Source organism: Osmerus mordax, chromosome 6 (assembly GCF_038355195.1).
Source record: "Osmerus mordax isolate fOsmMor3 chromosome 6, fOsmMor3.pri, whole genome shotgun sequence".
Taxonomy (NCBI): Eukaryota; Metazoa; Chordata; class Actinopteri; order Osmeriformes; family Osmeridae; genus Osmerus; species Osmerus mordax.
The window spans coordinates 12309043-12381131 of record NC_090055.1 but is presented as its reverse complement, the minus strand read 5'-3'; the positions used below and the strand labels follow the sequence as shown (position 1 = coordinate 12381131).

The following is a 72089-nucleotide window of genomic DNA, read 5'->3' as shown; positions in this document are numbered from 1 at the left end:
CTATGCACAAAAGCCATTTGTCCAAAACCTTTAACCCTTGTGTTATCTTCGGGTCATTCTGACCCATCAGTCATTGTGACCCACCGTCGTATTGCGACAAATTTACCTCATACAAAAACAAAGTGAAGCATTTTCTTTTAACTGTCGGGCTGTCTCAGACCCCCCACATTGGAATGGTTAAAAGAAAATTATTGGGTGTGCTTTGCCTTCGGCAAGGGCACAACCTTTGTTCTCTCACATATATATTATTGGGTGTGCTCAAGCCTTCGGCGAGAGCACAACCTTTGTTCTCTCACATATATATTATTATTTTTATTTTTATTTCTTTTTGCCCCCCTAAAACTCAGTCAATATTTGGCCTACATAGACAACGTAGGTGTCAAAAGTTTCGTCTTGGTAGCGATTGAGTTGCTTCTATTGGAATTTACGTTCCGTTGCATGGTTTAAGCGTAAGTTAAGTTTTTGTGGCGAAAAGTGAAGCTAACGGTGGCTAATTTGCTAGCCACAGTCACTGACGTTACTAACGTCACTGCGTCACTAACGTCACAAAAAACACGACTACCTTTGCCAGAACATTCGTTTAGCATCTGTTAACTTGGGGGATAGCTAAGCTAACTATAGCTTTACTGCAAGGCAGCTGCAGAAACGCCACAAGAGAAGAGGCCAGGGTGATAACTATTTACTCATTTTACTTTGTGATATGACACACAATTGTGATGTGTAATGTACAATATAAGCTGATATTATTAAGGAAGTACATCTACTTTCGGAAACAGTAGTCTACTATTTCACTGAAGTATTAGCATCATGACATTAGCCTGTGTTGCCCGGGCAACACATACTACAGTGGTCTATGATGTAGCGTTATCTGTTTTCAATCGTTAAAATAAACATTCCTCACATATACATTTTCGTTGTAGGATTTATTATGACATTAGAAAACGATTTGTTGGTGAAATTACCATTACCTGTGGTTTCAAACCAGTGTAGCTCACTGCAACGCTGTAGCTTACGCAAGACACACTACAAAAACATCTAGCTACAGTACACAGCTGTTTAGGAAGTCAAACGGCGACAGAAAATGTTCGGCACTCCCCTTACTTAAATCAAAAGTCTATCTAACTACTAACCTGAACTTCATTGCCACAGCCTAAACGTTGTCAATCTGTTCATGAAAATAATTAATTTCAGCCTAAACCGTACAACGGAACGTTAAATCCAATTCAACCAACGCAATCGCTACCAAGACGAACACAGCAGTAGTCTAGTACTGTACCGTAGTAGTACAATTTACCGGGGCAGCTTCTCCACACAGGGCTATATCGCATTTTGCGTTGTTACTGACCATGATCGCTACCAGTGAGCTTTTTATGAATGAGCAATTTTCCACTAAATAAATGTCACGCTTATTTACGTTTTGGGGGGCATATTTTCAGTTAGCAGATGGTACCGTTTGAATCGCGATTCCATCTTCTACTGCCGGGTAACGTCGTAGAATAATCTTCAAAGGGGTTGTTTATTCATGAATGAATGCAATATGAGTAGGCTAAATGCCTGAAAATATCATGAAAAGAGAAAAACTTAAAATGACGTTTAAATCATAGAGATTAGGTCAATTTTTACACCGGTCTGCAATAATGTCACGAAAACACGCGTGACTACCTTTGGCAGAACTTGGGGGATAGCTAGGCTAACTATAGCTTTACTGCAAGGCAGCTGCAGAAACGCCACAAGAAAAGAGGCCAGGGTGATAACTATTTACTCATTTTACTTTGTGATATGACACACAATTGTGATGTGTAATGTACAATATAAGCTGATATTATTAAGGAAGTACATCTACTTTCGGAAACGGTAGTCTACTATTTCACTGAAGTATTAGCATCATGACATTAGCCTGTGTTGCCCGGGCAACACATACTACAGTGGTCTATGATGTATCTGTTTTCAATCGTTAAAATAAACATTCCTCACATATACATTTTCGTTATATGATTTATTCTGACATTAGTAAACGATTTGTTGGTGAAATTACCATTACCTGTGGTTTCAAACCAGTGTAGCTCACTGCAACGCTGTAGCCTACCCGAGACACTAGTGTGAGTAGCTAACAAAAACTCCTCAGCTGTTCAAGTCAAACGGTGACAGAACATGTTCGGCACTCCCCTTACTCAAAAGTCTTTCAATAGTTGAAACAATCTGACTACTAACCTGAACTTCATTGCCACAGCCTAAACTTTGTCAATCTGTTCATGAAAATAATTAATTTCAGCCTAAACCGTACAACGGAACGTTAAATCGAATTCAACCAACGCAATCGCTACCAAGACGAACACAGCAGTAGTCTAGTACTGTACTGTAGTAGTACAATTTACCGGGGCAGCTTCTCCACACAGGGCTATATCGCATTTTGCGTTGTTACTGACAATGATCGCTACCAGTGAGCTTTTTATGAATGAGCGATTTTCCACTAAATAAATGTCAAGCTTATTTACTTTTTTGGGGGCATATTTTCAGTTAGCAGATGGTACTGTTTGAATCGCGATTCTATCTTCTGCCGGTAAAGTCGTAGAATAATCTTCAAAGGGGGTTCTTTATTAATGAATGAATGCAATATGAGTAGGCTAAATGCCTGAAAATATCACGAGAAGGGACAACTTAAAAGGACGTTTAAGTCATAGAGATTAGGTCAATTTTTTACACCGGTCTGCCAAATGTATTCGTTTTGATTCAGCCTGTCAGCTGCCTCTTGCAGGGGAAATGAGAAGACATCACATTTCATTCTACACTTCACTCGTATTTTGAGTTGTAAATGAGCAGCAAAAAAAAGATGCTTTTAAATCTATGTAATCTTTATAAATAATAAGTAGGCCCGATGCATTTTTATATAAAATATACAGACCCCTGTGCAACCGACGCAAGCAAGCACACCCTACAATTTCCCCAGAAATTGTATCCTCTCTAGTTATTTTTATTATTTTTTTTATTTCTTTTTGCCCCCCTAAAACTCAGTCATTATTTGGCCTACATAGACAACCTAGGTGTCAAAAGTTTCGTCTTGGTAGCGATTGAGTTGCTTGTATTTTTATTTACACTCCGTTGCACAGTTTAGGAGGTTACAAAGTTTTTGTGGCAAAAAGTGTCTTCTGTCGGCGAAGGGTAGCAGTGCTAGTCTACGTCACTACGTCAGCACACGTTAGCAACGACGCATGGATACAACGTGATAGAGACGTTCTAGCACGCAAATTGGAGCTTGGATTATGAGTGAAAAATGCCAACCCCCAAAATTACCAACCATTGGGTTTTGTTGAGAAAGCAATTTCGAGTGGAACTGCAATCTAGGATTTTTTATTTAGGTTGTGAAAGTCTTTGTAATTTGAGCGAGTGCGGTTCGCCCGTGAGACTGCTCAGGCGGCAGCCATGCAATCGTCATCGTAGTTTAGTATTTTCGTAATTTTATAGTTCGGTCAATTCTACACCAAAAAACAGAAGGAGGGCAATGTTATGACGATATGACTATTGTGAAGACAGCCAGATGGTGAGATTTTAATGTAGGTTGCTGTAAAAACGTTGATTGGTTTGCTACGTGAGAGCCCCGTCAGCCTCCGTTGACGATTGCGTCAGCTGTGGTCGATCTCTGATGAGTATTTTCTTAATTTCGTACCAGGGTCAATTCTACATAAAAAAATCTGAAGGAGGGCAGTGTTTTAAAGATAAGACGATTGCGAAGATAGCCAGCGGGTCAGCATATTTTTGTGATTTGTGTAAAACTTGGAATTTGAGTGACACCGCGGCTTGTTTTGACGTTAGCCTCAGTCAGACTCGGCTCGCCCACTGGCAGTGTGTAGTAGTACTGTCTTCAATGCCACAGCTAAACTCTATGTCAAAAGAAACTTTCTCATTACCGGCGCATTCAAACAATCAGTGAACTGTGGAGCAACAGCAGCTAGCTTGCCTCTAGCAAACTTATTTTGAAGTAGCCATTTCCCCCTACATTCATGTCAAACTTATTTACGTTTTGGGGGGCCGGCATATTTTCAGTAAGCAGACGGTACAGTACTGTTTGAATCGCGATTCCATACTGCCAGTGACAACGTTGTTACAGTAGCTTGTTTCAAAGGGGGTTCGCAGCTGTTTCAAAGGGTGTTCTTAATGAAATATGCAATATGAGTAGGCTAAATGCTTGAAAATATCACTACAAGGGAAAAACTTGCAACACCTGCAACCGACGCAAGCAAGCACACCCTACAATTTCCCCAGAAATTGTACCCTCTCTAGTTTTTATTTGTTTTTGTATTGGGTAAAATTGGGTAAACACAACAATGGTTCGTTATGAACCTCTGGGTCATATGACCTGAAGGCAGCACGAGGGTTAAATAGCCTGACCTAGTGAAACGGGCAAAACTAGCCTGGCTAACGGAGGTCGCTTTCTCAGGCAAATGACGAATGAAACAGGCTCGGTTAAAGAAATCCAATATTCTGGCTATCTTCGGTAGGCTCATATCTACCAAAAGCAGTCCTCCCTGACGTTTGTGGTGTCGAATGGAGTGAAATACAACATTGTGAACACTGCCAGTGAGCGCCCGAGTCTGACTCTGAGGCTAACGTCAAAACCAGGGGACCAAGGCATGGCTGCCGCCTACTACTATGCGGGCGACGCATTCTCACTCAAATTGCAAGACTTTCGTGACCCAAATCAAAATTCTGATGCGACAGATCAATGGGAATCGCGTTCTCTCTTAAATGCTGTCCTCCTTGACCTGAGCAGAATTCACCAAGATGAACTTCACCGAAACAGAGTAAAAAATCAGGCATATTGCATGCTCCAGCCCCAGCCTCTACAGTCTGCAGCCCCAGCCTCTACAGGCTGCAGCCCCAGCCTCTACAGTCTGCAGCCCCATCCTCTACAGTCTGCAGCCCCAGCCTCTACAGTCTGCAGCCCCAGCCTCTACAGGCTGCTAATTGGAGGTTGAGGCAGAGACCTGATTGAGGTTACTCGTCTCTGTCTCCGTGTGATGATAAGGGAGGGAGAAAGAGAGAGAGAGAGAGAGAGAGAGAGAGAGAGAGAGATTGTCTGTCTGTGGGTGTGAGTCAAAGTGAAGGTAGGCTGAAGTGCACACGACACAAACAGCTCTCTGAGTCCTACACACAAACACACAACACAGACACATGGCACAAAGACACCACACACAAATATACACACACAATACAAACACATACATGATGAGAGCTGTCACATTGGAGGTCTTCACAGAGAAGACAAGGATAGGGCTAAAGACAACTGTTGCTTAGCATAGACACACTGAAAATAAGTCTCACTAGCGACATCAAACCCCAGTCCTACAGTTCCTTGGCCGTCTGCTGTCAGACCAAGAGAACATCCTGGTTGGTCCTAGTAGCAACATTTGTTTTAGTCAACTTTATAAAGGGTTACTTTTATTGTATTTGGCCGTTTGACGCAGCTCTTACGGTGCAATTACCCCCAGGGTGTCAATAAAATACTACTCTACTCTAGTCTACTATGTTTCCAAGCGTCCAAACTCAGTTAGCTGAAGCTACGGCAGACCTGAGGCTGTATTGACTCATTCAGAGTGAGATCCAACTGGTCTGCTTTACCACAGACTACAAAGCTTCACATCATATCTGCATTCATCGTAATGTCTGCAGACATCTCCCCGTGGATCAGATCAGTGTTTGAAAGGTTGCAGAGGTCACAGAGGTCGTCAAGGTCACTTCCCTGACGCACTTTGATTTCTTATTAACCAGCAGAGTTTTCATCTGGCGTCAGAGCGGACAGGCCACTACCAGTAGCAGGAGGGGGCGCAGGAGAATGAGTGGAAGGAGGACAAGGTGCAGGAATTGGGCTATAGGGAGGAGGAAGAGGAGGAGGAAAAGGAAGGAGCTGCAAAATGAGGAGCAAGGGCCGTAGTGATAGCAGTCAGAGTAGCAAAATCAATTCCGAAAACAATAGCAAAGGCAATAGCCATAGCAGCAGCAAAAACAAAGCCAACAGCACTAGCAATAAACAGCTAAAGCCTGTTAAAAGGCTGACTGCTGTGTTTCACTGATCCCTCTCGTGTTCCACAGGCTTCAACCTGAGCCGAGGAGGCACGCAGACAAGAGGTAATAATGGTGGGCTGGTCCCCTGCCTGTCTGTCTGCTAGCAGGCCTTATTATGTGTCCTTATTGAAGGCATCAAAACCCATAAATTGGGACTGGGGGCGTGGGTGGGGGGGGGGGGGGGGAACGGGGAGGGTTGAAAGAGGTGACGGGGGCTTACAGAGCTGGGAGGCTGGGAGAGAGGGGCGGGTGGGGAGAGTTCACAGGCGGATAAAGGGAGAGGCTGTCAAGGTCGCGGGGCGAGGAGCGGAGCAAGGAGGAGAGAGGGAAGAGGGAGAGACTGAGGAAGGGGAGAGAGGGGGAGAGAGAAAGAGGGAGGTAGGAGAGAGGGGAGAGATCGTGAGAGAGAAGAGGGGAGAGAGGGAAAAAGGGGAGAGGGGGAGAGGGGAGAGGGAGAAAAGGCCATGGCGAAAGGGATCAGGCAGCGCGACGCGTTGGCATTAAAGGACCCGTCTGACAGATTTACACCCAGAAAGAGAGAGAGAAAGAGAGAGAGAAAGAGAGAGAGAGAGAGAGAGAAAGGGAGAGAGAGAGAGGGAAAAGGGAGGGAGAGGAGGGAAAGAGATAGATGGCGAGAAGATTTGGGGGGGGTACAGGAAGAGAGTGGGAGAAAAGGAGCAATGGGAAGAAATATGAGAAAGGAGAAAGGCAGAGAAGAAGGAAGGGAGTAAGGAGGAGAAAGGGATGATTGTGGAGAGAGGGAAGAAAGGGAGAGGTGAGTGGAGAGCGAGGGAGGGGGTTGTAAGGTCCTGTGAGGAAGGCTGGCTGTCACCTCAACACTGTTCAAAGAAACCCAGTGATGAGGGGGTAAAATATGCAGAGGTTGGGGCACAACACGCACATGCACACACACACACACACACACACATGATCACAGGTTCCCCTATAACATGAGGTGTTTGTGTGCCTGGTGTGCATGTGTGCGTATGCATGTGTACAGTATGTGTGTGTGTGTGCGTGACATCCCTGGGGGCTCTCATTAAAGACCCTCTCAGACTTCATCTGTGTGTCCCTGCCTGGGGAGCTCAACAGGGGGGTGGGTGGGGGGTGCAGAGGTAATTGATCTGAGCGTGCCCAGACCTGTACCTCCTCCCCCCCCCCCCCTCTACCCCCCCTCACACCGAAAAGACATCAGTATTCTATTGTCTGCCAGTCAAGCTGACTATGACATGGCACCAGAACCCACCCTCTTATTCTCCTTCTGTCAGTCTGAGGAACGTTCCGGAAAAGAGGGCAGACTGTGAGTGTGTTTGTTGTACTGACACTGGGGCGATTCCAACAGCACATCTTGAGGGGGGAGTCATTTGTGGAGGGGAAAAAACAACGGATGAACGAACAAGAACCGGGAAAAGCAATGAACCCGTTTGACTTTGGTGAGTTTGCAGGTGTGAGGTTATGATTGTTAAACAAATAATCCACTTCACCCAGAAAATAAATGTCTCGCAGATACTTGTTGAGACAGCAAGGTCACAATCTGTTCTTCTCCTGAGGAAGACCAGCCAAATGCCTCTCTATTTTCACCTTTCTCTCTGTCTCTTTCAGTATCTCCTTCCCTGTCTCTCTTCCTCTGTCTCCGCCTGTCTCTCTTTCTCTTTCCTGCTGTATCTATTGATCTGTTGTTGCAATCCTATGGTGTGCCAGAGGAATATTGCTCCAGTGCAGTATGAATGAATTAGCAGCATCACTGCACCATGCATGTATGTATGTATGTATGTATGTATGTATGTATGTATGTATGTATGTATGTATGTATGTATGTATGTATGTATGTATGTATGTATGAGGGCTAGTGAGACAGTATGTAAGGAAAACTGTATAGTACTATATATGTCATGTATGTACACAGACATGAGAAGCAAGAGAAGGAATAATAGGATGTGTATGTATGAGGGATGGTGGTAGAGTGTGTGAGTCGTGTTTTTATCCTTGTCCCGACAAGGGATGTTTGGAGACTGTACGAGTACCGTTGGTCGGCCACTGCCCCACAGGTCAGAGCAGACAGCCGTTATTCAGCAGTTCCGGGAGAGACTGGGACTAGCGTTGGGCTGGTTGGTATTCCTTTGGCAGCCGTCGTTGGTATGCTGCGAGGTTTGGTGGGCTTCGTTGGTATGCACGGCCGCGCCAGCGAAGGGGATGGTGGCGTCTGTTATCAATCCCCCAACCGCCCCTCCGCCTCCTCCTCACAGACACCTGATGCCCCGCCCCCCCCCCCCCCTCCCCCCCAGCCCATGTACACTATTACCTCCTTTCCCACTAGGCTTCCTTTACTGCCCTGATCTGGTTCACAGAGCAAGATACTGCATGCCATAGCATATCTGTCAGTCAGCACTAATAACAACCAGTGTTACTTGAATCAATCCTGTGTAATGCTGGATTATCTTTACCATATAGGTGAGGATAATCTGAATCATAATCTCCGGCACTGGGTGTTTGCGAAAGGTACAATAATTACCCTGTTCTAATCCTGCGCACTCAGGGAATCTGAGAAGGAAACGAAAATGAAGAAAAGAACAACACACAAACATATTTGTGCACATACACACACACACAGACACTAACAGTCATTGGTTTGTCTTCTATTACTGCATCTTCTGGTAGTGTATCAGGTTGTCTTATTTCCATACTGATGGCAGTCTCATAATTGGACACAAACCCACATCTAGACTACTTACGCACTTTACATGCTCCCTAATCCACTGAGGCAGTGGTGTGTGTGCTTGCTTGTGTGTGTTTAGCGTTGTTGTGTGTGTCTTACCCTGTGTACCACTTCTGTGTGTGTTTTTGCCTATGTGCATGTATAATTGTGCAAGTGACTTTGTGTGTCTTTGACTGGGTGTGTCATAATGTATCTTTGCCTATGTGTGTGCTTGTATGTCTTTGACTATGTGTGTTAATGTCTTTGCCTGTGTGTGTGTGTGTGTGTGTGTGTGTGTGTTTGCATGTCTTTAACTGTGTGTGTGTGTGTTAGTGTCTGACTGTGTGTGTATTATAGTGTGTCTTTCACTGTGTCTGTGTGTTATTGCCTTTTTGTGTGTGTGTGTGTGTTCTGGTATTCCTATCTTTATGGGGACATCGGCCTGTTTACACAGTCACCTCATGGGGACCTCTAACCTTGTGGGGACCAAAAAGCAGGTCCCCATAAGGATTTTAATTTTAAATGATTACAGGAGTGATTCTGAAGGTGCCTATGTGATTTTTAGCTTTGGCTCAAAAGTCATGTAAACCAGTGGGTGTGTGTGTGTGTGGGGTGCGTGTGTCGCCCCCATGTAGTTCACTGCTGGTAATGCACCCATGTTCCACACACAGATATGCAAATTATAAATTGTCCACGCCCACTTTCGGGTCCCCATAAGGCTGTAAAAAAATATGTGTGAGCCATGTGTATTTTGTAATGAGAGAAATTATTATTATTATCAACTCACCAAATTATTAATATTTTATTTTGATTGAAACATGTTTTAATAAAGATTAATTTGGTTAAAAAACGAAACATTTCAGGAGTTAATTAAAATATATATAGTTTGTTTTCCATTTCCTGTCCATTTCCTGTATGTGCCACGTGCTATAGGGCCACCTTGCATTAGGGTCTGAACAGCATGCAATACAATCGTCATGCTTCCTTCAACAACAACTTCCAAGAGTAAGCTTTTAAAAACGTAGAACTAGAATAATTCAAATATCTGCGCACAATTCATTCAGATTTAGTACTCGTGAATTGTCCAACTATCCAGCTAACATTGTTACACACTCGTTAGCGATGCGGCTAACACAGTTATCCAGCTAGCGAGATCTTGCTAATAAATTAGTTGTCTCTAGTTAGTAGAAGTGACCAACAACGTTATCTTCTTCGGGAACTTATCTGGAGATCCCACATTGTTGACATCGTTAAAGGTAAGCAGGATTACAAACTTTCTGACTACACATTTTTGGACACAGTACATCCTATACTTCTTGCACACTTGCAGCCAGTAACGCTACAGATAGATTCCACTGTAAAAACCAGAACAGAAAAGCATGGTGTAATGTTAATTTATTACCATATATTATATATTATTTATATGAACATTCAGTAGCCACAACAAGAGTTTGTGTTTGACTTTGCACACAACTGAGCTAAGCTGTTTGCGTTCGCACATCTTGAGTAAAACAAGCTTTGTGGGGACATCTCAAACACAATGTTATAGTTCCTTGTGGGGACCAGTTTTCTCTGCGTTGCCCAAAGTCAAACACTGACTAAAGGTGTGCTGTGCACACATCTTGAGTTAAACAAGCTTTGTGGGGACATCTCAAACACAATGTTATAGTTCCTTGTGGGGACCAGTTTTCTCTGCGTTGCCCAAAGTCAAACACTGACTAAAGGTGTGCTGTGGGGACGTCGTGAATGTCCAGAATAGAGTGATATTTGACAGTCTTGGCAGGGTTGAGGAACTGCATAGATAGACCTTTATACATTACATAGACTGTATAACATCAGTGTTTACTGTATTATTTTATCCAGGTCATTTAATATGCAAGTAACATGAATACTTATGTCTGTTGTCTTGCTTTCAGCTCATCAATTGTGCTTAGACTCTAGACAAGGAACCTCTGCAGACACACACCGAAACCAGCAATGGCTCAGAGTTTGGAAGTTTTTGTTTACATTTACATCAGCAAAAGGTCTATTGAACATGTTACATTTATATACAACCTTTTAAAAAAGCAGTTGAAAGTTTTGTATGTTACTGTTTTGTTCTGGAAGTCCCATAATGGTGGACTGATGTATTATTATTTTCCATATATATTCTGTATACATATGTGGTCTACTATTTTAAAACTAAAGCAACAAGAGTTTGATTGTTTTCAGGTTAATTTAATATATATATTTAATTTTTATAACTGCATTTTGGCTTACAAAAACAAATGGCAATTAAAGGTTTATTGCATTGTTATTGGAAGTGTCATGTCTTGGTGTTCAATTAGTAGTTAATTGTAGTTTTATTATGATGGTACTAGGGGATTTACGTAGTAGTAAGATTATTAACAGTTGTTGACTGTAGTAATAATGGATGACAAAATGGATAGTGGATAATAGTGTAAATTAGAAGGATTTAAAGGTTTGACTTGTGTGGCAAATATGGGTTGGGTTAGTATATAATAATGAACTTATCTTTCAATCCTCTTTCAATATCTAAATTTTAATTGATATATGTTGCGCTCTTACATTTACATTTAGTCATTTAGCAGACGCTCTTATCCAGAGCAACTTACAGTAAGTACAGGGACATTCCCCCGAGGCAAGTAGGGTGAAGTGCCTTGCCCAAGGACACAACGTCAGTTGGCATGACCGGGAATCGAACTGGCAACCTTCGGATTACTAGTCCGATTCCCTCACTGCTCAGCCACCGCTCTTCCCTCCATGGTGTTAGGGATAGGTTGGGGTGTGGAGGGGAGTGCAATGGGGCTGGGTTTTTCAGTATATTTATATACAGAATTTATTTATATACAGATTCGCTCAAAACAGGTTGTAGAGTGACAGAACATTTGATATAATATAATGAAGCATAAAGTTTGTAGCCACAATGATAAAGTAATCCCAGGAACACCCCAGACACAGCCTGACCAAAGCACTGGAGGGGTGGAGACGAACAACACCAGGCATTCTGTCAAATCAAAGAATGAAAATGACCCGCTAAACTCTACTGACTGAACGTCACTGTTATTCCAAGGTTTATGGTTGGGATAGAGCAAATAGTTAATACTGGAGTGCAATTATCCACACATGATCCATCAAATGCCAGTGACTTATTCAGCATATTCATCCAAACTCAAGGCTAAATCCTGAAACATAGACCAGTCTCTCTCCACACCTCTCTTCTGTACATGTCAGTTGCAGTCTTCTACTTAAAATGTGTATTATTGCATTATAGTAATGGGTCCCCACTAATCAAATGACTATTTGTGTGAATTATGCAAATTATATGTAAATTTGGTCCCCATCAGCCATGTTCACTCGTTTTTTTTGAAGTCCCCATAAAGCATGGTCAGAACAGAGATTGTCACCTACTTGAGAAATTCAGAGATTTTAACGCGTGTATAGGCTTACAAGGCTGTGGTTAGTTTACCTGATTTTTCTCATACCTCTAGTACCTTTAGAAAGGGTAGTCCCCACAAGTGATGTTCAATAGAGTGGTCCCCGTCAGACACAAAAACCTGTATGTGTGTGTGTGTGTGTGTGGGTCAGATGGCTGAGTGGTTAGGGAATCGGGCTAGTAATCAGAAGGTTGCCGGTTCGTGCAAAATGACATGGTGTCCTTGGGCAAGGCACTTCACCCTACTTGCCTGTACTTACTGTAAGTCTCTCTGGATAAGTGTCTGCTAAATGACTAGAATTGTAAAATGTGTGTGTGTATCTACTCTCCAGACCTGGTAGTCTGTTGACGAGTGGAGCAAAGTGACGGCGGATCCAGCCATCTGTTGGTCTACATGTGGGAAATCTCTGAGCGATGTCTAAAGTCACAACCAACTGTTCGTGTGACGAGGCAAACTTCAAATTGATTATCAGAACTTCTCTCACTGCTCTGTGGAGGCACAGAGGGGGTCGTCTCTAGCCTGTCGGTCTGGTACGCTGAAACGTGGAGCAGAGAAAGAACGCCACGCAAAGTGTGGCGTTCCCCATCTTGTTTGTAGCTGGCTCTCCAGTGTGTATGTGTTTAGGGAGAGGATCTCAGTCCTGCCACGGAGGGAATATTATTTTGGGAGATTAATTTGAGAGGAATTTCACGCAGATTCAACACATTGACCCTCTCAATGTGTTGACCCTCTCTCTCTCTCTGTGTCTCTGTTTAACACGCGCACACACACACACACAAGAACGGATCCACACTTTTTCTTGTCTTTTTCACACGCGCACGCACACACATACACAAATATATATAAATATGGATTCACTGTGGCAAAAGAGGAGTTATCTCTGCAATGCAGTGTATTAATCATTTATGTCCTGTTACTGTACCAATCTAATTCTTCCAGGCTGAATAACAAAAAGCTACTGAAGTGGTCTGAGGCACCAACAAGTCCACTTACATTCAGCGCCACGGTAGCAACAGAGGCTAAGTGCTGTGTGTTTGTGTATGTGTGTGTTGTGGTGTTTAGTAACAGCTAAAGTAGGCCAGGCTGGCAGAATCTTTCAGCAAGGCTTCATGTAAGTCCAATGACAGCTACAGTAATGATTTAGTATTCACAGAGCTAAATAAAGAAGGACCAATTACCTCCAACTGCCTCTATCAGTAGTCACTTCTCATCACTGACAGCTGAGGACGTGTGTGTGCCCAGTGAGGATGACTGTGTGTGTGTGCGTGTGTGTGTGTGTGTGTGTGTGAGAGAGCGTGTGGCAGCGTTATGGAATAGCACCCTACTGTAGATAACTGTCAATCATTCCTGCTGCCTTTGTTTGTCTAATGAGGCTGAGGCTGGTGTGACACACACACACACACTTGGCAGTGTGTGTGTGTGTGTCCCGCCCTCTGACTCAGCCTCAACGTAGACTCCCCATGACAGTCCAGCAAGGTGACCCCCCCCCCCCCATCACTGCTGTTGTGACACAGTTAAACTCGCCTGTACAAACACACACAGCTAGCCGTCACATCCCCCACTAACAGGCCCTCTGTCCGTCTCCGAGAGAGCTGGCAGTTCCAGCCAGACAGTGTTGAAGTGAAGTCGTCATCTGTGTGTGTTTGCGCGTGAGAGAGTCTGTTACAGGACCTAGAAGAATATTCCGGAGACATCACAGATGAGAGAGAGAAGAGCTCAAAGACAGGCTCCTGGATGACTGACACTAAGCAGACACACTGCAGCCGCCTGGTTAACTCAAATAGGATTTTATGCACGCTTTGTCTTTCAGCAGTTCAATCAGCTAGCTAATTTCATTCCGTCCTGACTCCTCCGATGATAGCCCAACTCACCTTCTTTTTTCCTTCTTTTTTTTCTTCCTTTTCAAACGTTTGTTACATTTGCATGTGGCTGTTCCAGAAATCACACGCTGACAGGACAAGGGAGATGCAGAGAGAGTCGCAGTACAACCACAACAACTCTCATTACCACGAGAAGAAAAGACGAGACGTGACGAAATTCAGACTAAATCAACAATTGCTCGTCTGTTCCGGAGAACAATCCCCCTCAAGAGGTGTCCCAAATTCCAGTTTAATGACGCGTCCTGTACTTTTTCATCTAGCCTGGTAGCACGTTCAAACAACAACACTGTGTTGTGACAGAGAACACATCACCCGCTTTAAAGGTGCACTTGGTGCACAAGGCTATACTAATAATAGAACTACAGAATCCTATGCTAATGCTAATGAGACACTATTACTAACATCAGTATTACTGGCATTAGCACAGTAATACAAGCTTTAGTATTAGTATCTTTTTTTACTCATGCTGATACTGTTAGAATACTCATTCCAATATCAACACCAATCGGGCCTACTAGAACATGTAATACTGATCCTACTTAAACTGTACACTGCCACAAATACTACTGTCATTTTATGAGGTCACAAATGTATCATGAAGCTTATCCATTCAATTCTCTTTTACAGTCTAAATGTTACTTTTATTTTTGGCCACCACTGCAGTGCACAAGGATTGAAAACGTTGTAAATTATTTAAAAACTTTTTCTTAAGTTATACTGACTCTGGCTCTCTGACGTTTTACAAGGTCATGGTTGACACTTATAAGTTATGCTTAACTCTTGTGTTAAGTACAACTCGAGTATAACAATATATAAACACAGAGGTGATTGTGAAAGTGTCAGGGGGGTATAAAATGTATTTTCCTTGTAAACTTGCATTTATATAAAAGTCATTATAGAATATTTTCTGTGCAATCAGGGCCAGCAAAGAAGGACAGTCTCTCTGGCCTCCAGCACACTCTCTCTTCCTCTATTTTGCTCTCTTTCTCTCCCTTTCTCTCTTTTTCTTTCACTCTCTCTCCCTTACTCCCCCCTTCCCCCTTTATTTTTTTATTTCATTCCATTTATGTCTCTCTCTTTATGTCTCTCTTCCTACCTCCCCCTCCCTCTCTTTCACTCTCTCTTTTCCTCTCCCACCCTTTCTCTCTCCTCTCATTTCCTCGTCTCTCTCTCTGTCCCGTTATCACAGTAACACTAACCAGAGGTGACAGGCATTCTCTTTAAAGCTGAATTTATCACAATGCAGGAGGAATTTTCCATTAATTATTTATGTGTGTTTATCCTCAGAGGTTTAAGACAGAGGGTGGGGGGGGGAAAACGGTCATTCTTGCATTGCAAAGGCGTCAAAAATGTAAATGTCTACGCTTGCTGTTGCTCTCATTACCCAACGCCGCTCAGTGGCAAAGACTGACTGCGGCCCACTGTAGTGGGGGCCCGGTAATTGAATGAGAATTGCAAATCTCATAATCCATTCATTAAAGCTCTCAACATTTGAATATCTTTCATCTTTCTAAATGAGCAAACAGCAGAGAGGCTGCAGCGCTGCAACAGATTGCCTCCTGACATTACAGCAAGGCCAACAGGTACCACCTTTGAACATAGCACATACTGTACGTGCACACGTGCATGCGCAAACACCCGCACGCAGAATGTATGTGTGCAGATAGTGACCGGTAACACAGTGTTGTCTTTAAAGGGATGGTGTCTTGTGCAGCTTAAACTCTTCTGTCTTTGTTGACTGAATGTGTACAACATTCAGGGAAGACGTGTCGAAATCTGCAGCCGACAGATACCTGTATTCCTGTCCTGTCTATCTCCGTTTATATATATATATATTTCTCGTTCTATCTCTCTCCCTCCCTATCTTTATCTCTCGCTCTTTCTCACTGTTTCTCTCTACGCCTCTCCATCTCTCTCTCTATCACACTCTCCCCTCTCTTCTCTCTCCACCCACCTTCCATGTGTCTCAAAGGTGCACACACACACACATACACCCACACACACCTCTGTCTGCACTGGTGAGTGTGTGTCTGGTAGATCACAGGTCCTACCCTGACATGGTGGTCTAAATGATCTTCATTACCATACTACTACAGCTTCCATGGGCCTGGAGAGCATCCATCAGCACACTCACACACACACACACGTACAGTTCAGTACACACACGAACACACACACCAACGTACACATACATACACACCGACAATTGTACAGTACACACACACACACACACCTAGATACACACACACACAGACACACGTACAGTAAACACACACACACACTTACACATGCATACGCTTGTAAAACACTATACACGCATACAGATACACAGACACAGGTAAAGTACACACACACACACACACACACACACAGAACTGCTGTGGGCCCAAATGGCATTCATCCGATGCTACGTTGTCAGTGTTAGATGCAGCCTACATTATCACCCTGCTGAGGGTCATTATCATCTGTGGCACATTACTGCCTCAGGATCACATGGTGGCCCTGTCCTCGCCTCTTCCCATCACTTCTAATGAGCTCAAATATTAATATTACTGGGTGAATCTGCAAGATAGAGTGAGTGTGTGTGTGTGTGTGTGTGTGTGTTTGTGTGTGTCAGTGTGTTCTAGTGGCCCTTTGTAATAGCAAAAAAATACAAAGAAAAGCAATTATGAAATAACTGTGATAGCTTTTCTTGAGTCACATTTCTGCATTGTTTACTACTGTTTTCATGATTATCTTCTCCCTAGGGAACTGAACATATATTTTCAGAGATCAATAAAATTATAATGAAATATCTCACAAATACTACTGTGCACTTTTCTCCAATTTGACACATTTTTCTACAGCAAGATTGCGTCCCAACTGTGTGTCTGTCTGTGTCTGTGTGTGTGTGTGCAGTATGCTGCAGGGTTTGTGGGGGGGATTATGCAGAGCATCTCCTGCTGCCTGTAGACCCCCCCAGGCCAGTCACTGACTAGCAGCTTCCGTACCACTGTCACTGGGGGCAACGCAGTCCTGGGTGGCGGTAGCCAATCATCATCGACTCTGGCCTCCGCTGTGCTCTGTTCTGATCAGCCTGGCTGCATCCCCTCTCAACACCCCGCATTTTGAGGACAACACACACATGCAGACACACACACACACACTTATCACTTTGGTCCTTACCACCTGTATATTCAAAAGTCCCCCCCCCCCCCCCCTTCTCTCCCACGCAACAATGGTTAGAGCCATGGAACTGCAGAGTGAGCAGAAACTACAGGCCATCTATAATTCACTCTCCGCTCTCTCTCTCTCTCGTTTTCTCTTTCCCTCTCTCTCTCTCTATCCCTCTCTCTCTTTCTCTCTTTCTCTCTTTCTCTCTTGCTCTCTTTCGCTCTTTCTCTCTCTTTCTCTCTCTCCACCCCTCTCACTTTCATTCTCCCCTTCTTTCTTTCTTTCTTTCCTCCTAAGTCTTTATTTATTTCTGTCTCTATCTTTCCCTCTCATCCTCTATCACTCTTTTCTCTCTCTCTCCCCCTCGTCTTCCCTCTCTCTCTCTGAGTGAAAATGGTCATGCGGAGAGTTCCGCACTTTATTCCGGGAGGTTCTCTGACACTATACTTCCCTCTCTCTGTTTTATGCACGATAAATAACCTCACCTTAACACCCGACCCGATCGTTCGGATGAAAAATTGGTTTCGCGTAGCCTTCTAAATGTGGGCAAATAATCATCTTTCTCACAGCCCATGAGAGACGGTTCTTGGTCTGTTCCAAAGCAGTAATGAGCTGCTCCTGGTCTAAGTGAGGGTGTCATTGGCAGTCTGTTTGTGGCAGAGACAGTGTCGGTTTAAAGACAGGGCCTTCACAAGACATTATGCTGATCTGAGGACTCAGACAAGGGTTTTTACGCAGAACAGCAAGGCCTACTTTTTTTATACAGGGTCGACTGGTGGTGTTGGCTGGAGAAGGCATGGTTGGAGCACAAAATAAAGGGACTGAAATATGTTAAGTAGGATGTACATTTATGAGGAGTGAGTGGGGGTGAGGAAGTCAAAACGTTCCCCAAAAAGTGTGTGTGAGTGTGTGTGTGTGAGAGTGTGCGTGTGTGAGTATGTGTGTGTATGTGTGTGTGTGTGTGTTTGGGTAATGGACAGTCAACAGTCTCACTAATGGCATAAAAGCTCCAGGACAGGACTTGCAAAGAAGACAACCACGGCAATCGGAGGAGCAGAACCGGACAGCAGAAGCTGCAGTAACTCTTAGACACATCCAGCCCATACACTGTCCTGTCAGCTGTCCGATCTCCTGTCAGCACCAAGCTGTGTAGATCAGTTTATCTCTCTCTCTTTCTCTCTCTGTCTTTGTCTTTCTCTAATAGCCCCCCCTCTCCTGTTCCACCACCTATTTCTCTCTTTCTCTCCCTTTCACCATCTCTCTTTCTTTCATTCATCTCACATTTCTCTCATTCTTTCTCTCTCTCTTTTCTGTAAATTCTCACCACTTTCTGTCTCTGTCTCTTTCTCTCTCTCTCTCATCCCCTCCACCACTCTCTCACTATTTCGCTCTTGTGCTGTCCTTGTCTTTCTCACACTCTGTTCCTTTCCCTCAATCTCTGTCCCTGACACAACCCCCCCCCCCCCCCCAACCCTCCTGTTCGTTGCTCCCTCTCAGGGGACCAAGCAGGCAGCTTGGGGGGACACAAACAAACAGTGACTGGCCCCCGGCCTCAGGAGACCCGTTGCCAGGGTCACCGTCTGCAGAAGAAGACAGATCCAGAGGTTAAGACCTTCAGCCTCTCGCTCATTGCTGAACACTGTCATTGGGTCCGACCCCCCCCCCCCTCTCCTAACAGTCTGACCTTGCTTATGTCATCGACGTTAACCACGGGTAACCGTTACACCCTTGGGAACAAACACTTCTGATTTCTTTCTTCCTTTTTTTTTTCCTTTGCGTTTGTGTGTGCTCTCTTATTATTTGTGTGTGCTCTCTTCCTGTTTGTGTATGCTCTCTTCCTGTTTGTATATGCTCTCTTCCTGTTTGTGTATGCTCTCTTCCTGTTTCTGTATGCTCTTTTCCTGTTTGTGTATGCTCTCTTCCTGTTTGTTTAGGTACCCTTCCTTTTTGTGTTTGCTCCCTTCCTTTTTGTGTATGCTCTCTTCCTGTTTGTGTTTGCTCTCTTCCTGTTTGTGTATGCTCTCTTCCTGTTTGTATATTCTCTCTTATTGTTTGTATATGCTCTCCTCCTGTCTGTTTACGCATCCTTCCTGCTAAATGCATAAATGTAAATGTGTATGCTCTCTTCCTGTTTGTGTTTGCTCTCTTCCTGTTTGTGCATGCTCTTTTCCTGTTTACAGCTGCTGTTTCAAACTCACAGCTGCTCAGCAGGACAATGAGGTTTACAGGAATCTGTGAGGAATAATATTTTGTGAGGTCACACAGTCACACACAGTCACAGTCACACACACACACACATATACACACACACATACATACACTGAACAGCATGTGCGAGCTTCATTTCTCAGGGGTAGTCAGAACAGTCCCGCAGCCTAACCCTCCCAGCTAATGCAATGCAATTCAAATGAGCAAAATGAGCGGACACGACTCGCACAAACACGGGAACTTCTCGAGGGACCGCAAAATTCGAACACACACCTTCCCAACCCCCCCCGCCCCCCAACTGTAACACGCATCGGGATGTTTACTCGCCTGTGCAGATGGCCTGGTTTGTAAACAGAACACAGGTCACAGCGCCAACAACATGCTCTGTTTCAAATGAATGCAATGTGACCATACCCTGGTCCGTATAGTAACAAGCGCTTTGGCGGCTACAGTGATCAAGACCATCGGTACCTGTCCCGCCTTTGATCTATGGGTCACATCCCAGTACTGATTCTACACACATACTGTACTGTCTCCACTCTCTTGTTCTGAACTGTATGCATGAATGTGTCACAGACAGCTGTGGTACTGCTATTCCCATGAACCTTATGGTCAATAGAATATTGTACCCTACATTGTGCTGTACGGTGTGAGTGAGTGTTTGTGTCCTTGTGTTGTGACCTTGAGACATCACAAGGGACTTGGTTGTTGCTCATGGTTGGGTGTTGAAGTGTATAGATGGATGTTTACAGATGTAGGGGAAGGTGATGGTGTTCCTGTAACTGAGCTTGATCGTGTGTGAGTGTTTCCATCCAGCAGTCCAACAGCAGCTCCGCATGCAGGACAGAACAGATCGCCCCCTGCACACTGACAAGACAAGGCACTCAACAGCGCTCAAGTGTGTGTGTGTGTGTGTGTGAGTGTGAATCAGTGCACGTGTGAGGGATGTGTGTGTTTGCATATGTGTATGCTAATGTGCCTATGAATGTGTGTACGTGTGCCTACAAGTGTGTGTGTGTTGATGTTTGAGTATAGAAAAGCCCACGGAGACTGAAGTCGCTCTGGATAAGAGCGTCTGCTAAATGACTAAATGTAAGTGAAATAAGATACTGCAGCCTATTCAACCATACGTACACCAATATCTACCAAACATGACAACCAATCTCTAGTTATCAACACCACAGCCAACCAATCCCCTTTAAGGAACTCTGATAACCAACCAAAACTACAACACAGTAAACTACCTGTTTCTCTATTTGTATACATGGAGAATGTTTGAACTGGACTCCATGGAAAGGCACCATGAATATATGTTTGTAAAAGATGCAATGTTCAACTTAGCCTGTTGACAACGTTGCCTGTCATATGGAGGCACAAAGACGTGATGCTGAGGCAGAATTACGTAATCTCTCATTGGCTTTGATTTTATAGTTGCAGAATATTTTATAAAATAAAATATATATTATTTACTGTTTTGCAAAATGCGTTTACTACAATTACATTTATTTTCTGTAACTACATGCCCTGGACCCTGTGTTCTCAATAGTTTGACATGGTATCTAATAAGTACTCTGTAGGTTTTATTCACAGGTTGAGGTAGTTCTCAGGCAACTGATTTTGCTAGACGAGTTGGGGTTTTATGTTATTGTAGTTTGAAGATTTGGTTTTGTGTTTAAAGTTTGGAGAAAATAGGTGAAGGTTAAGAAATAAGTCTTAGCAAAAATGTGCATGCGTGTGTGTGTGTGAGAGAGAGGTCTCAGGGACAAGTCACTCCACTGTAACGGTGAAGCAGAGCATGAAACATGGAGGTATGGACACACACACACTCGAGTAGGACTGCATGCATGTACACCCACACTCGCGGGAACTGGACACACATTCATGTGCAGGGTTGCATGCACAGATGGACACACTTGCAAGGACACACAGACACACACACACACACACACAGATGACCTGTCCTTGTACAGAGCCCAGCTGAAGGAGAGGGTGACCTCATCAGCCTTCTCTGAGAGAACCGGGACCTGGGATCAGGACTGGGGGAAGCCCACCCCCCTGGTCATGGCTCCCAGGTCGGTCTGTGTATGTGTGTACGTGTGTGTGTTTGTGTGTATGGATGAGTATTTCCATGTGTGGTGTGTGTGCATGGATGAACATATGTCTACTGTATACATGCATGTTTTGGTAGATGTGAGAGAGACAGATAGTCAGAGAGAGCCAAAGAGAGAGACAGAGAGAGAGAGAGAGAGAGACAGTAAGAGAGAAAGAGAGAGAGAGACTGAGACAGTAAGAGAGAAAGAGAGAGAGAGACTGAGACAGTAAGAGAAGGGGAGAGAGAGAGAGAGAGAGAGAGAGAGAGAGAGAGAGAGAGAGAGAGAGAGAGAGAGAGAGAGAGACAGACTGAGACAGTAAGAGAGAACGAGAGAGAGAGATAATGTACAGAGCCACAATGTAGCTGTACCGACAGTAGTTCAGATTCACAAGTCTAATCCCAGCTAAAACCACAGCCCTGCAAGTAAACTGTGTGTGTGTTTTCATGCATGTGTGTGATTTCATGCTCTTTTGTGTGTTAGTGTGTGTTCCCATGCATGTGTGTGTTTTCATGCTCTTTTGTGTGTGTGGGTTGGTGTGTTAGTGTGTGTTCCCATGCATGTGTGTGTTTTCATGTGTGCATGCCAGCATGTATGTGTACATGTGTGTGTGTGTTTTTATGCCTTCTTGGATGTGTTTGTGCATGTCAGTGTGTGTGTGTGTGAGTTGACTCACTCAGAGCCTCAATGATTCAATATGTCTCGGGGGGTGTTGCTACTCATTTAGCTTCCCCACACTGGTTCCCAATCCAGGAAATGAGCTGTGATTACTTCCTAGTGTGACTGAGAGCTAGGAAAGTGATGCGATATGTGTTTGACTATCCAATCTGTCCCTAGCCCCAGAGTGGCACATTGACTGAAGTGGTGTAATCACCCAGCAAAATGGTGCAGGATCAAGTGTAAGAGGGAGATTGAAGGGGGTGGGGGGTGGTGTGGGGGGTCTGGAAAGGAGGGGCGTGGAGGACGGGGGGGTCTCTGGGAGGAGAGGGGGGATCTCTGGGAGGGGGTAAGTAGAGGGGTGTTGGATTACCATCCAAACGAACAGTTAGATGTTGTTGAACAATCACGCACACATGCACACACACACACACATTCACACGCATTCACACACATATGCTCCTTCAACTTGAGAGAGGGGAAACAGACTGGGGAGAAAAGAACACCACCTTGTACCTCCACCCTTCACAGCACATAGCTGTTAGTCATGTTCCTGGGCAGCTCTCCTGCTCTCCATCATAGTCACACACACACACTCACGTACAAACACACATACACATACACTCGCACACACACACATCCGGACACACACGCCACAAGTACATCCGGCTGCTACTCCGACACCTGAAACAAGGAAGTGTTACTCGGATGAACCAGTGGCTTGGGCCAATCAGAGGGTGGTGTGCGGCAGGATATCCCCCCTGGCCCTGCTGGTCACACGGCCCTGTGGAGGACACGGGAGGACGCCAGAGAGGACGCAGGGAAGGACTGTGGATCCATACCCACCCTCCCGGATGGTCGGACGGTCGTCAGGGGAACAGGATAAAAATACTTTGCTGACAAGTCAATTAATCAGGTTTGAAGGTGCAGTACTGGAGCATCCTTTACAGGCAGGTGGGGGGGTGGGGTTCAGAGGGTGTTTACGAGAGGAAAGGAGAGGAAGGGAGGGGAGTGGAGGGGAGGGGAGAGGGTTGTTGCGCCTCAGGCTAGATCCACAATGTCGCATTAGTTCTTTCACATACTGAGGGAAGATTGAAACAGCTTGGTTGATAACCTTTCAGGTCATTTGTTGCTTTAGCGCAGACTGTTGTGGTCCATTTCTTCCACTTACAGAAATATAGAAATTAACAACTAAATGCAACAGACATACAGACAGATTTGAAATGGATGTTTTGCTGGAGAAATTTAGCTATGGCTTTGAATTACTGATGTGTGGAGATTTAAATACAGAAACCTGAGGGGTGTAGAGAGAGAGAAGTAGTGAGTAGAGTAGAGCAGAGGTGAGTAAATAATAGTGTAGTCAAGTAGAGTAGAGTATAATAGGACAGCCCTGAATCATTACCTCAGTGTGAAAGTGTTAGTTGTCAATCATCCGAGGTAACCATGGTAATGACAGGGGATGTGTTTCCCCCCACAGGACTGGCTGTCAGGTCGATGGGATCCTGTCATCATACAACAGGAAGTCCAGCCAGATACGCATACACCCGGCCACACACACACACACACTCATACACTCACAAACACCACAGATCCTCACCACTGCACACACTTGCTCACAGACACACATACACACACACACACACACACAACCACAAACACAGATCCACAGACTTACAAACATACACACACACACACACACAGAGAGCATGCTGGACACAGTTTGGCAGTGACAGCCCTGAGCACTGTCAGAGTTCTGTCACTTCGCCTCAGTCCCAGAAGACGGATCCACACACACACACACACATTCACAATTTACTGTCATTCGGGAGATAGTTCTACTCAGACACCAGGGGATAGAATAGTCCTCTACACACACACACACACATCAGACACCAGGGGATAGATAGTCACACACTCCGTTCAGTGAGATAGTAAGGACTAGCCTCCAAGCACTCTTCCTGTCGGTGATGCTGCTGATCATGTTGATAATGGCTATTTGATCTCATTCTAAATAACACACACACATATACACACACACACAGACGTACATACACTCACACACTCACACACACAATGCACTCACACACACACACACACACAAACACACACGCACACACATACACAATACACTCACACGCTCACATGCTCACACATACACACACATGCACAATACACTCACATACAGGCACTCACAACCACACAGAAACTCACACACAAAGGCGACCACACACACACGCCCATACACACACCGTATCAGAATAATGCTGTTGGTTAACTACTCTAGCACTGCTTCTCTCTCCATCACTGCATCCGCTCTAAACACACAGTGTGTGATTCTCTGTTTAAACATGAGGATCATTGAAACAGCTGGACGGTACAGTAGGTGAGGCCCTGACTCCAGGTTGTGTTGGTTGAGTCTCCTATCATCTCACTGACAGAACTGTTTACACAAACACACACACCAGCACACACACACAAACGCCAGCACACACACACAAGCACAGCCGCACACACATACATGCAAAAAGATACACACTCTGACACATGGATTGCCAACATGCACGCACAAGCAATCACGCACGCATGCACATGCGAACAGACACGCACACATGCGCACACACCCACACGCTCACACACCCACAGGCATCAGTATTCATCTCTGTCTCAAAGCCACACATCAGTACAGATCATCCCAATTCTGTAGAATGTCTTGTTGAGTGAGAACGAACGATCCCACACATCTAGCACAGAAAATCTTCTGGAACTGACCAAATCTGTTTCCTTCTTTTGATCTCCATCATGTACAGCATGCAAAAAGACAACCACACAACCACTACTCCACCAACAGTCAACCCCTTGTCTGCCATTTATCGATTACAAATTAATTGGTTGTTTTCAACATCGGACATGTTTTATTGTGTCCAGGTGCCTCCTACAATGTCCAACTGTCTGGTGGTTTGGCAATGTTTCCTGGTGTGTCGTGTCCTGTTGCAGGTCTCCACAGGGAGGGCAGTGTACTGATGGAGTGTCTCTGAGGTGGCCACAAGTTTCACCGGTAAAGTATAGTCATCCAACCAAACAGACGAATCACTGTCTGATTTAGTCATTTTTCTGCTGAGTCGACCTCTAAATTTGTTCTTATCTGTGATTGGTTTAATATTCCCCCAGACAGTGTGTCTAGAGAGAGAGAGTTCTATTGCATGAGGGGCCGTGTAGGCCATAATTCAAACTCGCCTCTCATACACACCATTGAAGACCTTTTGCCTTTCACAGACATTACTGAAATACACTCACATTCATTACTGAACACCTCTCATGTATACTAGTTAAAATGGAACCTCTCATCCTCATGAGTGAGAACCTCTCTTATACCACAGTGAACCCCTCTCACCACAACTGAAAATGTAACCTCTCACACTCACAACTGAAAATGTAACCTCTCACACGCACAACTGAAAATGTAACCTCTTACACACCCCACTGAGAGTGAAACCTTTCACATATAGAAGTGAAAATGAAATATATACAGAATTGTAGCGAGTGCAGTATTTTTTTCAAACTTAACAGAAGTTTTTATATAGTATAATGTGTTTTATTATATTATAAAGTAATGTATTATAATAAATCAACTGTTATTATATTACTGAAATTAATTTCAGTAATGTAATAACAGTTGATTGCCTAATAGAACACAGTTGAATAGCTGAAATAAAATTTGAAAAATATATATAGCTATGTATCCACACAAAATCTTTAACATTTCATTCAAATGCACATCAAGATTAGTGATAAAAATGCCAAGGTTGGCAATATAACTTAATTTAAGGGATAATCAGTAATGAATGTGAGAGGTTACATTTTCAGTTGTGAGTGTGAGAGGTTACATTTTCAGTTGTGGTGAGAGGGGTTCACTGTGGTATAAGAGAGGTTCTCACTCATGAGGATGAGAGGTTTTCAGTTGTCATTGTGTGAGGTTCCATTTTCACTAGTATACATGAGAGGTGTTCAGTAGTGAATGTGAGTGTATTTCAGTAGTGTTTGTGAAAGGCAAAAGGTCTTCAATGGTGAGTATGAGAGGCGAGTTTGAATTATGGCCTACACGGCCCCTCATACTATTGACTAGTTCTATCCGTCTCCTAACCCAACGGAATGTTAGATACAACACCCAGCCCATTGCTGTGTCCTCCTTTCACCTCAACCCCTCTGTAAGTCTCACCTGTAACCTGGGTGGAGTAAGGCCAGGGGGGTTGGGGGAGGAAAAACAAGTGGTTTTAAAGGTGGAAACTGGAACTCTGAGGTTCCAGACACAGTATTGATCTGACTATTTACCACAGATGACCTCAAGGTCTCAAATACTCTCTGGGATGGATACAACATCTACAAATAGCAATAGCACTGTATATCGATTGGCGATGTTCCTATCTACAAGTCTGTGAATTGAATTGAAGGGAACTGAATTCGACTGAACCAAACTGAATAGAATTGAATGCAACTGAAATTGAATGTAACTGAACTTAATATACTTTAATTGAACTAACTTGAATTGAACTGAACTGAGCTGGTAAGGTTTGCATTTTCAGTCAGAGACATAACTCAGTGTTTAATCTCCCAGCTCACCAGCACTCTTCCTGACGGCCACAGAACTAACAAACGCTGTCACAGATATACTGCTAGCCCCACTCTGTTCTCCTGAACCGTGGCATGCTGCTTTGACACACCTCATATTGTTGCCCTGATATCTTTTAGAGTGGAACAGGAATTACAGAGAGACAAACCAGTCATGGTCTAACAGACAGCCCGGGCGAGTCCCCTGGGCCCCAGGGGAGAGAGAGAGCCACTCGTCTGTTAAAGGTGTAGAGGCGAAGCGGGGGAAGGAGGGGGAGACGGGGTGGAGGACGGGAGTGGAGGAAAGAAAACCAATTTGTTGCTGTTGTGGCAGGTTGTTCCGGTCGATTATAACCCTGGCTAACCCTGGTCACTACAGGGCCTATAGTTTCAGCACAAGGCTTTAGTTCCCACTTCCCAGCCCCAGTCTCAGTACTAGTTCCAGTCCCAGCCCCAGTCTCAGTACTAGTTCCAGTCCCAGCCCCAGTCACAGTACAGGTCCGAACCCAGATTCCAGTCCCTAGATGAACAAACAGGAACCAATTTTCATCACAAACAAGTCAGCCTACCTGAATGCATACAAATATGTTCAAGGGGTAGACTCTCAAAGTGCGTTGATGACAATCAGCTGTTAGCATCCCTAGGTAGCGTGAATAACACACTCAAAGTGCAGCCTAGCGCGGTCTACCTAAATCAGAAATCATGTTATTGTTATTCAACCATCCAGGGGTGATCAGGAGCAGACCCTGTGGTTCTGTCGACCTCTCAAAGAAAACTTGTGTCTTCTTTATTATTATTCAGCTTGTTGCTTTGTCCTTACGAAACACTTGAGCCAGGTTCTGTTTGAGATGTCTTTCCTTAAGGGCAAGGATAGACCCAATGCAAATGTCTGCATGGTTTATAGGGTGAGTTCAAGCATTCTCATGCAAAGCGCTTTATCTGAAGAGAAACCATACCGCCAAAGAAGAACGTTTCCATGGAGGTAATAAATATTGAAATGCCAAAGCCAATACCTGTGTCTACAGACTGAACTCTACACACACTCACCACAGCCTATACACACTACACACTGTCACACATCAGCCTGGCAGAACTTATGCATAATACATAGTGTTTAGGGAGCTAAGCCTACTGTAATACACATATCATCTGACCATAAACACTATCCAGGTCTATAAAACAGTATACAGTCAGACACACCACACTGACAGTACAGCACTGCGCCTGGCCATGCGAACCACACAGTATATCATCCAGAAACACGAGCTGTGCATGTTGGTCGAGTCAAAGGTCCCGTGCACACGTCAGTAGGGATTCAGACAGCCCAATCAGATGTTTTACTGTATCAGTAAAACCTTTGCATATCAAAACATGTTGGAGTCAGGCACCCACATGTTTGCAATTATCTGTGGATGCCTTGACTGCATGTAGAGTAGCGAAGGGCTGGTCTGTGGGCTGGGCTGGGCTGAGTGGCCTGTCTTGCGGGCTGACTGACAGCTGTCCCACCAGCGAGGTCCCACTTTTCGCTGACTGACAGCTTCTTTTCACTTCCTAAATGAACCAGCGTACACAAGCAAATAGGACCAAATAGACTCGTACTGCTGAGCACTAAACATCTAATGCTTGCGCCAGCCAATATCTAGTAAATGTATGGTCTGGTTCTCTCTGCGGCTCCGTGGTCTCCCTCTCCGCTGGGCTGCAGCTTCAGATTGTCTGTTGCTGGAGGAGGGAAAGGTAGTTCAGAGTCCCAGATAGGTTTGCAACCAGCAGGGTGGAGGTATGGATGGATGGACAGAAGCACAGTTCGATGGATGGAAGGTTGGACGGATTGTCTTATGGATGGATGGATGATTGGCTGGGTAGATGGATTAGATAGGCCCAGCTACTGAAGAGGGTTAGTTCCGTTAGAAGCACGTCCATTGTGGTAAAAGCAGTTCCACTACTATCCCCCCTGTGTCTCCTCTATCCCACACTCCCACAACCACCCCCACTTCCATTCCGTCTCCACCCCTCCCCCTTCCTCTCTCAACATCCCAACCCCCTCTTTGTCTCTCTCTCTCTCCCTCCTCTCGTCCTCCAAGCTCCAACACATCCAATCCTCCAGCTCCCCAGGCTCATTTGCTAACGTCCACGGTCACAGTCACCTGGTGGAATCTCCTGCAGAGGACTGACGCTCTCGGAACGGAAGGAGGGGGAGTCGGGGGGGTGGGGTCGAGGAGGACGTGCAAGTCGGGGGAAGAGAGGGGTCAGGAGAGCAGGGTCTTCACGAGGGACTGCGTTTTGCTAATGCAGAGGTGGCGTGGAAACCCACGTGTGCAGTACAGAGAAGGAGGGAGACATGGAGGGCGGGTGTGCGAGAGCAGGATGTATTGTTGCATCGACAGGCTCGCCATTTATCAGAGCTTCTTAGCTGTTCACCGCAGGAACAGCTCTTCTTTCACAGACACTGCAAACATCCTGGCATCCCTCCCTTGCCCATGTCCCCTGGCCACTATCCCCCAGGCCCCACCCTTCCTCTCTGGCTCTCTCACACAGCACTTCCTGCTCTGAGAGTACAAGAAACTGGAGCTCTTTGAAGTCCTCAGACCCATGCTGACAGCCATATTGTTTTGAACCACCTGTTCTGCTGTGTTCTGCTCCGCGAGGACGATAGTTTGTCATCTGGCAGCGTCTGAGAATCTGTTCAGCAAGCAGAATCACGATACATCAAGCTTCTCGCAAATGGGAGTGCTGGTGGAAAGTCTGTGCATAGGGTTGGAAATCGGTTCAAGATGAGATGAGGCATTTGAAATATGAACAGAACGGAACAGAACTGACGTTCAGTTAAATAAAGGGAGAGTCACATTCTGGATCCAGCTTCTTCAGAAAACCTGAATAGTGTAGTCCTTTCTAAGGGAGATCAAGCAAGATGGATACAAAACAACATACGATGGCAGGATTTCCATCCCTAATCTTAGAGGACCTGTATGACAATGGCATGACTACAGGGGAATCCAGCCACTGAGAGCCAGTGCTGAGTGTGTTGACGAGGAACAGGAGAGAGGTCCTGCTTTAGTACCCCCCCCCCCCAACCACCACCACCACCCTACCTCTCCTATCACCCCCTGTGGGACACACTCAGAGGTCAGATCAACCTCCGCCACCACTCGGGCGCTTAGTCCGCCTCTCACCTGTATCCACTGGGCGAGACAGGAGGGGGTGGGAGGGGGGGGCGGCAGGGGGGGGGGGGAGAGAGAGGGGAGAGGGTATTTTCAGGCAGGGAGGTGGAGGGGGAACAGTCATATGAGAACTTTGATTCCTCCGGTCTTCCCAGGTGTATAGGAGTGTGGCGGAGGGAGATATCCGTTTGATCCCCCATCTCAAGACAGAGAGCCCCTGGAAAGAGAGGGAGACAAAGACTGAACGAGCGAAACAGAGACAGAAAAAAAGAGAGTGGGGGGGAGAGAGAGAGAGCACTCGGGCAGCGCCACGGTGTTCAAGGGGGTTTGAAGATCACGAGGTGCTTCATCAAAGACAGGATGGGAGGATGGATGGGAGGATGGATGGGAGGATGGATGGGAGGATGGGTGGATGGATGGATGGATGGATGGGTGGATGGATGGGTGGGTGGATGGGTGGATGGATGGATGGGAGGATGGGTGGATGGATGGATGGATGGATGGGAGGATGGATGGGTGGATGGATGGATGGGTGGGTGGGTGGGTGGATTGGGGGATGGGAAGTGTTCAGTCTCTCACTCACATCTACATTTATGTTGCAGCTCAGGCCAAGACCCAAATGCAGACAGCAGAGGCAGGTAGATAGGTAGCAGTTGTTTATTAGTCCAAATCGACAGGCTGACTCAGGTGATGGACAGGCAAGGTTCGGTACACAGTGGAGTCTTGACAAGGCACAGACAGACGGCAGGCGGAATCAGGAACTTGGTAGGCAGGGTTCGGTACACGTGTAATCTAGGGTTAGGGTTAGGGTTAGGGTTAGCTCTAAATACTGATACTGGGAAACCTGAGAGAAACCGTCTGGGACGACTCGGGAAACACACAAGACGAACTGGCAACCAGAACAGGGAGAGAGAGAGGTTAAATACACAGGGGAAACAATCAGATCATAGGGAGCACCTGGAGCGGGGGGCGGGGGAAGGGACAGGTAGCACAGGTGAATTAGGGCACATTTATACATTTCTCCAAAAATAAAAATCCAGATCTGTTGTACACTGTGCAGTTTGTTATAACTCTGGGCATACTTCCAACTAAAAACATTATACAAAAAAGAACATCAACTTCACTGTAATCACCTGTGTTGTGACTTTTTCCCTCAGAGTTAAATAACATGGTTGTGGTAAGGTTGCTTGGTTTATTAATTGTCAGGTATACTTTACTGCAATCCACCTGTATCATCGGTTGAGATATAGTTATAGTTGAGTTGTGGCTCCATATTCCTGTTAACACTTCCAAAAATATAAGGGATTAATGAATGTATTAACAGAAATATTAGACAAAGAAAATCCATTCCTGATCATATGCACCATATGGAAATCCGTTGCTGAGCCTCGTCAAGGCTGTAGAACATAAGTCTACAGTATATTAAATAGAGAGAATCACCTTCATGGGGCCTGCACATTGTTATTACAGGCAAACTGCTTGTGCCCCCAGGCTGACACTATCCTCTCCATACTGGAGAGGAAATCTCAATAGGACACACCAGAAACAGACTTATATTACACTCTCATATGCATGCACACACATACACACACACACAAATTGCTAATATGTGCTGGGAATTAATGGTAGAGAGGAGATTTTAATGCAGCCTGATAAATGAATGGAATGGGGAGGAATATTATCTTATTTTATTGTTGAAATTGCGTGTGCCTGAAAGAAAATGTGCCAAAATTAGAGTCAACCTGTATGACAAATTATTATCTGTATTGTTAAATTGTTAAACTTTAGTATAAGGAGAATTCTTCCCATCAGTACCCACACTAGAATCATCATCATTCTCATAACAACATATAACATCATCATCACCATCAATACTGCCAACATCACCAAGACCGTCGTCATTCTCATCCTCATCATCTACACCACCGCCACAATCATCATCAAAATCATCAACACTGTAGTGGCTAATTTATAGCCTATAAACATTTGGTGAACGTATTAAACGTAACCTCTGTTTGTTCTTTAGATAGCAGATAGGGCCTGAACTGTTTTTTAGAGGCAAGTGTCCTTTGATAAACTGAATTTGTACCAACATGACCACTATCATCCTCGACATCAGGGAGTCAGGTAGCTGAGTGGTTAGGGAATTGGGCTAGTAATCAGAAGGTTGCCGGTTCGATTATTATGCTGTGTAAAATGACGTTGTGTCCTTGGGCAAGGCACTTCACCCTACTTGCCTCAGGGGAAATGTCCCTGTACTTAATGTAAGTCGCTCTGGATAAGAGCGTCTGCTAAATGACTAAATGTAAATGTCATCATCATCATACCCAACACCACACAGTGCAAATCTTCGAACCCTTCTCCCACTTCTTATACCTCTCCTCCCCTATTCTCTTCCTCATCTTTGTCATCACCACCAAGGCAAGCCAGACCATCGACCTCAGGCCCCCCCCAGACACTCCAGCCCCAGCCAAGACGTTTGTCTGCGCTCATCTGAAGCTGCAAGCTCTGCTCATCAGGGCTGCAGACCAATCAGATCTAAGACAAAGACCTATTCATCAGGCCCCATCGCCATTAGCAGCTAACGCTAGTACACAATACCAACTCAGAGCAGACAAAGGAATGGGCCGAACCAGCAGTTTTACTGGCCAGTAAAATATCACCACATCCTTTCTCCCAGTAAAGCCTGCTCGGCTATATTAATTATCCCCTCTAATAAAAACCCAGCCCACCATAGAAACACAACACAAAGACTCTGGTGACTGCAGAAAGGCAGAAGGGTGGAGTTCATTTATAGAGAGATTAAGGAATTAATTCTCTTGATTGGGTTCCTTCTCCAATGAATCCCTCGTCCTCACAGACTCAGCCCGAGCCGAGATGAGGGCAAACGCTCCACCTTTTTACCACAAATACAACGCGTGACGCTGAGGTGGGGATCAAACACGGGTCTTCTGTTTCGCAAGGCCTGTTATGTAGCTTCAGTACCATTAGACCAACTTGGTGGTGGTCCAGAGCCTCGGCCTCAGTCTGAGGCAGGACTACTTCATCATCCGGAGAGTTTGGCTTGCGAACCACCTCTGTTACTCTGGGGGTAGAGGTAGCTAGAGGGAGCCAATGTCACACATGGGCAGAGTTTAATGGGATATTAAAGCAGGTTCAGAGTAGCCATGCAAAACACAGCAAAGGTCACCGTCACAATGACTGGAGGAGCAGGGGGACTGTGTGGAGGGGGAGAAGAGTGTGCGTGCATGTGCGTGCGTGAGCATATGTATATTGCGCGTGATGTTTATACCAGCAGAAACCACAAAGGGAAGAACAGGTGTGAAGGGCAAACAATTGTCTCAGGGTAACAGAATGCATTAGATGACACAGGACATTCCTCTAATGGAAACACACCTCACACCTAGCACCGACAGCAAAGTCCATTTGGTTCAAACAGCGTGGAAGAGATATTCTATTTTCCCACTTGTATCCCACTGCAGTGATTCCCAGACTGAAGCTATTTTGACACATTTACTCAAGTCCCCTCCCTCCCAACCCCCCTCTGTCTTTCCAACTCAAACAGCGATATCACACCAATTTGCCAGAGAGTGGCTATTTTCTGCCTTTGAAGCATTTTCCAGCATGCAAGTGTTTTGCCGTCCTGTTGCGACAGGCCTAAAATACAGGCTGACATCCTCTTCCCGACGCCGGAGCATATGCAGCGCGGCCGGCCCCGCCGAGAGCCCCTGTCGTGCCCCCGCGGAGACCCCGTAGAGCTGGCGCTGGGCTGCCGACGCCAGCATCATTGTGTTAAATGTAGAGCTGGCACGCTCACCAGGCCTCTGCTAGATAATACCCTGCCTCCTCACACTCACACCCACACACACCGAAACTCACTCACAGTTATGGATCTGTGCAAACGTACACACACATTTTCATCTGCCACACAAACCGGCACACATATCGACACAAAAACACACCCTCACAGACAGTTTCACCTCTATGCAGACCCGGACACACACACACACACACCCGCACGCAGTGAGGTCAGTGTAGGATGTGGGCGGGTGAGGTACTCCACAGTGACTGGGCGAAGATGACATTTCGTCCAGTCGAAGGTCAGTGACTGTGTCCTACCTTCTCCAGACCGGTCTCAAAGAGACACTCTTCACTGAAGCCAGCAGACATGAAGAGACTGTTAAATAATACATCTGTCTTAGGATGTGTACTGTGTAGTGTGGTCACTGCTGGTCAGGAAGCAGTATATACTGCAGCCAGGTGCAGTATGTAGGTGCTTCATGTTGACATACACATCTCATACATCACTTAGCAATAACCCATCATTCTAATACTAACTACAGAACAAACATGGACTTTTTAATAAATATTACTTTAATATTAGCACTGTATTGGCATTCTCATACAGTATTGGAAGTTACAGTTTTCATCTCTAGGCTGCTTAAAACAAGCCCCATGGAAGCACATTTTCAGAGATGAATAATATTAACATGATAATATGCATGATGAGCTACTCTAGAAATTTTAACAGCTTGGGGGGGGGGGGGGATTCTGCCCCCTTCTGTCTGCTCCGCTTCTCTCTCAACACGTCAGAATAACTGTAGGGAGAGGAAAAAAACTGCTATCTGACGACATAATTTCCAGTGACAACTGTGTTAATTTGTTACAATAGCAGAGAGAGGAGAGCATATGTTGGAGCCCGGGGCCACTTGTAGAGTGACGGAGGAGACAAAGGAGGCAGGGGAGGGAAAGGGGTTGGTGGGTGTGGGAGCGAGTTGGGGTCCAGGATTGGGGAGTTTGAGGGAGTGGGATGGGGGGAAGAGGCAGGGGGAGGAGGCACAGCTGGTAAGACTGCCAAGCTAAGCAGGAGTGGGTGCATCTGTGTTCTGGTCAGGTAACCCCCCTCCCCCCACCCACACACACACACACACACAACTCCCAATCTCTCCTGTGCCTTGTTGAGCCAACTCAGCCTTTTTTTGTGTCTTCTCCCCTTCTCTCCCCTTCTCCTCTATCTATCCTACCTCCCCCATCCCCCCCCCTCTGCCTCTGCAACCTCCCCCATCTCTTCCTCCCTCTATCCATCCCATCTCCCCCATACCCCTCTACCTCTCCTGCCTCCCCCATCTCCCTCTGCCTCATTGTGCCACTCCTATCTCCTTCTATCTCCATTTACTTCTACAAACATCCCCTTGGCTCTCTATAGTAATGTCAGTGCACATTCAGGCTGGGATGCCCCAAGCAGAGGCTTATGCTCCAAGGCAGCTGTGGAGGCTGAGGTTCTGAAGCTGAGACTGAGGCACCAGTAGAGGCTGAGAAAGACTTGGAGGCACCAGTAGAGGTTGAGAGAGTCAGAGCCCCTCATAGAGGCTAAGAGTAAATTGGAGGCACCAGTAGAGGCTGAGAGAGACTTGGAGGCACCAGTAGAGGCTGAGAGAGAGTTGGAGGCACCAGTAGAGGCTGAGAGAGAGTTGGAGGCACCAGTAGAGGCTCAGAGAGAGTTGGAGGCACCAGTAGAGGCTGACAGAGAGTTGGAGGCACCAGTAGAGGCTGAGAGAGAGTTGGAGGCACCAGTAGAGGCTCAGAGAGAGTTGGAGGCAGAGGCTGAAAGGCAGCGGCTGAAACAGCAGACTACGGCTACAGAGGGCAAAGTGGGCCGAGACGTTTCTGTCCATCTATCTATGACTGGACTAATCCAATGAGAGCACCACCAGTCAAACGACAGTGGACTCCTTTGTCTTGTAAAGTGAAGTTCTCCTGGGAGAGCCTCGGCTAGGCGCTAGTGTGTTGCCACTTCCATCTGTCCCTTTACAACGTGTATGATTATCAGTCGACCAGGCGCCTCACTCCCCTCAGAAGTGATAACTTTGGAGAGGCCGGGCTGCGAAAAAGGGAGTCTTATTGAAATGGAAATGCGAACGGCCAATTAAAATGTTTCATAGGGATTCATTAGCATGCCTAGCCCGTTTGCGAGCTTAAATAGCCACCAAATGACAGGAAATCAGATAGACGTAAATATCGTTTTCTGTCCTATATGCTGCGGCTGAAATAAAGCTTGCTTGACTGGAATGGACAGTGTGTCGCACGTTTAGACAGCTCTCGAAGTCTAGGCAGCAGGTTGAACTCTTCTCTCTGTACATGATGTGGATGAAACCTGAACTGTTCACTGAGACAAGGTTGAATGTGTGACATTCAAGAGAGGGCAACAGTAGAACTCATTATGAGGGTACGTCCAAAATCTGGATTTGCGACTCAATTTTAAAAACTGGTTGGAAACTTTTGCCCTTATGAACGACCCTAGTGTCTAAGTTGCTAGACCAAAGTCTTCTGGATTCTTGCCATAAGGGCTTTGTTTCATACTCATGTGCAACTCGGCTAAAGCTAATGAGTACATTTAGCTATAAAAACGCTGAGGCAACGCTTGTTGTGTATGTAAGTGTGTGTGTGTCTCTGTATGCGTGCATCTCATCTGTTTATTAAGGTCACTCATTTGAAGGGAGAGAGATTGAGGTTTTCGCTGAAAAACTAATTAGAGGCGCATCCTGGTTTTTGCATCCACCCCCCAGCCCCCAAACACTGCTCAGAGAGAGCCAGGGAGACAGTGTGTGTTTGTGTGTATCTCTGTGTGTGTGTGTGTGCGTGTGTGTGTGTGTGTGTGTGTGTGAGAGAGAGAGAGTGTGTATGTGTGTGTATGAAAGAGTGAGTGTGTGCCTTTGTGTGTCAGTGTGGGAGTGAGAGTATGTGCACAGGTGTGTCTATGCATGTGGGAGAGAAAGAGTGAAAGAGACAGAGACAGAGACAGAGACAGAGACGGAGACAGAGAGAGAGAGAGAGAGAGAGAGAGAGAGAGAGAGAGAGAGAGAGAGAGAGAGAGAGAGAGAGAGAGAGAGAGAGAGAGAGAGAGAGAGAGAGAGAGAGAGAGAGAGAGACAGGGGACCATTAACCGTGGGTGGTGGTAATGGCTCCTGTGTGTTTAATATCCTGCCTCCATCCATCCCTCCACCAGCAGGTGTCTTTCACACCTAACCCCCTCCCCCACCAACATCCCCCCCCCCACCCCCCCTTTCCACTCCATGCCTCCATGGCTCCCCCAGGAGAGGTTAGGCCAGACAGGGGAGCCTTCAACTCCACCAATCCCCCCCACCGCACCCCCTCACCCCCCCCCATCCAGATGGATGGAGGTTTCTCTGGCCAGGAGCCAGATAGCAGACAGGGCCAGGTGATGGACTTTTTAAAAAGGGCGAACAGCTGAGAAATAGTGGCCATACCAAGGCTAAGCTCTGGTCCCCTGGCATGGCTAGCCGTTAGCTTAGCCCCTCTCCAATCATCCTGCACTACACAGGCCGCATGCTAAACCAGCGCCGGTCGATGCTGGAAGTAGAGGACACTCGAGGCGTTCTCATACATCGATTGGTCGGCGAGGAATGGGTTGTTGAGTTTCGTTCTCTCAAACGATGTCCTGTTATGGAGTGCTCGACGGCGTTATGAAGTGCTCAGCTCCAAAGCAATTCTTTTCTAGATCGCTTTCATCCGTGAGGCTTTTGCCGGCCCCTGTTCCGATAACCCTTGCGAGCGATCGAATCGCAACAAAGGGGGTATCTTTCTGTTGTTGACTGTGCTGTTAACGAGTCAGTGGGTCATCTTTCTGGATGAACGCCGTATTTACTGGATGAACGCCGTATTTAGACCAGTGAAATGTCAGCCGCCGCAGATCCGCTTGTGATTGTTTGTCTCTGCTTCACCCCCTGCCTGGAGGGGACAGGGGGCACTGGAACTCCTCTTCCCTCCCCTTTCCTCCTCTTCCCTCCTCTTCCCTCCCCTTCCCTCCTCTCCTTTCCCCTTTCCTCCACTCCTGTTCTCTTCTTTCCACTTCCCTTCTACACCCCCTGCCCCTTGCCCTGCCCCCACCCCTCCTCACACACATACACAGGCAACGGGGTGCCCAGGCAGGCTGGCACCGGGACCCAGGGCCCCCCGAGATGCCAAGCTGGCTGTGCCTGCTGTCAGATCTGCCCCTGCTGGCAACCTGTGCCCTCTGCACCTCAGCACGGCCCCGCTTCCTGTCTGATATCCTGTCTCTGAGTCACCGTCGATCCGCCTCCCCCCTCCCCACGCCTAGCACGGCGCGCCGGTCACCCGAGAACGATCTCAAGGGAGCTGCTGATTCACACGTGCACATCACACCATGCGTCATTCTTTTTCTGTTTGATATTTTTATATTTACTGGCTATAGGGCTGAAATAGAGGAAAGAAAAGATGACGGATCTGTGTAATGGGTGGTGCTGATGTAGAGCAGGAACGACAGGGGGATGTTCTCCATTGGAGGAGCAGGTTCTCCAAACACAAGTTTGGAAGTCTGTATGGAAAACTCTAAAATGTTAATTCTTGCCTTTGACTCCATGGAAACGTGCTAAATGCTAATACCTCCCCTGCATTGTATGGAAACATGCTAAATTCGAATGATTGCCCTTGCACAAGACAGCAGGGACAGTCTGAAGACATGCTTACCCTGCGAAAGTTCAACTTACGAAAAACACATAAACACAGACGCAGGCCTGCAATACCCTTTCCAGACACACACACCTCTCCCCCTCTTCCCCACAGTGACTAGTGTACCTAGCTGCCAGTGGAACCGTACAGTATTTGGAGCATTTTCTGAGAGCTGCAGATAGTCCAAACACTGTGTTTGAAGTGTGTAGGGATTTATTGTGTGTAGATGTCCTGGGAGCAGAAAGCTGAGCTGAAGGGCGCATTTTCCACGCTGGCAACAACCACCATGCAGGGGACACTTTGGGAAAGTGAGACCTCCATGGAATATGCAGCCCAATTCCCAGAGGATGTCCATCAAACAACAGGATATCTCCTTACTGTACTTAATGGAATGTGTGTGCCTGTATGCGTGTGGCTTAATACTAATAAAAAATACATGCAAACGTGTTCTGATGAGATGTCATTCCAAAGCAGAGATAGCTGATGATTGACATGGATCTGGGAGGATAATGAAGTGGGACTTAGCAGTCGAGAGCTTCACACGCACAGAAGCGGCGCGTTTAGGGGACACACGCCTGCGCGTGCACGCACACTCACGCGTGCGCACACACACCACATCTATGTGTCGGCGACAGTGCGCTCTGGTCTGGAACCAGCGGGGGGATTCTATTAATGATGTTCATTAATCACTGGGAGTAATTCACTGCAGTCAGGTACTCCAGCATGAACGTGTAGGTCTCGATGTCTAACGTATATTTGACCAATTTGGAGGGTAGGGGGTGGTTGGGGTGGGGGTGGGGGTGCTGTGAAAAGGCATGGAGGAGGAGGGAGGAGGGTGGAGGGGGGAGGGGGGTGGTTCCTTTATCTGTGATTCATGCCCGGGGGATATCAAACGAGGAGAGGGAACGCCCGTTGCTACAGAGGTGAACGAAGAGAACGAACTCTCTGACAAAGGCTCTGTCAGGACGGCCTTCAGCTCTCTGGATGTGATGCAGTCCCACCATGGGCTGGCGATCGTCCGTCTGTTACATTGCATGCATGTACAGTTATGGGCATCACACGAACATGGTCATGTGTCTGACACCTACAGGGGTGATTACTGTAAGTGTGTGTACATGCAGCATGTGTGTGTGTGTGTGTGTGTGTGTGGAACTGTTGGAGAGAAAGAGACAGACAGCTAGAGCTGGAGAGAGAGAGAGAGAGAGAGAGAGAGAGGAGAGAAGAGAGAGAGAGAGAGAGAGAGAGAGAGAGAGAGAGAGAGAGCACGCGAGAGAGAGGAGCACGCGAGAGAGAGAGAGAGAGAGAGAGAGAGAGAGAGAGAGAGGAGAGAGAGAGAGAGAGAGAGAGAGCGAGAGAGAGAGAGAGAGAGAGAGAGAGAGAGAGAGAGAGAGGAGAGAGAGGTAGAGTGACAGACAGACAGCAAGAACGGATGCCACGTTTCCTTTTTACCCAGACGGCCGTCTCTCTTAGCTGTAATTGCAGTTTTTAGTTGGGAGCAGCACTGATGCAAAGCTGATGGATGCTTGTTGTCAAGACGTGATTAAGTACACACAGTAGACCACACATACTGGGATCTTCTCACTCTCATTACTCTCAGCAAGCCAAGACTTCTTCATCTTAATAGAAATTTTATTCTGTTACAGCGAAACACAATGATAGGGGTGACCCATAACTCCTAACAGGGTGTCAGCAACAGTTGTATTATTCCAAAATCAATGCAGAAACAGTAGGGGATATTGATTGGGAGTGTGGCCTGTTAAGACAAGGCCAAACAAATCTGGAAGGCTTCTTAAAATAAATACTATTTTAATGTGTTTATTTGATCAGGTTATTTGTTTTGGTTGAACTGTTTCCTATCAACTGTCTTGATAATAAACCATCTTATGGCGCTACATGGGTTTTCTCCATATCTGTTTACACAGAAAATTCTCAAGCACGTCCCAAACTAAGTTTGTGTCCACTATAGGTCATGGGTCTACTAATAGTTCACCTGCCTGTCAAGTAGGTGGTGGCACTTCTGATTATCTGGCCTTCAACCATTTCAAATGGTCTTGTTATTAAAACACTGGGATTTATTTTACCATCTTTTCTTATGTAAAAGGTTTTTTTTTTTACGTTAATGCTTCGGAAAGTCATTGTAAAGCCCCAAATTCACCTTGTGTGGTGGTTTCTCTGACTGTATCACCTGTCTCCATTCAGCTGAGTGGATGTTTGTCAATTATTTGCACTGTTTAATTCTACAACTGAACTGATGCCACAGAGAGAGAGAGAGAGAGAGAGAGAGAGATGAGAGAGAGAGAGAGAGATGAGAGAGAGAGAGAGAGAGAGCGAGAGCTGATGCGAGAGAGAGAGAAAGAGAAAGAGAAAAAGAGAGAGAAGGCAAGGAAAGACTGGGACAGCAGTACACTTCACACCTGAGGTCCAATGACAACTTCATGTGGTGCCGCACTAAACCATTCTTGTTTTTTCAAGACGCCACGTGCCTACCACATTCTGCATGCAGATGTGTGTTCTCCTAGACGGTTTCTGTCTGAGGAGAACCACCCAGTGTTAATGTTGGTGTTGAGTCTGTTTGATAAATGAGGCCTCAACAAACTGTCCCCAGGGCCTACCCACCTGCTGGAGATTAAAATAGACACACACACACACACGCAAAATGACAACAGACACCGTCTACAGCATCCAGTTATGATAATGTTGTCTACCGCACGGCTGTCAAAGTCATCTACGTGTCTCCTTTGCCTAAACGAGACGACACGTATCACGGTTGTTTGAGGCGTGATTTATAGTCATGAGCGATAATGGTGAATGCCTGACTTGGCAAGGATATTGTAGATTGCTTCCAAGACTTTTCTCAGATTGAAATTGATTCCCTATGATAGCAATATGTGTAAATCGATTACATGTTGATTCAGGTTAAATTGTGTGTTTCGTCAATGTGTTGCGGCGCTGCTCACTAAGGGCTGGCACGCTGAACAGACGGACTGATGACGGACTGACGGCCGGGGTAGAGGGACAGACGGACAAACCGGCCTTCTAATCACTCTCCAGCTTCTGTCTGACGCCGAACAGGCGTGTTTGAAGTCGTCATTTGAGACGCTATCGTTAAGTATTGTCGGCCGTTCGCTGTCTGCTTTTTTCTCACTTGGTCAAGACAGCCATTCTTTAATCTCCCATTTTTCTGACACCCAGCGAGGAAGAAAGAGAGACGTTTTTTTCTTTACAGAAGATGAGATCCCTTAGCAAGAGTTAGATTTGATACCTCATTGATTCTCTTTGCTATGGCTGCTGATACAATCGTCATTAACCGAGATGTTATATTATTAAAGATTTCAGATCTTTAATTTGTTCAACAAAGATGTTTGAACATTATATGAGGATACATAATTAAAATGACCCTCAGAGACCACCCCCTCGACACACACACACACATACACTCACACACACACCATTTCCATAAAGTCACTTAATAAATCAGATCAAAGAGGTTCAGACAGAGCCTGCTTCCTTCTAACCAGACAGAGACGAGGAAAAACCAGAGACACGATTGGCCCAATGGAAATGTTGAATCATTGGCCAGTCATCGACCAATGTGCAGCTGCTGTTGTTGTTGCTGATGTTGTTTTCCCTGAGGTAAGTTCAATTGTCTTCTGACTGAGGTGCTGAGGATCTGTCTGTCACCTCTGCTTTGGACTGGAGAGACGTAGATCCTGTACGCAGCCACCTGCAGTGTGAGTGGGTGAGTCATCCCACAGAGCAGATCTGACGAACGGCCTCTCTAGCTTGTCTATCTCTACGTCTGTCCCCTGCGGGGTAGCCGGCTGGTTGGTTCTGAAGATATAATAATGTGCTGCGGCTGTCAAAATGAGAGAAGCAAAGAGTGTGTGTGTATGTGAATGTGTGTCCATACGTGTGTGTGTGTCTGTATGTACGTAAGTATGTATGGGTGTGTGTGTGTCTGTTCTATGTATGTGTTCATGCAATCATGTGAAGGTGGTGAGCACTTTGCCAGAACGACATAATCGTCAGTGACTTTGGTTGAAATATCCTTTTGAAACCTTGACCATTATCACATGATTCAATTTCACACCAGCGCAGTCTGCTGACGGTAGTAATTGCCATGCCGGGGATAAGCCAGGCGTTCGCTCTTGTGTGTGGTGACCCAAGAACACACCCTTCCGAAAGAGAGAGAGAAGAAAGGAGGAGAGAGGTGTGTGTGTGGGAGACAGAGATAGACGAGAGAGAGAGAGAGAGAGAGAGAGAGAGACAGAGGAGAGAGAGAGAGAGAGAGAGAGAGAGAGAGAAGAGAGAGAGAGAGAGAGGAGGAGAGAGAGAGAGAGAGGACCCACAATCGCACCCCGAAGAGGGAGAAGCAGAGATTTGGCGGAAAAGAACCGGTGAAGGAAAGGCAGAGTTCAGGAATTCACTCATGACTCAGAAGGTGCTTATGTAAAATGACTATGTGTGTGTATCCTCACAACACCTTTCATGGCGATCACTTTACTGTAGCAACAAAACCTTGCGCCACTGTAATAGTCTAAAAAAGGTCTGTAAAAGTCTCTAGTACCATTAGACGGGTGCCCACTTTAGGCCTAAAAGCCTGATCCATTGATGCAGTAGGTTCTGAACCACCTCTACCGCTGCACTCGCAGCTCTGCCCTGAGTTGTGCCATTGGGATTCAGTCCACAGTCCACTCTGTTGTCTTGTCTTCCATCAGATAGTACTGCGTAGAACCATGCCTCTGGAATTGAACAGGATGCCAAACACGCCCTCTCGCCGGATGCCGGATTTTCAAAGGAAGCTGTTGAGTAGTCGTGAGGCAGCAAAACCACAAAGTTGACGCGCCTCGTCTCTCTCTCTCTCTCTCTCTCTCTCTCTCCTCTCTCTCTCTCTCTCTCTCACTCTCTCTCTCTCTCCTCTCTCTCTCTCTCTCTCTCTCTCTCTCTCTCGCCTTTCATAGCTGGATTGCAGTCGTTTGAAGACATCAAAAACGGTTGAGTTGTTCCTGGAGAGACAGACACACAAGAGCTCTGGCAGAAATAGTTTCCTCTTCCTCCCTCTTTTCCCTCTCTCTTTTTCTTTCTCTATCTCTCGATCTTTCTTTTCTTTCTCTCTCTCTCTGTCTGTCTCTCTCCCCTCTTGGAAGCAGAGGCGGAGGAAAACGAGTAAAACTGTGAAAGATAAAGGCCTTGCGGATCTCAGCGCTCAGCCTGGCTGCTGCTGTCAGGGAACACAATGGTGAGTCTCCTTCTGAACACTGTTGCAGGGTTGGAAATACGGGCAGCTGGAGCAGAGGTGGGGATGGGCTGTATCTGCGGCTGTGCAGGGGCCAGGGGCTGAGGCAGAGGCAGAGGCTGGAGTTAGTGCTGGGGCTGAGGCAGAGGCAGAGGCTGAGGTAGAGGCCGGAGTTAGTGCTGGGGCTGAGGCTGGGGCTGAGGCAGAGGCAGAGGCTGAGGTAGAGGCCGGAGATAGTGCTGGGGCTGAGGCTGGGGCTGAGGCTGAGGTAGAGGCTGGAGTTAGTGCTGGGGCTGAGGCAGAGGCAGAGGCTGAGGTAGAGGCCGGAGTTAGTGCTGGGGGCTGAGGCTGGGGCTGAGGCTGAGGTAGAGGCAGGGGACCATTCAAATCCACAAACACGGGACTACAACACAGTGGTCCCACATCTATTCTTTCCAAACCATTCATTTGAATTCCATCTCAGCCGCCATCAGACAGAGAAGCAGTCTCTGACAGACACACAGCTACCCAGGTCACCAAACCCCCTCCTCTCCCCGAGAACACAGCACACGCGTGCACATCCGTCACGCGTGCACGTCCGTGGATCCGGATCACGGCCACAGATCCTGCTGACACGTGCGCTTCACACAAGCCGCCAGCGCCCGTCTGCGGCGCGGCGCTGCTCCGTCATTAAATGTTCATTCTTACATGGTCTAATTCAATTATTCAATAACAATTATATAACTAATTCAATCATTATGCTTGAAGTGGCATTGCAATCAGTTAACACTTGGAGCATCTGGATGTGAGCTTGTGCTACAGTGGTTTACAAGCAGAGTCAGTGAGCCAGTATTGAGCTGCTGTTTGTGGGGGTGCATGGTGCCTTTTCAACAGGATGTTACATCTCTCTCACTTGGGACCACTGGAGGATCAGCATATCCAGCGTTCATGCACACGCACACACACACAAACACACACATATGGTAGTAGACAAGTGTGTGCACTCTCCCACTCATATACAGAGACTGCAGACTCACAGACTCAAACACCCCACACACACACACTTATACACACATGCTTCTACAGACACACTCAGATGCACCGTAGACTAGCAAAACTCACTCACTCACACTCGCATACACACACACACAGGCTCCGCCAACAATCTCACCACAAAATCACACACACACACACCCACACATTCTAGCTGTCCACATCCCTGCACTCACACAAAATGCATACACACAGACTCATACACATTCCAGCCCTCCCCCATTCGACACGCACATACACACACACAAACACACACACAGATGGAGACCTCCCCTTGGGTGTGGGCCAGGGCCAGGAGCTGCCTCTGTCTCCATTGTCACCGCTGGGCTGCTGGAGGATAATACTGGACTAGACGAACAATACACCCCTCTCACACAATACTCCACCAACAATAGTCCTTTAGCTCAGCTGGCGTACTGGGACACACAGGAGCCGGTCAGTCAGAGGCAGAGGACAAAGCATGGACCAGCTCAGGTGAGGACAGCCTAGAGGCTGGAGGATGGATGGGGAAGGCTGGAGGCTAGAAACTGGAGGCTGGAGGAGGTAGACTGAAAGCTGGAGACGGGGAGGCCGTAGGCTAGAGACTGGAGGTTAGAGGGTGGAGGTTGGAGACAGGAGGCTGAAGACTGGAGGCTGGAAGTTAGCGACTGGAGGCCGGAGGGTGGAGGCTGGAGACTGGAGGCTGGATGATGGAGGCTAGAGACTGGAGGTTGGAGGTTAGAGGCCTGAGAACACCAGACAAAACAGCGGCATAAATACAGCGTACCATTGTCGCCCATATCCATCTCTATCTAACACCTAGCAGAGGATGAATGGGGAGCGAGTGATGGATGCATTACATAATCAGGGAGGATCATTACTCGTTTCTCAGCTTCCCTCAGCTAATAGCTGGTGGTCTTGTACAAAGTGGAAAGCACCACTGTCTGTAGTGAGTTCTCCGGTACCAGTAGAACAGTAGGCCTCACCGGAGCTATGTCTGGTCTTATGAAGGGCATAGTCATCACCAAACCACCTCTGCCACTGTACCCCTTACACTCAATATCCCCTCACCCCCCATACCCCACCACCCCATACTGGACCTGGCCAGAAGTACCTTGATCTAAACTCCAATTAAAGGAAAGCCAGATGGCTACACATGTTACTACTTACTCACCCAATCATGTTTCTTGGTGGCAGTGACCGTGGCGACACGCAGATGCCAACTGTTAGCCAACCAGCTGTCATTGTGGCTACACGATGTGTGGGTGTGTGTGTGTTCTGACTGGTTCAGGAAGAGGACCGATATTGGGGTTCTTTCATACGGATAGCTTTGTTCCCTGGTAGACAGGATGTCGCCTAGTCTCTGCTGGCGTTAGAATCGGGTCTTTCTTTTTATTACACATCTGTGGTTTCCCACAACATCTCAACTCCTGAGGTGGCTTTCATCATGTGCTGTGGTTTCCCTCAAGCGTGAAGCTGCTCCGAGTCAGCAGGCAGAGACAGTTGGCAGACCCAGAGATAGAGATAGAGGGAGAGAGAGAGAGAGAGAAGAGAGAGAGAGAGAGAGAGAGAGAGAGAGAGAGAGAGAGAGAGAGAGAGAGAGAGAGAGAGAGAGAGAGAGAGAAAATGGTAGAGAATGAATTGGCGGACAAAGAAAAAGAAAAAGACAGAAAGACAGAAAGAGAGCGAGAAAGACACAGAAAGAGAGAGAGGGTGAGAGGAGAGAGAGAGAGAGAGAGAGAGAGGAGAGAGAGAGAGAGAGAGAGAGAGAGAGGAGAGAGAGGAGAGGTTGTGTAGCTAAGCTGTGGGCGCTCGCCCATCCCTTCAACCTGCCCACCTCCTCGTCCACATTAGTCATCAGTCTCTGGGCGTAATCCAGATGGATCCCCCTGTCTCTCTCTGTCTCTCTCCGCCTCCATCCTTCATTAATCTCCCTGTGCCCTGGACCTCCCTGGCTGGACAAGCTGACTCCACGCTGACTAGCTCCACACTCCCCTCCACAGCGTTGACCCCCTGGCCTGGTCCACCCAGCCTGGCCTGCCCTTGGTTGGTTCTATCTTTGGCTCAACACCATGCTCTCCACAGTCACCCTATGCCCCAGGCTTTGTGTTGCTTGCCTGGGTCAACACTCCAGTCTGGGTCTCTCTCTGCCTGCCCAGTTTCTATGGTCCTCTGACGATATCATATATAGCTGCAGTGTGTGTGGATATTCACTATGTCAATGACACATGCGTCTAAGAAGGTATGCACAAAAAACACACACATACAGACCCACACTGAAACATGCATGCACACACGCGTGCACACAGTCTCATCTCAGACAACTGTTGCTCCACCCTTGTCCTAGTCAGAAAGCCACTTTCAATCTCTTCTCTCCACAGCCCAGCCATTCTCCACCCTCCCCCTCCACCCTGCCTCTGCCTCTCCACCCCCCAACCCTTCTCCATCCTTCAACCTCCACTCTCCCCCTCCCTCCTCCACCCCCCAACCCTTCTCCATCCTTCGACCTCCACTCTCCCCCTCCCTCTCCACCCCCCAACCCTTCTCCACCCTCCTCCTCCCCCTCCCTCTCAATCCTAACCGTTCTCTAACCTCCCCCTGTCCTCTCCACTCCCCAACCCTTCTCCACGTTCCCCCTCTCCTATCCACCCCTCACACACTCAAGGACATCCCGTACTCCCTCTATATGCGATCAGAGATGTGTTTGCATAGTTAGCATTTCTCCTACCTCTCTCTCTCTATCCATCTCTCTGCTCCTTCTGTAATCCTCTCTACTTCTTAGAGCAGAAAAATGCCTTCTGGATTGGGGAACACTTCACATACATATGCGCAGTAAGTGTCCTCTCCATTAATTGGATCTATAATTATGTATTTCCAGCAAAGTCTCCATTAATTGGATCTATAATTATGTATTTCCAGCAAAGTCGTTTAGTGAGGAAAAAGTGAATTAAGAGAGAAAGCTAAACATTCCCAGAGTTCTGGTTGAGCTGAGTTCAGAGAAAGAGAGAGAGAGAGAGAGAGAGAGAGGGGGGGGGGGGAGAGAGACAGAGAGAGAGAGAGAGAGAGAGAGAGAGACAGAGACAGAGGGAGGGAGGGAGGGAGGGAGGGAGGGAGGGAGGGAGGGAGGGAGGGAGGGAGGGAGGGAGGGAGGGAGGGAGGGAGGGAGGGAGGGAGGGAGGGAGAGCATGAGAAGCAATTGGGGAGTGGAGCGTGTGCTTGTGTGTGTACGTTTGTGTGCTTTTGTGTGCGTCTCAAAAGGAGAAACAGATAGAGGGAGAGAGAGAGAGAGAGAGAGAGAGAGAGAGAGAGAGGGAGTGATGGAGGGAGGAATGGAGAGAAAAGGTGCCAGACATTGTTGATTCCTGTAGGGGCCGTGTGAGAACCTGCAGCATAATTGCCGTGTCCTCTCTTGCGTGAGCATCAGATGCCACTGAGCCCGAGACAGAGAAGAAACATGATTAAAAGATAAACTCTCTCAGGGAGCTCTTCCAAATTCACTTCAATTAGAACCCAGGATTGCCAACAAGCCCATCTTGGCCAAAATGTCCTTTCTTTTAACTTCCTCCCTCCGACAAGATCAACTGCCAAGGATAACGGGCATCAAAGCCTCGAAAACTCCTCACCAGCTCGCTCGTTTGCGCGAGGTATTTTTACCCTTCATTTGATGGAAACCAAAAATAATCGCCATGAATATGGAACTCGGTATGGTAATATCCACATGACGGAAATCATCTCACTCATCTTGAATTCACAAAAACAAATGGCACATCATCACTCAAATACAGTCTGGCACGTCCACCTCACCCATCCCAAACTCTGCTTTGTATCGGTTTCTGCACATTAAAGCATAGTCACTGCCCAAGGTTACAGAGACTAGTTAGACCAAAACATTGAGAGTAGAGAGAATTGGGAAAGAAAGATGTTCTCTCTCATTCTTTATTTCTCTCTCTCTTTCTTTTCTCTCTCCTCTTTCCCTTTTTTTCTTTCTCTGTCTCTACTTCTCCCATTGCCGCGCTCTCTTTTTCTCTGACTCTCTTATTCTTATTCTCCCTCTTTCTCTGTCTCTGTCTCTCTCTCGTCCACTTTGCCTCTCTTCTTCCTAATTCCTAATTCAAGTTCACGCAGTCAGGAGATTCGGGCAGCTCCAGAACAATTAACTTCTGAGTTGGAGACACACCGTGGAGTCATGGAGACAGGATCTTAATAAAGCATAAGTATTTCCCTGATGTGAGGCCCAGCTCATTTTGATACAACCCTCCCCCCACCCCCACCTCAAAAACCTGACATTTATTTTACGCGTGCGCCACATTCCAATCTTTGCCGTCTTAATTCAGTGCTCAATCAATTTGTCAGATTCTCCTCTGGCCAGGAGCGTCTAGGAGACAGTGGAGATGACTGTAACTACGGGGGAGTTGCCAGCGAGAGGACTTACAAAACTCTCTCTTCCTCCCTTGCTGTCCTCCCTCTTCCTGCTGCTCTGGATCAATGTGTCCATCGGTCTGACACACACACACACACACACAAACTCTCTCTTTCTCCATCCTCACTCCCTGCATGTGTGTAGTGGTAGTGTGTGTGTTGTGTGTGCAGTGTGAGGGCAGAGTGAGACAGAGAGATAAAGAAAAAGTGTGTCTGTGTGAATCTCTGTGTATGTGTATGCGTGTGTGTGTGTGTGTGTGTGTATGCGTGTGTGTGTGTGTGTGTGTGTGTGTGTGTGTGTGTGTGTGTGTGTGTGTGTGTGTGTGTGTGTGTGCGTGTGCGTGTGCGTGTGTGTGTGTGTGTGTGTGTGTGGGTGCGCATGTGTGTGTCGACCAGAACACAAAGCAGTTCTCTGGAACAACGATTCTTTTAACAAAGCTTCTCTTCTGACACCCCAGAGCTCCTTAACCCTGCCTTCAGATCCCTATAGATCTGCACTAACAACCAGGAGTCAGAGCGTCGTGTAGAGAGAGAGTCACAGTCACAGAATCAGAAACAGGGTTAGTGATCTGGAGTCAGAGATAAACATTTGTAAGAGAGAGTCTGATTCAAGGGATATGAGAGAGCCAGAAAAGCAGAGTCAGTGAGTCAGAGAATCAGATCAAATGAGTCCCTGAGTCAAAGACAGCACCAGTCAGTCCTGGTTGGCTCGGTAGCATGGCTTTCCTTCTCAACTAAACAAACGAATCAATAGAAACAACACACAGCAGGCTTGCACCACAAACCCCTGCACTTCAGCGTCCTCAGAATGGTAAATATTTGATTAGAGGTGTCTCCCTGCGACAGGAGAAACAATTAACTGATAATGCCTCAGCCAACATCATTACAGGTTGTGTGAGTCCTTACCCATAGAGGCCTGTAGATAAAACATGTTGCGAAGGCCACAATAACACACTGTGGTTATAATTGGAAATTAACCTGTTTTTTTTTCTCTCTTTCCATTTTCCGTTCTCATTAGAAATGTTGTGAGCGAGCCTGTGTGGGATGCCTCAACAATTGCTTTTCAACTGCTGCACATTGAGAGGGAGAGCAACAGGAAATATCAATACCATCACTCTCCCCAGCAATAAAGCCTTTTCCCATTACTGTAAAGCATTAAGAGACAGGAGCGTAGGAGGCCTCCCAGCCCTGAGTCTCTCAGGAGAGATGTGTGTGAGGCTTCACCTGACACTGACAAAATACAAGTCCTGGGAAATGTATCTGAATAAGAGCGAATAATAATAAATGTATAAGAGCGTCTGCTAAATGACCAAATGTAAATCTGAAAATGATGTGAAGCACACACAACACACACACTCACAGACACACACAGACAGTGTTTCTTCATCTCGTCACACACACTAACTGTATCGAATGTTTTCTTTCTGTGAGGGTATGTGTAGCTTTCCACCCCAACTCTCCTTACATCCTCATTTGGATGCCTTCCCAAAAAATTCCCCCTCCCTCCCTCCCTCCCTCTCTCCCTCCCCCTCCCCTCCCCCAGCTCCCTACTCCACCCTCATCAAGTGAGGGATGGCGTAGCTCAGGCTTGACTCAGCAGAATCCCCACTGGGTCCTCAGTACAGATGCTGATTCTACAGCAGAGCAGCAATGAGCAGCGCGGGTCAGAAAAGTTGCTGCTTGCATGCTCTGCTCCGCTCCACACCTCACTCACACACTCACTCACACAGTCACTCACATACTCACACACTCACTCACACAGTCACTCACATACTCACACACTCACTCACTCACACATTCATACACTCACTCACTCACTCACTCACACACTCACTCAGTCACATACTCACACACTCATTCACACACTCACTCACTCACACACTCATTCACAAACTCACTCACTCACACACTCACTCACACACACACTCATTCACTCACTCACACACTCACTCACATACACACACACTCACTCCCTCACTCACTCACACACTCACTCACATACTCACACACTCACTCACATACTCACACACTCACTCACACACTCACATACTCACACACTCACTCACATACTCACACACTCACACACTCACTCACTCACACACTCACACACTCACACACTCACTCACTCACACACTCACTCACACACTCACACTCATTACGTAATTGACGCCAAATCTGCACGGCTCTCACTCCTGACCTGTCGCCCAATTGGTTTATCTCCTCATGAGCTGCAGCCATCCATCCTTGACGGGATTGAGCCAAACCTCCTGCAGCTCACAGGTGAGGGAGCAATGACCCAAAGAGAGACTGCAAACTGGGAAGCCGAGCAGGGAAGAAGGAGACATGAGGACATGATGTAGAAGAAAAGAAATGAAAGGAGAGGCAATGAGTACAAGAAAAGAGTGGGGAGTGAAAGAGAAAGGAAGAGAGTGAAAGAGGAAAATAGGAAAAGCGAGTGAAATAGGAAAGACAACGTCTGGACAGCTAGAGAGGCTTCTAGCATCCTCTGATCTTCTGTCTGGGGTTGGGCGGTGTGATTGAGAGGGAGGCTGCCGTACAAGGCCTGATCTCTCCGTCTTGTACCCTCTCCCCACCCCAAACACTCCCCAGCATAGGCAGCTGAATGCGTACACACCAAATCCACAAGCACCTACATGCATTCACACATACAGGCAAGCACACAGACACTCATCCTCCCCTATTTACACAAACCCAAGGGGACTCACACACGGACACACACACACAAACCCCAGTGTGGCCCCTGGACCCCCACTGAGCCCCCCCAGCCTCACAAGGCCCCAGATGCTGCTGGGGGAAATGTGATTTATGCAAAATTAGGCATGCACATAATAACCAGGGGACATGGCTTATTTATCACATGAGCTAGCTTAGCTTAGCTCAGTCGGCCCTTGTTCTGCCGCTTTGGGGCCCCTGTGTGTGGGACAAAGGAAACTCAAACAGACCTATATATGTTAAATATTGAGCTTGGGGTTGGCTTGTTTTATATGTCACTGTCAGGTGAAACGAAACCAGCGCACCTGTCTCTACCACACCTCTGGAAAGCTGCTTACTCAGCATGCAAGACAAGCTAAATCAAGCTCTCCACAAAATGTGTGAAACATAGTTCCCCGCCTTGGTCAGGACTGAGCAGAATGAAATAGGCAGAAGAAGGAAAAAAACAGTCAGCGATATTCCCAGTGATATCAAATTTCGAAAGCACATGACCTAGAAACACCTGCTGTAAATGAGACTGATGTGGAGCTTTTCTTTGCCTCTCCTCCATCCTTCCCTCTCTCCATCCCCTGGTGTCAGCCTTCCATAATTCACCTAGACCTCCAATGCTTGAGTTAACTGATTCAAAGATGCGACTGACACACCATATTCAGACTGGCAAGGGTGTTTGAAACCATTGTTGAATGTTTTGAAAATGTTCCAGTGCGCCTCTGTTGCACGAGCCCAGCCATGCAGCAGGTTGGGATTCAGCACTCAACATTCCCACCTGCTGGACACACTGGGAATCTCAACCTCACACATCGTCAAAACCAATGTCATGTCATAGTAAAGAAACGTTAATGACGATAACGTAGTTGTGTTTCTGTCAATGTAGGTTACACTGATCAAATCCATCTTTAAAGAGTAAAGGGAGTAGTTTCCTGAAGGAAATAGGAAATATCTGCCTCTTCAGATGTGCTCTTTAGTGCTCTTTAGTGTGCCATTTAAAAAAATATATACTGTATCTGGCAAACATTTGCACTGTCATAGGCTTTGATGCTATCTCTCTCTCTCATGCTATCTTTCTCACACACACACAAACTTTTCATTAATCAGATTCTGGTCAAGCAAGTATATTTCTTCCTTAATCTGCTGCCTACGTCAATGGAGCTGTGGCAGGCTCGTTCACAGACTAAACTGCCTTCACTCAGGTGAGGATGAGGAAAAGGAGGAGAGAGAGAATGAGGGGGTTTAGGGAAGGGAGGGAAGAGATGGAGATGAAGAGGGTGGGTTGAAGGAGGAGAGGGAGGAAAATGAGTAAGAAGGGGCAGAGGGGAGTCCTGCAGAGAGTGTGTGTTTGTGTGTGCACTTGTGTGTGCTTGCGTGTCTTAGCTGCCACCCTGCAGTTTCTGCAGCCTCACAGTCAGCACTCCCGTTTTTACGCTGAAATACCACTTTAGCCAAAAGAAAACGCACACACACACACTCCTGTAAGTTAGTATGCACACTCCTGTAAGACAATACACATGCACACTCCTATAAGACAACACACACACACACTCCTGTGAGACAACACACACTCCTGTAAAACAACACGCACTCCGAGGCAGGAAACATTTCCAATTGTTCTGCAAGAAAACATATGAAAATATTCAGCTGTTCTGTAGAAAGTGGCACAGCCCCTGCCTTTAAACATTGATTCTCTCTAGTGAGTCTGTCTTTGGGAATAGAGACGCAAAGTTCCCCACTTTACTGAGCCAATGGCATAATCCCAGCTATGACTTTATTAACTACTTCAAACAGACGCCGTCCTCCCTCTCCGCTCCTCCCCTCCCCCTTCCTCCCCCTCCCCTCTGGTGTCCAGCCAGACTGCGAGCGAGCGAGTGAGCGAGGAGAGGGGTAGGGAGTGAGAGACTACTGGAGGCTGATTACGAAGAGAGCAAAGAAAACTGAAACGGACGCTCTTGGACTAATCTAGCACAAATAACACACCCGTCTTCTAAACATCCAACCCCCCCAACCCCCCCCCCCCCTTGAGGATTCACTTACACTTGGTCTAATTAACTGGTCCGCAACAAAGACGCCTCGAATCGCCTTCCTCTTCCAGCTCGAGCACGCTAATAATGAACGCTACTCCAACACTAGTCGGGTGACGCTACTGTAAAAGAGTGAACAGTAACACTTAACAAATATGGGACTCTGTAGGTTAGACGATACTGTCCACTACAGAGTCCATTCTGTGTCACAGACTGTAGCACAGTTGTTTCAGAACCTGTGCTCCCCTGCAGCTTATTCTGAGAGTCGTCTAATCTGATTTTGGTATTCTCTTGGTCTAATGTTAGATGCTTGTATGGTTCTTGGACAATCAACAGCATTAGAATCATTCCCCTCAAGAGTGTTTTGTCTGCCACTTCAGTTCCAACAAGTTGTCTTAATTACACTGTAGTGAAAAGGGCTTTATCAGCTGAGCATGAAGAAATTATTATTAGTATGAATTACATCGGAATGGCTGAACACACTTCAAAGTAGCTGTAGGACGGGAATAACAGAAAAACAGATCATTACCATTGTTTACATGATGGGCTGTGTGTGTGTGTGTGTGTGTGTGTGTGTGTGTGTGTGTGTGTGTGTGTGTGTGTGTGTGTGTGTGTGTGTGTGTGTGTGTGTGTGTGTGTGTGTGTGTGTGTGTGCGTGCGTGTGTGTGCAACCACGATCAAATTCAGAGTCAGTGCTGTAGTTTAATTGGAGAAACTTTATAATTCTGCTTCTTCATTTCTCAATTACTTTCTTTTCCGTTCTGCAAATTGGAGGGAAAATGCTTTGATTAAGAAGTGGCTTCACGAGAAGACTTATGTTAACAATGAAAAAGTGTGATAGGAAACTTTTAAGTACTTTTTCAAAGAACCTGAATGAGCTTCGGAGAACCGTGTAAATGTAGGCAAGGCCTACTGTAGTAGAAAATACCGAAAGAACAAACAGACAATGGAATGCTTCCTATTGAATTAAAACACCATCAGTAGGATTCAAGGGAGCCCCCACCACACACACACATGCACATTTGCATGCACAAATGCATGCACACACACACAGGCTTCCTGGCACAGGAATGCATGCACACACACAATCACTCACATGCTTCCTGGCACAGGCATTCATGCAGACACATACACACACTGACACACACATATGCATGCATGAACACACAGACGTACAAACACACACAGACATAAAAGAGTGAATGACATTTCCTCTGGGCAGTTGAAGCATCACACACACTCACAGACACACACACTCACACACACGGTCTGCTTCACTCACACAGGGAATTTCCACTTCCATCGTGCCCTTTCAAACGCCAAGCAAGTAGCCCGATTTTAGGAGGCAGAAAATTGGCTGTTGCATCCTCATTTGTCTGACCACTTTACAAAGCGGAACCTCTCAGATGGAATAAAGTGCCCTTGGGTCAAAAAGACCGTCTCGTAAGCCTAGTCACAGGTAACGCCATGTCACGCAGCCTCGTATCCTTCCACTCTCCCTAGAGAACTGGCATCACTAGACAGAGGGGACTACTGTATATGGCCTGCTGATAATGAAGAAGCTTTAATGGATTCCAGACCAGTTGAGTGGTCATGAGGCAGCAGATGTTCCACGTTATAGGAGTTAGACGGAGACCAAACAGAAAGAGAGAAAGTGGGAGAACAGAAAAAAGGGAGAGCGAGAGACACCCAGAGTGGGAGACAGAGAAGGGGGAGGAGTGGGGCTCCTCTCGACACCGGGCTTGTTTCCGAGGTTACCCATCTGTCTCCGCCCGGCCTGTCTGGGAAGAAAGACGGTAGTCAGACTGAGTCCTTGACTGAACTGCAAAAGTGCTGACATTGCCTCCATGGCGACGGCTCTATCAGTCCGCCCGGCTGCCGATCTGAGCGCAGATAAACTAGCTATGGGTCGCTAATGATTCTGAGTGAACGTGGCACCAGCTTGATGAAGGACCTTGTGTCTTTCCCCCTCGTGTTAGAATGAGTAATCCGTCTACTACAACTCTATTACAAGACCCAAGGACAAACTCCCACCAAGACCCATACTTCTCCTTCCCCACTCTGGGAGCCTGTAGCGCATAGCTTTAAAGCCCGACTGGATGTCTGACAGACCCACCCCTGCAAGATACACTCAGCGGGGCCCATGCAGTGACTAGGCATAAACAAAACAACCCCCTAGCCTATCCCCTTTAAAATACAGACTCCATCTTCCGAAGCCCCGTCTGAAAAACAGCGCGGTTCATCTCCACTCAAGGACAGGGGAAGAAAGAATGGGAGGGGAGAAGTCGGGGGTGGGGGATTGGAAGGCACATTTTGAGGTCACCTCCCCAGCCTGTTTCGGACCAGACAGAAGCTTGTAAACCTTCCTCCGCTGTTCAAACCGAAGACAGATTAATAATTGATCGACAAACCTCTTATTCTCTAAATTTTAAATGCCTCCCGCTATCAAAAATAACTTCTTATGTGGAGGGCTAAAAAGACTGCACGCAAGAGGCTGCCCTGCTTGATTCACCTCTCAAAGCATGCGCCAAGAGGGCAACAAAGAACAACCAAAATGCCTCATAGCCATGTGCTGTATTGAGAATCTAATCCAATGTGTTCAAATACATTACTGGAGCATCTGGAGGGATTGATCTGTTGACGTGTATTTGGGCTATACAATACAGCATGGCGGTCCTATTCTGTCCATTTGCAGGCCTCATAGGCTGTTTAACTGCATGTGTAGACGTGCATGGGTGCAGAGAGGTATGAATAATTACTTGACCACGAATGTCCCTCTGATCTAATGATGATTTGTGCAGCGCTACAATGTGTGAGACCTTTGTGCTTTCGAATGTTATCAGTTGTATGGATGGAATACTAAATTTGGTCCAATTGATTATGCTCAAGGTCTCTCTCATCAGAGTTTGGGCAGCTAAGTCTGATAAAGGAAAATCAATTAAATTGATTGACTTACACAAGCAACTTTTGATGGGAGCTGGAGTAGCCTTCCATAGTCAACTGATCTCTCAGAGAATGCAGGCTACAGGTATATTGCACAGTAAAATGCACAACAGTGGGTTATAAACTATTTATAGAAGTGATCTATATAATGCCGGTTTTAAGACGTAAAAGTAGCATTTTGCTATACATTTTTTCACCGATCTACCACCTATTTTCGACGCCAGGGGTACAGGGAGCCACCAAAAGAAAACAGTGTGTTATTGTTGCCACGCCTGCACTTGAATCACGCCTAGACACGGAACCACAATACTATGTGATTTCGCAATTGTGTTAAGCAATGTCAGAAGAACTTTGCTTGTAAAATGAGAGAAGGTAAAGTGCAACAGGCTACAACTCAAATTCTAAGGAAAAAAGTGCGACACAAATGTTGCTTTGAGAAAATGAATGACATGGACGAAGTTGGGCCAATAACCCGCAGAAGGAGGGCTACAATTACGTCTGCGAGAGAGAATGTTTCCCTAAAACGAATCAATAGAAAGGGTATTCAAAACGTACAGGGAAACGGTAATAACGTTGTATTTAAGCAAAATGTATCCGAAATTCCGTCTTCTAAAACTCCGACGGAGAGGAGAAATCGGAAGACTGCTCCAATTGAGTCACTGAGGTAAGATAACTTGGCAAGGCAATGACAGAAAAGTACATTTCTAATTAATCTATAAAATATTTTTAATACGTCGCTTACAACAATGGTGCTATACAGAAGGAAATATTATGCCCAGAGCCTTGGCTACCAAGTCCAGTGTTGAGCAGCGGAAAGGGCATTTTAGGTTACGAGTGATGCTTGATTTGAACTCCGGCGCACGTTGTCAAGTATTACTTGGACAGTGGGGGGCTGCGTCAGATTCTTCGCACTTATTTGCCGAATTTATTTAGTGGTCTAATATTTGTTCAATATATTTTCCCCTCCCAACCTATCCACAGTTGCCACTCTGTGCAGGAGTCCCTTCTGAGCTCCACTAGTGGCTACAGAAACTACAGAGGCGTCCTCAACTGGTGTGTTGTGATGTTGGTAAGAACATGGTTCACTATCAGTAGATATATTTCCATGAGTTGTAGGTCTGTTTTATTTAACATCTAAATAAATAAATCATATTTTCACATTGTGTGGAAGTACCTTACCGCAGCTTACAATATGAAGGAGCATTTTCTATTTATTTGATCTGTTTCAAGCAAACCTTTTAGTACGAAAACCTTCTACAACTTTACAAAACTATGCAAGTGGTTAAAGAGTGCATTTTAGATTTAATTTTTTTCTCTCAATGTATTTTATGCTATGACGTATCAATGCAGACAGACAGTATACGGGTGGCAAGTATTGTGTGACAATGCAGGCCTGGGTGATACAGCAGGCACACCCCTCAGTATGACACTCCATTGGGAGCAGTGAATTGAAACCTCCTAACCCTGTGTCACGCTACAGTGCATTGGTGTCGTTGGGGTGGGGAGCAAAAATCGAACATGCATCCACAAAATGGGCTTGGGAAGTCCTCAGCACTTTGTTTCCTCTGCTCAGCACTCTGGGTCTTAATATGTTCCTCACCTCTTGAGGGGTAAACGAAATGTGTTGTAGGTAATGTCTGACATAGGCACAAGGCCCTGTCAATAGCCACCCTGCGAAACCATTCTAGGCCCTGAAGCTGAGTAGGGCTGTCCCCTTTTCCATCCTTGGATGGAATCTGTTCCAACAGATGCTGTGAGGAGAGCCAGAAGGGGCACAATATCCCTCTGATAGGTTGACAAACCGATTCATTTTCATCATCTGCCCCCTTCCTGTTTCACTCTTAATTCTGCACGAGACCTTTTTTCACTTGAAAACATACAATTACTCACAAGGTTACCAGAGACCTTTACTCACAAATACGTTAAAATAAAAGAATTCTCCAAAGGGGAGATTGCTGGTCAATAAAATGGTTGATAATTAACTATTTACAGTACCATTTATCCTGTTTATCTTGTGTATTTCTGAAAATACAGCATGTATTTGTATTTAGAAACATGGAGTCTCTTCATGCTCGATCGACAAAACTACAGATATAGGCTACCCCACTGCTTCATTTTTCTGACTGTTGCTATTTGCCCGAGTCGTCTCAGTTTCTCCGTCTGAATGTGGGACAACTTCTGTAGCTGCCTAATCACTCTGGTAATAACCTTGCTTTGTTGCTGCTAATTCAAACTGGCTTTGAAGTCAGAGAGGAGGGAGGGGAAACAGCAGGATATTTTTCTGACTCCCCAGCCTCTACCAGTAGGACAGGCTAAAACCGTCATGTTTGTTTGAACGGTGGAAACAGTTGTTGGGTTCAAGGATTTTCAAATGATGCAGAGGTCATTGTGGATAGTCGTCCCCTGAGCATATCACACACAATTAAAATTAGGATCTAGTGCTAGTTTAAATGACGATAACTTGGTCTTCATCTCAGTCAGTTGTTTTGGCTTTAAATATGTTTATACATCCTACTCTTTGGCTTTGAATCCTGTGAACCGCCTTTCTCTCTTATTAGAAAACGTGTAGGCAAGCATTATCTAGCCGTTTCTTCTATACCTTTTAAGCCAAACAGCACCCCTAGAGGCAAATTGCACGCATACACACGTCATATCTTTCAGGCTAATCATACATCCAAAAATAAACATTCTGCAACAGCTAGTTTATGTGAGTGTTTGTCAGATCAGGGCTGTAGCCAGCTTAGTGAGTTTCAAACCCTCAGAGAATACGTTTGAGCTCCTGAGGCAGCCGCTAATCCGTGCTTTGAAACAAGATCATTTTGTCGTCAGAGGAGTTTTTTCATACTTTGTGAACTTTTATCTAATTCCCACTAAATGTCTTTGTGCCCCGTAATGAAGTATTCGAATACAGTCTTGTTATGTGGAGGAAGGAAGAGAGAGAATGGGGAAAAAAAGATCCACAAAAAGGAGAGAGCCTGAACTTCATCCCTATCAGACTCACACAGATCCAAGCTGTCATAGAACGTATATGTATCACAACACAGTCCTGTATATTAGATTCATAAGTTCATTGCCAAACATTGTGTTTCAGGTCTTGAGCAATGCTCGACTCTTCCTTGAAAACCTGTTAAAGTAAGTGCACCCGACAGGTAGGAGGACATTATGGGATGAAATGTCTTCTGCAATGCTGCTGTCCCAGTGACTGTGTGTGTGTGGGTTTGTGCCTTTGTATGTGTGTGTGAGAGTGTGTGTGCGTAGTGACATGAGGCGAACAGCCAGGTCTCCTATGGAGGGAGTGTGTATGATGTTGTAGCCCTACTGCTGTGTCCATATGCTGGGGTGTCCACTGCTAGCATGCTGCTGCTGTTGCCCAGATGACAACTATATATTACTGTTTTGTACACCTATACATAATAACCCTTGTGTTATGAAAACAAAAGACTTTGTCGTTTATTCATTGAAACCATGCTATAGTCCCTAACTTGATTTTACAGTTACAGTACTGCTAACATACCACTTAAAGTGTGAGAAAGTAGTCAACCTGACATCTTGTGAAACTCAAATGCTTTAAAAACTGAATGCACTATTTTCTCAGGTATGGCATATTAGTGGACCCAATACAAGTGATTTCCCTTTTCGTGAAGGACCCCTATAGCTGGCCAGCGGGATGCCTCATCATCGGTACAGTATATTAGCCACAGCAGAACTCTACACCTCAATGCCCCTTACCTCCCCTCTCCTCAGTCCTCCCTCCATCCCTCCTCCAGATCAGGAGAGGAGGACAAGATAGAGGAGGAGGGAAGTAGGAAGAGGAGGGCAGTAACAGTCAGCAGTGCTGCAGCCTTCTCCAGAGGAACATACACCTGCTCCAGTTTATTAATGTACGCTACCGCACTGCCCTGCACCGTACTGCACTATTACTGCAGACCCGGAGATAAGGGGGAGGGGGGGAGGGGGTGGCTTTGGGGGGGGGAGATTCCTGGCCAGGAGCTGACTATCTAACTCTGTCCTCGAAAGGACCCCAGTGGCAGATCCACTGCAGCAGCAGAGTTCATTCAGACATAACGTAGGGCCTCTTTTACAACCCGTTATTACGCTCAAGTCGTTCTGTTGATTTGAAGGCAAACCTTGATAGATTCATACACAGAACCCTGTGGGTTTTCAACAACTTCTTACACTAGATATTTTGGATGCACTGTACTGTTTCTTGTACAAACTATTAGTTTTTTTGTGGGTGTTCACTAGAAGAACACGCCGGTAGGAACAAAGGAAGTCAATCGTCTTAACCAAACACCAGATCAGATGACATACTGGTGCAACCTGCTTCTTGGTTGTTGAGAAATAAACCCACTATGCAACTCAGGGGAGAGTTTGTGTGTGTGTTCACTGTGCAATTTTATTTCCCCATATTGCAGTAATAGTCAAGTCTAGCACATACTGTATCATGTGGGTGTAGAACATACTGTATAGTTAGGGTTGGTTCGTCTACTTTCTGTGACTGATGTGGGTCTGCAGCTTCAGATTGGGAGACCAGTACAGTAAAAAACCACAAGAAGCGACACTAAAGGGGTCCGTTTGTTTTTTCTTCCAGTGGCGAACGTCTTCATCCTGGTCACCCTGTACACCGAGAGATGGCTCTCGATGGTGAGGTGAACACACGTCACACACCCTGTCTTGTGTGATGTGTTGGCCGAGAGGGAGCAGTGATGTTAATGTTCTTCTGTTCTTCCAGGGCAGGTTTGGAGAGCATCTGGGCCTGATGATCCACTCCACCAACCTGTCAATCATTCTGGCCTTCCCTGTGTTTGTGGTGCTGATGGTGGACTCCATCACTCCAGGTACGCTTAGGAGAAGAAACAATAGAATTCAAATAGAGTACAATACAATGGGATTGTGTTATAGGATACAGTATGATGTGATATGATATGCATAGGATACAAAATGACAGGTCTGCCCAACCCTGTTCATGGAAAGCTACCGACCTGTGGTTGTTTTGTTTCAATCCTAATCCTGTTTGACTATCTGAATCATGTTTGTTATAAGTATAGGTTTGGATAAGAGAAGGAGAAAGGACCTGCTAAATTAGGGTAGGATTTGAGATGTGATAGGTTAGAGAGGATAGGACAGGGAAGGGTAGAATAAATCTTTTGTCACAACACAAATCTGGCTTCACTCCTGCCCTAACTCCTAGACTAATCTCTGTATTCCCTGTCTTTGGTGTGTTATGAGCTCATCCCAGTGTGTCCTAGTACATGAATGGGCCTAGTCAGTCATGACTGAATGAGTCCCAGGGGGAGGGGGGAAAGGAGGGGGGGAGTAGGAGGGAAGTCAGAGTGCCAGAAGAGGAGTGGTGTAGAGAGATGTCAGGCGCCAGAAAAGGCAGGGTCAGGGAGAGGTCAACGTCAACCTGACTTTGCCAGGCCGTTGGACTGCCAAGATGGCCACCCCTGGCCCACTGTCATCATGGCAATCGTCAGGAAAAATCCATGTAACGACAAAGCTATTTGCACTGGAGACGGAACATAGTATGTTCTCAACAGTGTGCGACAAGGTTGTCACATGTACCCAGACACAGGTGGCATCTGGCAAACATTAACCACAACAGCAAGCAACAGCGAGAGTTTTGGCCGTAAAACATCTTTCTCCATACTTTCCCGTTTTAAAACGACTCGGGTCTACGTTTCACAAAACAACTCAATCATACAGGTTACTCAGCCTTCAACTCTTGTCAGCAGAGTATGTGTAAGTGTGTGTCACCAGCACAGGTCGCATACCCCCTTTCCCCAGCCTGCCCGTTTCCTCTCATCTGCCATCTCTCTGGGAGGGCACTGAGACGTGCCATCTGCCGGTTGTACCTCCTCCATGCGCACTGCTCCGACATCAAGGTCAGGAGAGAGGTCCGTGCAGGCCCCGCTTGGCACGGCCGCCAGCCTCTGTCTCTCTGTGCCCGTGCCATCCTGCGGACTCCAGCAAGGCCGTTTCCATCGAGCATATGGCCGCTATTGATGTCGTCGTAGCACGTAGCATATGGTTGCTATTGATAAAGCTGTGGCAGGCTAGGCTAAGCTAGGCTAGGCTGGGAGAGGGGTCTCACTGGGGGATACAGTGCTACAGTGGGTTACAAGGACACAGGGACCAGTGGTCTAACTGGAGGTGCCTGGGGTATGGGATAAAAGGCTTAGTCTGGTTCTACTGACTCTTCTGCAGGATCGTTGGCTGGATACAGTGTGAGAGGACTGTTAAGTGTTATAGCCCTTGGCAGAGATTAATGTGCAATGTCATCTCTAGATAAAGACTTAATGTAACTGTTTAGATGGCAGAGAAGACCCAAAAGAATGACATTCCTGAGCTTCTTGTTAGCCCTTGACAGCTAACCACATACGTTATAAAAGACTACAGTACCAGTTTGCTGAGGGGGATGAAATAATTTATTTGAACTTACACTTACCTAGACATTCTTCACTAACTGTTGCTTCCCAGTGACACTAGATTGCATTAAGCCTGCACCACCTTGAGATTGCAGTACTTAAATATAAATTATAGAACAACTTCTGTATTTGAAAGCTTTCATGTTAACTACATTCCAACTCTGTAAAACCAATATTGTTTAGACATGTGGTGTTTGTCTGTATACACTTGAGAATTCTAACCATGAAAGCAAACTGGTATTCAATGACCTTGTTAAATATCTGTCTGTTTGATGTCTGTGTGTGTGTCTGTAGTGGGAGGGGCTTTGGCGCTGGGGGTGTACACCATTTTGTTCCTGAAGCTCTACTCCTATAAGGACGTCAACAGGTGGTGTCGAGAGATGAGTCATGCCAAGGTCCGGAGACTGGCCAGGTCACTGTCCTGTGAGTCGTGTGGGTGTGTGTCCTCCACACTTCCCCAATCTTTCTACTCTTTAGCCAACCAGCATTCTCTAAACTGACTCCTCCTCCATTCGTACCCAGCCAGCAATAGCAACACAAGACCGACTCTGTATTGCTGAAATTGCCATCTCTCTGTCTCTCTCAGTCTCTCCCTCTCCTTTTCTCTCTCTATCTTTCTCTCTCCTACACTGCCATCTACTGCCTCACATGCTGTAAGACCTCAAGTGTTTTAGGCTTGGTAATTGATGGCTGTGGTCATGTTTTTGGATTACGGTTGAATTGATGTTGAGTTAGCGTGTGTGCGATGCCGCCCTCTACAGGTCCGTCTTGGCAGAGCTCCAAAGGAGGCGTGGAACAGAGCCAGGTGTGCTACCCTGGCAACCTCACAATCCGAGGTCAGTCAACACAATGTAAAATAACACACACATATAAAACTCCTGCTATCACCCTATTAAATATTCAGACTAGACATTCTCTCACGTTCTGCCTTCGTACACCCTCCCTCCCTCCCTCCTTAGATCTGTATTATTTTGTTTTGGCTCCAACCTTGTGCTACGAGTTAAACTTCCCCCGGTCACCGCAGATACGTGTGAGTTTTCTGCTGAGGCGACTGTTTGAGATGGTGAGTGTCACACATGGTCAGACGCATGCAAACTTCTGGTCGCCAGGGGTCACAGTACTGGGGACTGCATACTGAACAGATTGTCATCATAACTGAATACAAATAGGATTAGATTTATACACTGTAGTCATATTGGGCTATTTCTTTGGCTCAAACAAGGTCGTCTAAATCCTGTTGTCTCTCTTGCTCTCTCCGTCTCTCCCTCCACAGTTGTTCTTCACACAGTTACTGGTGGGATTAACACAGCAGGTATGCCTGACACACGCTGGCATGTTATATACTGCTTAGATTTCTGTTCTAACGGTATCCAGGCCCTTGATACACTGTACATTAGCATAGCTGTGACCTACATATGCATGCACATATTTACACGATGAGTGCTCTGATGAGTGTCTGTTCACTTTCTGTTCATCAGTGGATGATCCCCATAATACGGAATTCGATGAAGCCATTGGAGGTACAGATGGGGGACTTTTCATTGTTTACCTCCATCTGTTTATTTCTTCTCCCCTCCTCCTTTACAAGCGTTTCATCTCTTCAACCCCCCCATTTCAATATCATTGTATATATTAACCCCTTCCTGTCCTCTCCAGGACATGGACTTGTCTCTGATGGTGGAGCGTCTTCTCAGGCTAGCAGTAAGTTGAAAGTTGCGAAAACACAGAATGAGGAAGGGCTACTTATAAAGGATACGACTTTACATAATTTCCTTCCCTCTGTCAGGTACCTAATCACCTGCTGTGGCTGATCTTCTTCTATTCCTTCTTCCACTCCACTCTCAACTTTGCGGCAGAGCTCCTGCGCTTCGGAGACAGGGAGTTCTACCGAGACTGGTGGTACGATGACGTCCGTCAAATACTATTAGCAAATACTGTCAAATACTCTCAAAACCAATGCATTGATGCCAATGGATCAGTTCAATGACTGCCAATAGGGAAATAAATCCATTGCACCAATAATTCATACGGACTCATTTAGAGTCATTCACTCAGGTTATCGCTTCAACAGAATGTTGACCTGCACTACAGGACTAATTGATCGCTGGACATCCACGTTTCTGTGTTTGATTCAGGAACTCTGAGACAGTCACTTACTTCTGGCAGAACTGGAACATCCCTGTCCACAAGTGGTGCCTACGGTGAGTTAGATAAAGCCTTCCTCCGCTCTCAAGATATCCACTCTCTCTTTCCCTCTCACACACGTTGTCCTACTCTCTTCCTCGAGTAAGCTGTGATGTCGAAGGACTCTTGATTGGAAGGGTGTCTGATGTATTGTGTTATGTCTGTTTCTCTCCACTCTCTCTCTTTCTCTCTCTCTTTCTCTCTCTCCCCCAAAGCCACTTCTATAAGCCCTTGCTGCGGAAGGGTGTAAGCAAGTGGGCCAGCCAATCAGCCGTCTTCTTTGCCTCTGCCTTCTTTCACGAGGTGAGACTCACGAGACACAGTTGGCGGTGTTTATTCTCAGCCTCGTTCATTTCGCGTTTTGGACGCTTTTAAGGCGTGGATACCTGCACACCTCACATCCCGCTGAGACCGAGGGGTCGCAGTGAGACTACAACCCCCCCTGAGGTGTCGCATTTTGGGCAGCTAGCCAGTCCCCTTCCTCGCTGAGGAATGAAGGTCAGCCTAGGAGGACGGAGAGAGAGGAGATAAGGAGAGGAAAGGAGAACAGAGGAGCAGAAAGGAAACGAGAGGAGAGCAGAGCAGTGGAGGAGATAAGTGGAAGAACACAGACTAGAGGGGTATAGGAGGGGGGAGAGGAGAGATGGAGGAGAAGAGAGCGGAAGGGTGCGAAAAAGGAGCAGGGATGAGGAGGACAGCCGAGGGGAGGGGGGGGGGGAGAAGTAAAGAGTAGGGAGTAGGAATACAGGGCAAGGAAGCTTATCTGGGTAGTGGTAGAGGAGATAAGACCTAGCTCAGAGAGCAGGGAGGAGAGGCTGAGATAGGAGAGAGTCCAGGATACAGGCGGACAGGACCGGACGGACACACAGTCACCTTCAGAGACGGGGAAGACATGGTTCTGGGCTGGGGGTGGTTGAATGTGTTAACCTGTCTCTTCCATTCCCTCTTTTTACATCAATAATACACCAATGTTGCAACATGTTTGTGCTATCCAATAGTAGTTTGGTGTGTGAGCCTATTCATGTGGACGCGTGTGTTTGAGGGTTTTTAGATGTCTGTTTAGGTGTCTGTATAGCTACAGAGTGTAGATCCTGATACTGTTTTCTGTTTGTTACAGTACCTGGTCAGTGTTCCTCTGAAGATGTTTAGACTGTGGGCGTTCATGGGCATGATGGCCCAGGTAAGGAAACATGACAACAACAGGCGAATGTTTAGTTTTCGTTAATTGATTTGTTTTTCTATGAACGCAGCTCCCGTTGGCCTGGTTTGTGGCCCGCTTCCTCAGCGGGAACTACGGCAATGCGGCAGTCTGGATCTCACTCATCATTGGCCAGCCCATTGCCGTTCTGATGTACGTCCATGACTACTACGTGCTTCACCACAGGGTGGAGACAGAGGCTCCTGGGACACTATAGTGCCCCCTACATGCCTGGCTGAATGATGTATCAGCTGTCTGGAACAGTGGATATGGGGCCTTTTTTTAGCTTATTGCCATTTGTTCTATTTAAAGAAGTGAACTTAGGAGTAGTACGGAAGCAAGTTCTTGAGCAACCATCGTGAAAGTGAAAATCATCTCGTCAGGTCTCCCTCAAGGAATCAGAGAAGTAGTTTGTGTACTTCCTCCTATCGGCCACATTGAACACTGAATGCACTGCTAAGGTTTTGTAACAGAGGGCATTATATCGTTTTATAAATAGAGTTTGAATGGTATGTCAATAAAATGTCTACAATGACTACATTTAGCCGTTGTTTTTTTGATGGTGGGCGTGCTGCCACCAGACGTGCATCAGCTTTCCTCCAGTCCTGACAGGTGAGGTGTCCGGTGGTCAGGAGAGGTGCTGCTGTGATCAGAAGCAGGGTGTATTGGCATGCACTGGCTGGTTCTGTGTCTCCTCTTTGCCACCTTGCCATGCTGACATGTTTAGCAACTCACCCAGCACCGAGGCAGCTCTTTACTGGAAACTTCCTTTTGATTCCAGAGGAGTGAGAGAGTTTAGAAGACTTAGAAAGCATGTGTGTGTGTGTACAGTATGTGTGTACAGTTTTTGTGTGTGTGTCACACAAGTCATTCTTTTTGCGTTAGCGATATACCCTGCAGCTGTTTCCTAACCTCAATAGATGCTAGATCTCATTTAGCAAAGTTATCCTTTAATCAGCAGTGAAGTGTAGCTATAGATTCTAAAGACTGATTAAGATGGCCTCAATAAAATATGATTCTTAACATTCCTCTAGTAATATTTCCAAACGGACTGAGCAGCAGTTGTTGTTCTGTAAGTGTGTGTGTGTGTGTGTGTGTGTGTGTGTGTGTGTGTGTGTGTGTGTGTGTGTGTGTGTGTGTGTGTGTGTGTGTGTGTGTGTGTGTGTGTGTGTGTGTGTGGATAAATAGGGAGCAAGACATGGAGAATCCATGTCTTGAAAGTATAGCACAAAACAGAAAATCTCAAACATCCCCCTTTCTAAGTCTCTCATTGCAAGGATCATGAAAACATCCTGAGGCACTTCTCACACTGTAACAGCAGGGACTGGACTCTGACTGGTCCTCATGCAGACGCCGGCAGACTTGGTTCCATCATAAAAAGTAGTTTCCTTGCATGTTCCCTTATTAACTTCCCTCAAAGGATGTCCTTTCAAGATGGAGGCAGATTAATGTATGGTGCATGAAAAAGATACAGTGGCTTCTATGGAGAATTAGTCGTCTCCGATCGGTGAAAAGGAGCGAACAGGACATGGAAGAGGAATAGGGGACATGGATAAGGATTAGGGGACATGGATAAGGATTAGGGGACATGGAAGAGGAACAGGGAACATGGAAGAGGAACAGGGAACATGGAAGAGGAACAGGGAACATGGAAGAGGAACAGGGAACATGGAAGAGGAACAGGGGACATGGATAAGGATTAGGGGACATAGAAGGAAGCGACTCTCCAGAAAGGAGCATAGGCCGATAGACAGTTGAAGAGATTGATGCTTGGGAGGCTCTGTATTCTCTCACACCAATGTCATCACATTCTGACAGTATATTCACACTCAAAACCCTCAAGACTACATCTCCCCAGCAGAATTATGTATGGAATATAAATATACATAATATATAGTGGGATGTATATGTATACATAGATTTCCTCAGCACATTCTACACCATCCCATGGTAGGTTGTCAGGAGAATGATCTGTGCCGTGGCATTTTAGTCAGGCCTCAGATAGAAAGCAGACCTGGGACATGGTCGGTGCTGTTGAGTGACTGGAAAGACGGACAGGGGAGGAAGATGGATGGCTTTCCATTCTGATGCCAGAAGAACACAGGGTTCAGAAACAGCCTGTCCACCTGAGAAGGGGAAAATATATATATGCGCACGTAAAACCCTTCTGCTTAGGATTTTTGACCAAACCCCTTTTGTATACTATTATTTTCTTACCCTTGCCCCAGACAATACTATCCATGGTCCAAACGTATCTCATGGCTAAGGTATGAGGTGGTTTAAACTAGTTTGTTTATCGTCCTTCAATCTAACAGTGTTTATGTAAAGATCACAGAAGACTAAATGGTTGTTTATTCATGTTGCAGTGAAGGGCCTGTCTAAACAGCACTTAGCATATTTGGCTCAACCTGGATTGGCCCGAACCAGAACAAAAAAATAATATTGTGTTGCATTTTGGACCTTTCAGGGTAATGCATTTGTCTGTGTGTGCGAGTGTGTGTGTGTGCATGTGTGTGTAGGTATGTGGGTATGCGTGCTTAGCTCAGGCTGAAGGTAACACAAGTCACATTTGGTCACAGGTGACTTGTGTTTTATCACATACCTAAAGGAGATGAGGACATGACTAAGAGCACAGGAACCTGTACTTTGTCACACTGACACAGTGTTAAACACACTGTTAGCAGTCTGAAAGCAGCAGGCAGGATGGAGCTGCTGTCCTCACAGACCCGACATCCAGCACTACTCTCAAGATACCTCAAATTTAGATAAAGTCCTTTTGGTCTAATGGTAGAAGTGTGGTCATAGTTAGACAGGGGCCCCGTGTTTAAAAAGGAATTTCGTACAAATCTCTCATCCTCTATCTCCCTGGTATGGATGTGAACCAGCTAGCTGCTTACCCTATATAACACTGCTCATCCCATTCTGCTGAACACGGATACTTTCAGTTACACAGAGCTAAAGTAATCCGTCATCCATCCACGTCCTCGGGAGTCTTTGTGGCGGTGAAATGGAGCTCTGTGTCTGAAAATCCCTTCCTTCGTCTCCCCGTATTCACTCTCACATTAATCCACTGGTACTCTGCAAATCCGTTATTGGAGAGAGAATTCCGGAACATCACAACGAAGCTGTGACAGAGCGAGACAAACGAGCTGCCTGAGCAGGAAATGTGGAAAAAGCACCGGCCCAAGCTCATTTTCGAAGATGGATGTGTCTAGGTGGGGGCCTCTCTTTCTCTCTGGCTTATTATTGCTGCTAACACTTGACTGAAATCGTATCATGTCACAAAAAGTGCAGTCACATTAAATTGTGTTTTTTTTCTCCGAAAAATCCCATTTGTATAGTGACTATGAACAGGGTTAGATGGTCAGCAAAGAGTCTGTAGGACGAGCCCACTGAAGGCTCTTTTTCAATAATTTTGTAATATCCTGCACTTATAAACGCGTTGATGGAACCCCATCAACACGAGTCAGCAGTACCCTAACTTGTGTGTGCCTAGTTCTTACAGTGGCCTACATTCTGTCTCTCTACACTCAAGTTGACTCAAGTTGACCGTTGCAGAATTAAAATAGAAGCCCTATACCGTTAATATCTCTGTGGTTCAGTCCCTCATGACATGCCGTCCTTGCGCAGTGATGTCACGGTTCAAAGTAAACAGAGAGAGACTTCCTCTGAAAGGATCCAGAGGAGAGGAGTTGCTGGGGATGCTGATCAAGGGAGTAGATAGAAAAATCGAGGGAGAGACACAGAGAAAGAGACAGAGAACAATATGGAGAAGTTTCCCTGCTAATGTTAGGGAGGAGACCAGTCCATCCTGGGACAGTGGAGCGCTGAGGAGTTCTGGGTGTAAAAAAACAGGGATGAGTGCTTGACAGGTCAGAGAAAGGACGAGACACAAGAGGAGGAGGACTGAGGATTGACGAGGCCCTGTTGAGGACAGAGATTAACCTGCGCTTCCCATTCAACAGGTAAGACAACAGGTAAAACCTGAACACTGCAGTCAACACCATCACATCACACTTTCTGTCTAACTGTCTCTGCTATGATCAGGTGGGGTACTGTTTCTATCAGCAGGCAAAGATGACCCAAACATTTAATAATTATTTTAAGACTATCATTCACTTAGTGTATTCTCACTTTTACTTTTACCAAACTACTGGATAATTCACGATTGTTTTATGTATTGTTTATGTAGAGCACCGTGGGATCGTTCTCATGAAAATGCAACATCCTGTCTAAGCCAATGAGTCGTTCAAAACTCACACAGAGCAGTTTATTTGTACAACATTGTCGAATGCACGGGTCATAACCCCCACAGAACTTTATGAAGTAGTGTTGTTAGCATAACGGCAGCCTCTGATGTACAAAGGGACAGACCTGGCACCAGAAACATATCTCACCCCAGAGACCTGTTGAGATTTGACTCGTGGGGATCTCTGATCCGAGTTTACATGCTCCCCAAAACAACAGAAGGCTAAACATGTTGAACGTAGCTACGTTCTTTGCTCGAACACTAGTAAAAATGCACACAAAGCGACCGTAAGCACATAAAAAGTTCAGCGTCAATGTAATCATTTGTTATGTTCTTGTTTGTTTGTCAAGAATCATATGATATCGTTCTGCGCAGCATAACCGAAACCTATATGTGATATACGACCCTCTCTTTATTTATTAAAAGGTGAAACTCCAGTCCTCAATTTTACTAAATTTTCTTTGTCTGTTATAATTATTTTTTATAGTTACAGCCATAAATCACGGTTTGTTGGTGTGTGTTCCATTGGCAGTTCATTTTTCAGTGATTTTTTTCAAATGTAAACCATGCTGTTAGAGAATCAGCAACAGTAGTTTATGAATGACTGGGCTGTAATGAGTTGGGTAAAGAATCATTTATCTCTGTACCCTCAGAAGCGAGAGGCAGTTAATATCGAATTTCCCCTGAATTACACTCTCTTAAGACATGCTCTCACTAATGATGATTAACTTGGTCTTGAGGACTGACTAATATGCAACAATATGGGAGTGAAAATGAAATACCCATTATTCCCATTTATTTGCATAAGCAGAATGTGTGCAGTGCTTTTGCCCTCTGATTGCTTGTTATATGTGATAAATCACATTATTCCTATTATGCCCTCAGCTGAGCATGTTATATGCATTAGCTTCAGTGGACTCAATTGTTAATCTAATGTGGGCTAGTGTTGACTGTTGTAAAATGCACTCAGGCCCGATCTGGTTTTAACCAGGTAAATACTGACCGGATACTCCTAAGTCGGATCATCATCGTCATCATCCTCATCAGAGAACATTGACAGATTGTGTTTGAGTTAGTACACAATTCCTGACTTCTCCCTCACCATGTCTCCTTTTAACTGCGGTTTCCCTGCTCTGCCCAAATATGGTCACTAGAAGACAGTGGCTATGGACAGGAATGGATTTAGGATCCAGTTCACGTGTTTAAGCTCAAAAACTCCAGGACGAATGATTTTAACATA

At 46.2% G+C, this 72089-nt stretch overlaps 1 protein-coding gene across 1 annotated transcript; it reads left to right on the top strand.

The window, feature by feature from the left end:
• The first annotated feature begins 57120 nt into the window (after positions 1 to 57120).
• dgat1b (diacylglycerol O-acyltransferase 1b) lies at positions 57121 to 67129 on the top strand. Its single transcript, XM_067238316.1, has 17 exons — positions 57121 to 57454; positions 57772 to 57859; positions 59882 to 59922; positions 60386 to 60471; positions 61382 to 61434; positions 61523 to 61628; positions 63513 to 63641; positions 63980 to 64054; positions 64178 to 64281; positions 64492 to 64530; positions 64697 to 64738; positions 64875 to 64919; positions 65005 to 65117; positions 65354 to 65419; positions 65618 to 65705; positions 66520 to 66582; positions 66653 to 67129. Exons 1-17 carry the CDS (start codon positions 57153 to 57155, stop codon positions 66815 to 66817), a joined length of 1605 nt encoding a protein of 534 aa, XP_067094417.1. The 5' UTR covers positions 57121 to 57152; the 3' UTR covers positions 66818 to 67129.
• Positions 67130 to 72089: the final 4960 nt, after the last annotated feature.

Coding starts and splice junctions, on each gene's coding strand:
- dgat1b (XM_067238316.1), top strand. CDS start 57,153: ATGAGAGAAGGTAAAGTGCAACAGGCTACAACTCAAATTCTAAGGAAA. Junction 64,055..64,177: donor TGGCAACCTCACAATCCGAG/GTCAGTCAACAC, acceptor CTCCCTCCTTAG/ATCTGTATTATTTTGTTTTG. Junction 64,531..64,696: donor TGGTGGGATTAACACAGCAG/GTATGCCTGACA, acceptor TCTGTTCATCAG/TGGATGATCCCCATAATACG.